The sequence below is a fragment of the Sus scrofa genome, chromosome 10, assembly GCF_054392235.1.
Source record: "Sus scrofa isolate SSC_HxYL_T2T_F1_AM1 chromosome 10, Sscrofa_HxYL_maternal_Yorkshire_Landrace_v2.0, whole genome shotgun sequence".
Classification (NCBI taxonomy): domain Eukaryota; kingdom Metazoa; phylum Chordata; class Mammalia; order Artiodactyla; family Suidae; genus Sus; species Sus scrofa.
The window spans coordinates 47,320,211-47,391,487 of record NC_139392.1 but is presented as its reverse complement, the minus strand read 5'-3'; the positions used below and the strand labels follow the sequence as shown (position 1 = coordinate 47,391,487).

Below are 71,277 nucleotides of genomic sequence, written 5' to 3'. Positions count from 1 at the left end.
GTTGTGTCGAGCTGGTGAGCCATTTTGCGAGGAGTCCCGGCAGGGCTGCCTTCCGAACGGGTGCGGTGGTGTGGGCACCGCCGAGAAGCTTTCCTTCTCTACCCCCCAGAAGCGCAGTCAGTGTTCGGTGGTGGTTTGCATGGTTCTATTTGTCTTTGGGTTCCTGCCACTCATATGCCAAGGCTTTGAGCTGATATGCCCTGGACGTAGGCGAGAGAGGCTGATGTGATTGTCTGAAAGGCCACACTGCCAGAGACATCATGCAGAAACCCATCAGTTCACTCGACAGCACTGGTAGGGGGAAGGCGGGTTTTTCCCAAGACTCCGATGTGCCTTCACACTAGGGTCTTCCATCCATTTCTTGGCCAGCGTGGCCTAGGGAAGTGGGGGGAATTGGGCCCCAAGAGGTGGACTTCACGTCCCCTTTGGTAAGCATCCTTGGTGCCTCCACGTTCCCCATTGCAATGGGCTTCCAATTGTATAGATGTCTTGGCTCCACCTTTGAGCAGAGCCAGCCCTTGAATCGGGGACCTTCTCCATGGTTGAAGCAGCCCAGCAGGGCCCCGAGGGCACCAGGGATCTGCATCCCTGCTGACACATCCCTGAGCTCTCCCCCATAGGTCCTTGGGAATCCTGGTGGTCCTTCACCTGGGGTGCCCTGTCAGTGTGCACCAACTGCTGCAGGAACCTCTGCCACGATGCAATGCTTTTCTCAAAATGCAGACATCACTGGGTGTCCGGAGTCTCGTTGTCGATGTAGCCTCCTGAAAAGTCAGACGTGGTCTGTGAAGAGAGCCATGCTTCAACCCCTTGGTTGGCCTCTCTGCCTTCCTTCCCACCTTCTGTCTTCCATTCGCCATAACCCCTTTCTCCATTCCGGACCTTCCTCCCAAGAAATCCCTCCTCCACAAGGCGAGCCTTGCTGCCCACCTTTGCATCTCCTCCACATCAGTATAGCTTTCTCACTCTCTCGCTCTTATCATCAATGTCCTCTACCTCCTCATCAATTGATAATTCTCTCTCCAGGGTTGTTCTTTCGGAGGATGGTCATGAAAATCGGGAACGTTTTTGCGACTTCTGGAAACTCAGCAGGAATCCTGGACTGTGGTTATATCGGGCATGAAAAATGCAACTTGGGGTGCTCTCTCAGGGAATGCGCAGGGTCTTTGGCTAATTTATTTACCGGGCGTCCTCCTAGATCCATAGTCCTATTCCCATCGGAAACACGAGCTCGTGTGTTTGCAATGGGGAAAAGTCTTTAGGCACCCATTGCCCAGGGAGAAGGAAAGCCTGAGGAATCGTCTTGCCCCCCAAAGTGAAGCTGTCTTCGAACGGTTCCAAAGAAAGCAGGCTAATCCAAAGCCACCCAAAGCCCCCCAAAGCAACCCAAGCCCAAAGAAGGGTTAAAGAACCTTGAGAATACCACACCCCTGGAAGGAATGTACAGCAGAATACCACACCCCTGGAAGGAATGTACAGCAGAGCAGAGGAATGTGTGGAATGCAGACAGGTGTGAAACAATTAGCGCCCCATCTGGAAAACGGGGAAAAGAACAAGTTGGCCTGTGGAAATGCATGAATCCGACAGAGCCGGGCAGAGACGGTCTGGAATGCGGCAAGGTCTGAACCAGAGGCTCAGTCTTACGTGGTTTGCCGTGAAGACCATATGGCCTGCACTCCAAAGGCCTGGGAGACTCGGAGCTGGGCTGCCATTTGAAAGGGACTTAGGTGGTCCTCCTTCCTCCCAGGTCCTCAAACTGGAGCGGAATTCTAAATGACTGTTAGATCTCTGCCCCTGCGTGAAGTGCGGTGCGTGGGGTCCTTGGCCTAGATGACCCCTTGGGTGCCAGGGACGGCCCAGCCGTCCAGGTGATGGACTAACCTATGGGCAGGCACTCCACGTACTTGAGGTGTGCCCTTGAGTTTTGGGGCGTGGGGAATTTCCAGCAGCTCCGCTGATTTCCATACATCAGGGCGTGGCCACCTCAGCCTCTACAAGAGCCCTGTCTCCAGGGAGAGCACAGTGGGCCAGCATTCTGCCGGCCAGCTGCTCGCTTCTTCTCGCTTCTCGGACCTCCAAGCATGGATTCCTCCAGCACGTCCTGCACATCCACCGGTAGGTTGACCTCTGCCTCTGGGCTGAGGGTTGCAACTCCCAGAGGCCGGGAGCCCTTCATGCCTGTGCATCCTGCATCAATAGAGCCATGCCGTTCTTTAGGGCATGTTCCGAGATTGGGCTGGCCTTTTGCCAGCGCTCAGTGGGCCTCATCGAAACAGACTCGCCTCAGAATGACACCCTTTCTCCATACCCATGGGATTTTCGCTCTGGGGTGGAAGTGGATGTTGTCTGTTCCAAGAGAGGTGCCCACGCATATCGCGCATCACTGGGCGAAAGGTGCTAACATTAATTAGCAGGTCCCATCCTCTCCGTTGTTGCTGGCCAATCTTTCCATCCAACCGAATGTAGGTTCATGATTGCAGTGGGCACATTTGGCGATGTAGAGTCGGAGTAGCCTTGGAATTGTGGTCTCTTGGCCTGGCTTCCCAACAGCCGGTATGGATATACACCCAGTAGGGTTTATTCCACACGTTCCATCTCTTTTGTTCTTGGGGATGGTTTCCTTTGGATTCTTGGGGATGTTGGGATCAATTTGACACCAGGTCATCTTGAGGCGACAGCCCGTTCCTAGGAGCTCTTCTCCCAAGCTCAGGCCTTTCTGCATGACCGAACTCTGTGCATGCCTGGCCTTTGTATAACCCTGGGATGTCAAGGAATCTTGATGCCAGGACGGATGGAAGCATGTGCAGCTTATATCTCTCTTTCAAGGGTTTCAAGCTCCCTTGGAGTTTCCCCACACATAATCCATACTCCATTCTTCTCTCTCTGTCTCTCTCTGTCTCTCTTTCTCTCTGTCTCTCTCTCTGTCCCCCTCTCTCTCTCTCCCTCTCACTCTTCATTCCTCTGAAGGGACACTGCGGGTCTCACTTTCTATTACTCCTTGGTTCCCTCCCAACTCAGCCTTATGGTATCAATTTCTTCTCCTCTTTGGCCACGCATGTCCTTATGAATGGGACCTTGACATTGTAGTCTATGGCGTCGACAGTGTAATATGCAGACTTGTGGTTGGTGTTGAAGTTGTCATCACTGCATGTGCTGAGGTGCTTCGTGATGCATGCTTGCCCAGTTGAGGTGGTTTTCAGAGTGGGTCTGCTGGATGTCTCTTTGTCGCGATGTATCCTAAATATCCGGGACCTTGGAAACTAACCTGAAGAGAAGTTGGCTTTGCGTGTATGTGGAAGCAAATGCCTGGGAGACACAGCATCCAGGAACACAGGAAGTGGTGTTTGACGGCCTTTGCTTTGGGGGCTGTGTGGTAAGAGCTTCGCAAGGGGACCCGCCATGGGGCCGTCAGTTGCATGCGAATCACCAAGGACGTATTCCTGGGTTGCAGCTGGACAGAAGGGAGACCAATCCAGGGGGATTCCTCTGCTTCTGTGTGCTTTGACAGGTCTAGAGCAGGAGAGCCCACACTGTTGCATGTGGCTGAGAGCAGGTCACAGGTTGCTAGTGGGCATTTCGGGAGGAGAGGCTCCTGGTGGCCTAGAGCGTGGCATAACTCAGGAAGCTATGGATTTCGTGGATGCAACGATGTGCTGGGATCCACACGTCCGCTGGCCCTCAGAGACGTTTCCCTTGGGGTGGTGTGAACCCGCGGCCCTTTCTTCAATTCTTGTCCACCTCCACTAAGGCCTCAACCCAGATCGTCCCCGGCGTCCTTTGTGTGCAGGCAGGCCCCCCTGGGACTCACTGTGGCCCAGCCACACCACGAGGCAGCATAATCAGGTTGTGTCGAGCTGGTGAGCCATTTTGCGAGGAGTCCCGGCAGGGCTGCCTTCCGAACGGGTGCGGTGGTGTGGGCACCGCCGAGAAGCTTTCCTTCTCTACCCCCCAGAAGCGCAGTCAGTGTTCGGTGGTGGTTTGCATGGTTCTATTTGTCTTTGGGTTCCTGCCACTCATATGCCAAGGCTTTGAGCTGATATGCCCTGGACGTAGGCGAGAGAGGCTGATGTGATTGTCTGAAAGGCCACACTGCCAGAGACATCATGCAGAAACCCATCAGTTCACTCGACAGCACTGGTAGGGGGAAGGCGGGTTTTTCCCAAGACTCCGATGTGCCTTCACACTAGGGTCTTCCATCCATTTCTTGGCCAGCGTGGCCTAGGGAAGTGGGGGGAATTGGGCCCCAAGAGGTGGACTTCACGTCCCCTTTGGTAAGCATCCTTGGTGCCTCCACGTTCCCCATTGCAATGGGCTTCCAATTGTATAGATGTCTTGGCTCCACCTTTGAGCAGAGCCAGCCCTTGAATCGGGGACCTTCTCCATGGTTGAAGCAGCCCAGCAGGGCCCCGAGGGCACCAGGGATCTGCATCCCTGCTGACACATCCCTGAGCTCTCCCCCATAGGTCCTTGGGAATCCTGGTGGTCCTTCACCTGGGGTGCCCTGTCAGTGTGCACCAACTGCTGCAGGAACCTCTGCCACGATGCAATGCTTTTCTCAAAATGCAGACATCACTGGGTGTCCGGAGTCTCGTTGTCGATGTAGCCTCCTGAAAAGTCAGACGTGGTCTGTGAAGAGAGCCATGCTTCAACCCCTTGGTTGGCCTCTCTGCCTTCCTTCCCACCTTCTGTCTTCCATTCGCCATAACCCCTTTCTCCATTCCAGACCTTCCTCCCAAGAAATCCCTCCTCCACAAGGCGAGCCTTGCTGCCCACCTTTGCATCTCCTCCACATCAGTATAGCTTTCTCACTCTCTCGCTCTTATCATCAATGTCCTCTACCTCCTCATCAATTGATAATTCTCTCTCCAGGGTTGTTCTTTCGGAGGATGGTCATGAAAATCGGGAACGTTTTTGCGACTTCTGGAAACTCAGCAGGAATCCTGGACTGTGGTTATATCGGGCATGAAAAATGCAACTTGGGGTGCTCTCTCAGGGAATGCGCAGGGTCTTTGGCTAATTTATTTACCGGGCGTCCTCCTAGATCCATAGTCCTATTCCCATCGGAAACACGAGCTCGTGTGTTTGCAATGGGGAAAAGTCTTTAGGCACCCATTGCCCAGGGAGAAGGAAAGCCTGAGGAATCGTCTTGCCCCCCAAAGTGAAGCTGTCTTCGAACGGTTCCAAAGAAAGCAGGCTAATCCAAAGCCACCCAAAGCCCCCCAAAGCAACCCAAGCCCAAAGAAGGGTTAAAGAACCTTGAGAATACCACACCCCTGGAAGGAATGTACAGCAGAATACCACACCCCTGGAAGGAATGTACAGCAGAGCAGAGGAATGTGTGGAATGCAGACAGGTGTGAAACAATTAGCGCCCCATCTGGAAAACGGGGAAAAGAACAAGTTGGCCTGTGGAAATGCATGAATCCGACAGAGCCGGGCAGAGACGGTCTGGAATGCGGCAAGGTCTGAACCAGAGGCTCAGTCTTACGTGGTTTGCCGTGAAGACCATATGGCCTGCACTCCAAAGGCCTGGGAGACTCGGAGCTGGGCTGCCATTTGAAAGGGACTTAGGTGGTCCTCCTTCCTCCCAGGTCCTCAAACTGGAGCGGAATTCTAAATGACTGTTAGATCTCTGCCCCTGCGTGAAGTGCGGTGCGTGGGGTCCTTGGCCTAGATGACCCCTTGGGTGCCAGGGACGGCCCAGCCGTCCAGGTGATGGACTAACCTATGGGCAGGCACTCCACGTACTTGAGGTGTGCCCTTGAGTTTTGGGGCGTGGGGAATTTCCAGCAGCTCCGCTGATTTCCATACATCAGGGCGTGGCCACCTCAGCCTCTACAAGAGCCCTGTCTCCAGGGAGAGCACAGTGGGCCAGCATTCTGCCGGCCAGCTGCTCGCTTCTTCTCGCTTCTCGGACCTCCAAGCATGGATTCCTCCAGCACGTCCTGCACATCCAGCGGTAGGTTGACCTCTGCCTCTGGGCTGAGGGTTGCAACTCCCAGAGGCCGGGAGCCCTTCATGCCTGTGCATCCTGCATCAATAGAGCCATGCCGTTCTTTAGGGCATGTTCCGAGATTGGGCTGGCCTTTTGCCAGCGCTCAGTGGGCCTCATCGAAACAGACTCGCCTCAGAATGACACCCTTTCTCCATACCCATGGGATTTTCGCTCTGGGGTGGAAGTGGATGTTGTCTGTTCCAAGAGAGGTGCCCACGCAGATCGCGCATCACTGGGCGAAAGGTGCTAACATTAATTAGCAGGTCCCATCCTCTCCGTTGTTGCTGGCCAATCTTTCCATCCAACCGAATGTAGGTTCATGATTGCAGTGGGCACATTTGGCGATGTAGAGTCGGAGTAGCCTTGGAATTGTGGTCTCTTGGCCTGGCTTCCCAACAGCCGGTATGGATATACACCCAGTAGGGTTTATTCCACACGTTCCATCTCTTTTGTTCTTGGGGATGGTTTCCTTTGGATTCTTGGGGATGTTGGGATCAATTTGACACCAGGTCATCTTGAGGCGACAGCCCGTTCCTAGGAGCTCTTCTCCCAAGCTCAGGCCTTTCTGCATGACCGAACTCTGTGCATGCCTGGCCTTTGTATAACCCTGGGATGTCAAGGAATCTTGATGCCAGGACGGATGGAAGCATGTGCAGCTTATATCTCTCTTTCAAGGGTTTCAAGCTCCCTTGGAGTTTCCCCACACATAATCCATACTCCATTCTTCTCTCTCTGTCTCTCTCTGTCTCTCTTTCTCTCTGTCTCTCTCTCTGTCCCCCTCTCTCTCTCTCCCTCTCACTCTTCATTCCTCTGAAGGGACCCTGCGGGTCTCACTTTCTATTACTCCTTGGTTCCCTCCCAACTCAGCCTTATGGTATCAATTTCTTCTCCTCTTTGGCCACTTATGTCCTTATGAATGGGACCTTGACATTGTAGTCTATGGCGTCGACAGTGTAATATGCAGACTTGTGGTTGGTGTTGAAGTTGTCATCACTGCATGTGCTGAGGTGCTTCGTGATGCATGCTTGCCCAGTTGAGGTGGTTTTCAGAGTGGGTCTGCTGGATGTCTCTTTGTCGCGATGTATCCTAAATATCCGGGACCTTGGAAACTAACCTGAAGAGAAGTTGGCTTTGCGTGTATGTGGAAGCAAATGCCTGGGAGACACAGCATCCAGGAACACAGGAAGTGGTGTTTGACGGCCTTTGCTTTGGGGGCTGTGTGGTAAGAGCTTCGCAATGGGACCCGCCATGGGGCCGTCAGTTGCATGCGAATCACCAAGGACGTATTCCTGGGTTGCAGCTGGACAGAAGGGAGACCAATCCAGGGGGATTCCTCTGCTTCTGTGTGCTTTGACAGGTCTAGAGCAGGAGAGCCCACACTGTTGCATGTGGCTGAGAGCAGGTCACAGGTTGCTAGTGGGCATTTCGGGAGGAGAGGCTCCTGGTGGCCTAGAGCGTGGCATAACTCAGGAAGCTATGGATTTCGTGGATGCAACGATGTGCTGGGATCCACACGTCCGCTGGCCCTCAGAGACGTTTCCCTTGGGGTGGTGTGAACCCGCGGCCCTTTCTTCAATTCTTGTCCACCTCCACTAAGGCCTCAACCCAGATCGTCCCCGGCGTCCTTTGTGTGCAGGCAGGCCCCCCTGGGACTCACTGTGGCCCAGCCACAGCACGAGGCAGCATAATCAGGTTGTGTCGAGCTGGTGAGCCATTTTGCGAGGAGTCCCGGCAGGGCTGCCTTCCGAACGGGTGCGGTGGTGTGGGCACCGCCGAGAAGCTTTCCTTCTCTACCCCCCAGAAGCGCAGTCAGTGTTCGGTGGTGGTTTGCATGGTTCTATTTGTCTTTGGGTTCCTGCCACTCATATGCCAAGGCTTTGAGCTGATATGCCCTGGACGTAGGCGAGAGAGGCTGATGTGATTGTCTGAAAGGCCACACTGCCAGAGACATCATGCAGAAACCCATCAGTTCACTCGACAGCACTGGTAGGGGGAAGGCGGGTTTTTCCCAAGACTCCGATGTGCCTTCACACTAGGGTCTTCCATCCATTTCTTGGCCAGCGTGGCCTAGGGAAGTGGGGGGAATTGGGCCCCAAGAGGTGGACTTCACGTCCCCTTTGGTAAGCATCCTTGGTGCCTCCACGTTCCCCATTGCAATGGGCTTCCAATTGTATAGATGTCTTGGCTCCACCTTTGAGCAGAGCCAGCCCTTGAATCGGGGACCTTCTCCATGGTTGAAGCAGCCCAGCAGGGCCCCGAGGGCACCAGGGATCTGCATCCCTGCTGACACATCCCTGAGCTCTCCCCCATAGGTCCTTGGGAATCCTGGTGGTCCTTCACCTGGGGTGCCCTGTCAGTGTGCACCAACTGCTGCAGGAACCTCTGCCACGATGCAATGCTTTTCTCAAAATGCAGACATCACTGGGTGTCCGGAGTCTCGTTGTCGATGTAGCCTCCTGAAAAGTCAGACGTGGTCTGTGAAGAGAGCCATGCTTCAACCCCTTGGTTGGCCTCTCTGCCTTCCTTCCCACCTTCTGTCTTCCATTCGCCATAACCCCTTTCTCCATTCCGGACCTTCCTCCCAAGAAATCCCTCCTCCACAAGGCGAGCCTTGCTGCCCACCTTTGCATCTCCTCCACATCAGTATAGCTTTCTCACTCTCTCGCTCTTATCATCAATGTCCTCTACCTCCTCATCAATTGATAATTCTCTCTCCAGGGTTGTTCTTTCGGAGGATGGTCATGAAAATCGGGAACGTTTTTGCGACTTCTGGAAACTCAGCAGGAATCCTGGACTGTGGTTATATCGGGCATGAAAAATGCAACTTGGGGTGCTCTCTCAGGGAATGCGCAGGGTCTTTGGCTAATTTATTTACCGGGCGTCCTCCTAGATCCATAGTCCTATTCCCATCGGAAACACGAGCTCGTGTGTTTGCAATGGGGAAAAGTCTTTAGGCACCCATTGCCCAGGGAGAAGGAAAGCCTGAGGAATCGTCTTGCCCCCCAAAGTGAAGCTGTCTTCGAACGGTTCCAAAGAAAGCAGGCTAATCCAAAGCCACCCAAAGCCCCCCAAAGCAACCCAAGCCCAAAGAAGGGTTAAAGAACCTTGAGAATACCACACCCCTGGAAGGAATGTACAGCAGAATACCACACCCCTGGAAGGAATGTACAGCAGAGCAGAGGAATGTGTGGAATGCAGACAGGTGTGAAACAATTAGCGCCCCATCTGGAAAACGGGGAAAAGAACAAGTTGGCCTGTGGAAATGCATGAATCCGACAGAGCCGGGCAGAGACGGTCTGGAATGCGGCAAGGTCTGAACCAGAGGCTCAGTCTTACGTGGTTTGCCGTGAAGACCATATGGCCTGCACTCCAAAGGCCTGGGAGACTCGGAGCTGGGCTGCCATTTGAAAGGGCCTTAGGTGGTCCTCCTTCCTCCCAGGTCCTCAAACTGGAGCGGAATTCTAAATGACTGTTAGATCTCTGCCCCTGCGTGAAGTGCGGTGCGTGGGGTCCTTGGCCTAGATGACCCCTTGGGTGCCAGGGACGGCCCAGCCGTCCAGGTGATGGACTAACCTATGGGCAGGCACTCCACGTACTTGAGGTGTGCCCTTGAGTTTTGGGGCGTGGGGAATTTCCAGCAGCTCCGCTGATTTCCATACATCAGGGCGTGGCCACCTCAGCCTCTACAAGAGCCCTGTCTCCAGGGAGAGCACAGTGGGCCAGCATTCTGCCGGCCAGCTGCTCGCTTCTTCTCGCTTCTCGGACCTCCAAGCATGGATTCCTCCAGCACGTCCTGCACATCCACCGGTAGGTTGACCTCTGCCTCTGGGCTGAGGGTTGCAACTCCCAGAGGCCGGGAGCCCTTCATGCCTGTGCATCCTGCATCAATAGAGCCATGCCGTTCTTTAGGGCATGTTCCGAGATTGGGCTGGCCTTTTGCCAGCGCTCAGTGGGCCTCATCGAAACAGACTCGCCTCAGAATGACACCCTTTCTCCATACCCATGGGATTTTCGCTCTGGGGTGGAAGTGGATGTTGTCTGTTCCAAGAGAGGTGCCCACGCATATCGCGCATCACTGGGCGAAAGGTGCTAACATTAATTAGCAGGTCCCATCCTCTCCGTTGTTGCTGGCCAATCTTTCCATCCAACCGAATGTAGGTTCATGATTGCAGTGGGCACATTTGGCGATGTAGAGTCGGAGTAGCCTTGGAATTGTGGTCTCTTGGCCTGGCTTCCCAACAGCCGGTATGGATATACACCCAGTAGGGTTTATTCCACACGTTCCATCTCTTTTGTTCTTGGGGATGGTTTCCTTTGGATTCTTGGGGATGTTGGGATCAATTTGACACCAGGTCATCTTGAGGCGACAGCCCGTTCCTAGGAGCTCTTCTCCCAAGCTCAGGCCTTTCTGCATGACCGAACTCTGTGCATGCCTGGCCTTTGTATAACCCTGGGATGTCAAGGAATCTTGATGCCAGGACGGATGGAAGCATGTGCAGCTTATATCTCTCTTTCAAGGGTTTCAAGCTCCCTTGGAGTTTCCCCACACATAATCCATACTCCATTCTTCTCTCTCTGTCTCTCTCTGTCTCTCTTTCTCTCTGTCTGTCTCTCTGTCCCCCTCTCTCTCTCTCCCTCTCACTCTTCATTCCTCTGAAGGGACCCTGCGGGTCTCACTTTCTATTACTCCTTGGTTCCCTCCCAACTCAGCCTTATGGTATCAATTTCTTCTCCTCTTTGGCCACTTATGTCCTTATGAATGGGACCTTGACATTGTAGTCTATGGCGTCGACAGTGTAATATGCAGACTTGTGGTTGGTGTTGAAGTTGTCATCACTGCATGTGCTGAGGTGCTTCGTGATGCATGCTTGCCCAGTTGAGGTGGTTTTCAGAGTGGGTCTGCTGGATGTCTCTTTGTCGCGATGTATCCTAAATATCCGGGACCTTGGAAACTAACCTGAAGAGAAGTTGGCTTTGCGTGTATGTGGAAGCAAATGCCTGGGAGACACAGCATCCAGGAACACAGGAAGTGGTGTTTGACGGCCTTTGCTTTGGGGGCTGTGTGGTAAGAGCTTCGCAAGGGGACCCGCCATGGGGCCGTCAGTTGCATGCGAATCACCAAGGACGTATTCCTGGGTTGCAGCTGGACAGAAGGGAGACCAATCCAGGGGGATTCCTCTGCTTCTGTGTGCTTTGACAGGTCTAGAGCAGGAGAGCCCACACTGTTGCATGTGGCTGAGAGCAGGTCACAGGTTGCTAGTGGGCATTTCGGGAGGAGAGGCTCCTGGTGGCCTAGAGCGTGGCATAACTCAGGAAGCTATGGATTTCGTGGATGCAACGATGTGCTGGGATCCACACGTCCGCTGGCCCTCAGAGACGTTTCCCTTGGGGTGGTGTGAACCCGCGGCCCTTTCTTCAATTCTTGTCCACCTCCACTAAGGCCTCAACCCAGATCGTCCCCGGCGTCCTTTGTGTGCAGGCAGGCCCCCCTGGGACTCACTGTGGCCCAGCCACAGCACGAGGCAGCATAATCAGGTTGTGTCGAGCTGGTGAGCCATTTTGCGAGGAGTCCCGGCAGGGCTGCCTTCCGAACGGGTGCGGTGGTGTGGGCACCGCCGAGAAGCTTTCCTTCTCTACCCCCCAGAAGCGCAGTCAGTGTTCGGTGGTGGTTTGCATGGTTCTATTTGTCTTTGGGTTCCTGCCACTCATATGCCAAGGCTTTGAGCTGATATGCCCTGGACGTAGGCGAGAGAGGCTGATGTGATTGTCTGAAAGGCCACACTGCCAGAGACATCATGCAGAAACCCATCAGTTCACTCGACAGCACTGGTAGGGGGAAGGCGGGTTTTTCCCAAGACTCCGATGTGCCTTCACACTAGGGTCTTCCATCCATTTCTTGGCCAGCGTGGCCTAGGGAAGTGGGGGGAATTGGGCCCCAAGAGGTGGACTTCACGTCCCCTTTGGTAAGCATCCTTGGTGCCTCCACGTTCCCCATTGCAATGGGCTTCCAATTGTATAGATGTCTTGGCTCCACCTTTGAGCAGAGCCAGCCCTTGAATCGGGGACCTTCTCCATGGTTGAAGCAGCCCAGCAGGGCCCCGAGGGCACCAGGGATCTGCATCCCTGCTGACACATCCCTGAGCTCTCCCCCATAGGTCCTTGGGAATCCTGGTGGTCCTTCACCTGGGGTGCCCTGTCAGTGTGCACCAACTGCTGCAGGAACCTCTGCCACGATGCAATGCTTTTCTCAAAATGCAGACATCACTGGGTGTCCGGAGTCTCGTTGTCGATGTAGCCTCCTGAAAAGTCAGACGTGGTCTGTGAAGAGAGCCATGCTTCAACCCCTTGGTTGGCCTCTCTGCCTTCCTTCCCACCTTCTGTCTTCCATTCGCCATAACCCCTTTCTCCATTCCGGACCTTCCTCCCAAGAAATCCCTCCTCCACAAGGCGAGCCTTGCTGCCCACCTTTGCATCTCCTCCACATCAGTATAGCTTTCTCACTCTCTCGCTCTTATCATCAATGTCCTCTACCTCCTCATCAATTGATAATTCTCTCTCCAGGGTTGTTCTTTCGGAGGATGGTCATGAAAATCGGGAACGTTTTTGCGACTTCTGGAAACTCAGCAGGAATCCTGGACTGTGGTTATATCGGGCATGAAAAATGCAACTTGGGGTGCTCTCTCAGGGAATGCGCAGGGTCTTTGGCTAATTTATTTACCGGGCGTCCTCCTAGATCCATAGTCCTATTCCCATCGGAAACACGAGCTCGTGTGTTTGCAATGGGGAAAAGTCTTTAGGCACCCATTGCCCAGGGAGAAGGAAAGCCTGAGGAATCGTCTTGCCCCCCAAAGTGAAGCTGTCTTCGAACGGTTCCAAAGAAAGCAGGCTAATCCAAAGCCACCCAAAGCCCCCCAAAGCAACCCAAGCCCAAAGAAGGGTTAAAGAACCTTGAGAATACCACACCACTGGAAGGAATGTACAGCAGAATACCACACCCCTGGAAGGAATGTACAGCAGAGCAGAGGAATGTGTGGAATGCAGACAGGTGTGAAACAATTAGCGCCCCATCTGGAAAACGGGGAAAAGAACAAGTTGGCCTGTGGAAATGCATGAATCCGACAGAGCCGGGCAGAGACGGTCTGGAATGCGGCAAGGTCTGAACCAGAGGCTCAGTCTTACGTGGTTTGCCGTGAAGACCATATGGCCTGCACTCCAAAGGCCTGGGAGACTCGGAGCTGGGCTGCCATTTGAAAGGGCCTTAGGTGGTCCTCCTTCCTCCCAGGTCCTCAAACTGGAGGGGAATTCTAAATGACTGTTAGATCTCTGCCCCTGCGTGAAGTGCGGTGCGTGGGGCCCTTGGCCTAGATGACCCCTTGGGTGCCAGGGACGGCCCAGCCGTCCAGGTGATGGACTAACCTATGGGCAGGCACTCCACGTACTTGAGGTGTGCCCTTGAGTTTTGGGGCGTGGGGAATTTCCAGCAGCTCCGCTGATTTCCATACATCAGGGCGTGGCCACCTCAGCCTCTACAAGAGCCCTGTCTCCAGGGAGAGCACAGTGGGCCAGCATTCTGCCGGCCAGCTGCTCGCTTCTTCTCGCTTCTCGGACCTCCAAGCATGGATTCCTCCAGCACGTCCTGCACATCCAGCGGTAGGTTGACCTCTGCCTCTGGGCTGAGGGTTGCAACTCCCAGAGGCCGGGAGCCCTTCATGCCTGTGCATCCTGCATCAATAGAGCCATGCCGTTCTTTAGGGCATGTTCCGAGATTGGGCTGGCCTTTTGCCAGCGCTCAGTGGGCCTCATCGAAACAGACTCGCCTCAGAATGACACCCTTTCTCCATACCCATGGGATTTTCGCTCTGGGGTGGAAGTGGATGTTGTCTGTTCCAAGAGAGGTGCCCACGCAGATCGCGCATCACTGGGCGAAAGGTGCTAACATTAATTAGCAGGTCCCATCCTCTCCGTTGTTGCTGGCCAATCTTTCCATCCAACCGAATGTAGGTTCATGATTGCAGTGGGCACATTTGGCGATGTAGAGTCGGAGTAGCCTTGGAATTGTGGTCTCTTGGCCTGGCTTCCCAACAGCCGGTATGGATATACACCCAGTAGGGTTTATTCCACACGTTCCATCTCTTTTGTTCTTGGGGATGGTTTCCTTTGGATTCTTGGGGATGTTGGGATCAATTTGACACCAGGTCATCTTGAGGCGACAGCCCGTTCCTAGGAGCTCTTCTCCCAAGCTCAGGCCTTTCTGCATGACCGAACTCTGTGCATGCCTGGCCTTTGTATAACCCTGGGATGTCAAGGAATCTTGATGCCAGGACGGATGGAAGCATGTGCAGCTTATATCTCTCTTTCAAGGGTTTCAAGCTCCCTTGGAGTTTCCCCACACATAATCCATACTCCATTCTTCTCTCTCTGTCTCTCTTTCTCTCTGTCTGTCTCTCTGTCCCCCTCTCTCTCTCTCCCTCTCACTCTTCATTCCTCTGAAGGGACCCTGCGGGTCTCACTTTCTATTACTCCTTGGTTCCCTCCCAACTCAGCCTTATGGTATCAATTTCTTCTCCTCTTTGGCCACTTATGTCCTTATGAATGGGACCTTGACATTGTAGTCTATGGCGTCGACAGTGTAATATGCAGACTTGTGGTTGGTGTTGAAGTTGTCATCACTGCATGTGCTGAGGTGCTTCGTGATGCATGCTTGCCCAGTTGAGGTGGTTTTCAGAGTGGGTCTGCTGGATGTCTCTTTGTCGCGATGTATCCTAAATATCCGGGACCTTGGAAACTAACCTGAAGAGAAGTTGGCTTTGCGTGTATGTGGAAGCAAATGCCTGGGAGACACAGCATCCAGGAACACAGGAAGTGGTGTTTGACGGCCTTTGCTTTGGGGGCTGTGTGGTAAGAGCTTCGCAAGGGGACCCGCCATGGGGCCGTCAGTTGCATGCGAATCACCAAGGACGTATTCCTGGGTTGCAGCTGGACAGAAGGGAGACCAATCCAGGGGGATTCCTCTGCTTCTGTGTGCTTTGACAGGTCTAGAGCAGGAGAGCCCACACTGTTGCATGTGGCTGAGAGCAGGTCACAGGTTGCTAGTGGGCATTTCGGGAGGAGAGGCTCCTGGTGGCCTAGAGCGTGGCATAACTCAGGAAGCTATGGATTTCGTGGATGCAACGATGTGCTGGGATCCACACGTCCGCTGGCCCTCAGAGACGTTTCCCTTGGGGTGGTGTGAACCCGCGGCCCTTTCTTCAATTCTTGTCCACCTCCACTAAGGCCTCAACCCAGATCGTCCCCGGCGTCCTTTGTGTGCAGGCAGGCCCCCCTGGGACTCACTGTGGCCCAGCCACACCACGAGGCAGCATAATCAGGTTGTGTCGAGCTGGTGAGCCATTTTGCGAGGAGTCCCGGCAGGGCTGCCTTCCGAACGGGTGCGGTGGTGTGGGCACCGCCGAGAAGCTTTCCTTCTCTACCCCCCAGAAGCGCAGTCAGTGTTCGGTGGTGGTTTGCATGGTTCTATTTGTCTTTGGGTTCCTGCCACTCATATGCCAAGGCTTTGAGCTGATATGCCCTGGACGTAGGCGAGAGAGGCTGATGTGATTGTCTGAAAGGCCACACTGCCAGAGACATCATGCAGAAACCCATCAGTTCACTCGACTGCACTGGTAGGGGGAAGGCGGGTTTTTCCCAAGACTCCGATGTGCCTTCACACTAGGGTCTTCCATCCATTTCTTGGCCAGCGTGGCCTAGGGAAGTGGGGGGAATTGGGCCCCAAGAGGTGGGCTTCACGTCCCCTTTGGTAAGCATCCTTGGTGCCTCCACGTTCCCCATTGCAATGGGCTTCCAATTGTATAGATGTCTTGGCTCCACCTTTGAGCAGAGCCAGCCCTTGAATCGGGGACCTTCTCCATGGTTGAAGCAGCCCAGCAGGGCCCCGAGGGCACCAGGGATCTGCATCCCTGCTGACACATCCCTGAGCTCTCCCCCATAGGTCCTTGGGAATCCTGGTGGTCCTTCACCTGGGGTGCCCTGTCAGTGTGCACCAACTGCTGCAGGAACCTCTGCCACGATGCAATGCTTTTCTCAAAATGCAGACATCACTGGGTGTCCGGAGTCTCGTTGTCGATGTAGCCTCCTGAAAAGTCAGACGTGGTCTGTGAAGAGAGCCATGCTTCAACCCCTTGGTTGGCCTCTCTGCCTTCCTTCCCACCTTCTGTCTTCCATTCGCCATAACCCCTTTCTCCATTCCGGACCTTCCTCCCAAGAAATCCCTCCTCCACAAGGCGAGCCTTGCTGCCCACCTTTGCATCTCCTCCACATCAGTATAGCTTTCTCACTCTCTCGCTCTTATCATCAATGTCCTCTACCTCCTCATCAATTGATAATTCTCTCTCCAGGGTTGTTCTTTCGGAGGATGGTCATGAAAATCGGGAACGTTTTTGCGACTTCTGGAAACTCAGCAGGAATCCTGGACTGTGGTTATATCGGGCATGAAAAATGCAACTTGGGGTGCTCTCTCAGGGAATGCGCAGGGTCTTTGGCTAATTTATTTACCGGGCGTCCTCCTAGATCCATAGTCCTATTCCCATCGGAAACACGAGCTCGTGTGTTTGCAATGGGGAAAAGTCTTTAGGCACCCATTGCCCAGGGAGAAGGAAAGCCTGAGGAATCGTCTTGCCCCCCAAAGTGAAGCTGTCTTCGAACGGTTCCAAAGAAAGCAGGCTAATCCAAAGCCACCCAAAGCCCCCCAAAGCAACCCAAGCCCAAAGAAGGGTTAAAGAACCTTGAGAATACCACACCCCTGGAAGGAATGTACAGCAGAATACCACACCCCTGGAAGGAATGTACAGCAGAGCAGAGGAATGTGTGGAATGCAGACAGGTGTGAAACAATTAGCGCCCCATCTGGAAAACGGGGAAAAGAACAAGTTGGCCTGTGGAAATGCATGAATCCGACAGAGCCGGGCAGAGACGGTCTGGAATGCGGCAAGGTCTGAACCAGAGGCTCAGTCTTACGTGGTTTGCCGTGAAGACCATATGGCCTGCACTCCAAAGGCCTGGGAGACTCGGAGCTGGGCTGCCATTTGAAAGGGCCTTAGGTGGTCCTCCTTCCTCCCAGGTCCTCAAACTGGAGCGGAATTCTAAATGACTGTTAGATCTCTGCCCCTGCGTGAAGTGCGGTGCGTGGGGCCCTTGGCCTAGATGACCCCTTGGGTGCCAGGGACGGCCCAGCCGTCCAGGTGATGGACTAACCTATGGGCAGGCACTCCACGTACTTGAGGTGTGCCCTTGAGTTTTGGGGCGTGGGGAATTTCCAGCAGCTCCGCTGATTTCCATACATCAGGGCGTGGCCACCTCAGCCTCTACAAGAGCCCTGTCTCCAGGGAGAGCACAGTGGGCCAGCATTCTGCCGGCCAGCTGCTCGCTTCTTCTCGCTTCTCGGACCTCCAAGCATGGATTCCTCCAGCACGTCCTGCACATCCAGCGGTAGGTTGACCTCTGCCTCTGGGCTGAGGGTTGCAACTCCCAGAGGCCGGGAGCCCTTCATGCCTGTGCATCCTGCATCAATAGAGCCATGCCGTTCTTTAGGGCATGTTCCGAGATTGGGCTGGCCTTTTGCCAGCGCTCAGTGGGCCTCATCGAAACAGACTCGCCTCAGAATGACACCCTTTCTCCATACCCATGGGATTTTCGCTCTGGGGTGGAAGTGGATGTTGTCTGTTCCAAGAGAGGTGCCCACGCAGATCGCGCATCACTGGGCGAAAGGTGCTAACATTAATTATCAGGTCCCATCCTCTCCGTTGTTGCTGGCCAATCTTTCCATCCAACCGAATGTAGGTTCATGATTGCAGTGGGCACATTTGGCGATGTAGAGTCGGAGTAGCCTTGGAATTGTGGTCTCTTGGCCTGGCTTCCCAACAGCCGGTATGGATATACACCCAGTAGGGTTTATTCCACACGTTCCATCTCTTTTGTTCTTGGGGATGGTTTCCTTTGGATTCTTGGGGATGTTGGGATCAATTTGACACCAGGTCATCTTGAGGCGACAGCCCGTTCCTAGGAGCTCTTCTCCCAAGCTCAGGCCTTTCTGCATGACCGAACTCTGTGCATGCCTGGCCTTTGTATAACCCTGGGATGTCAAGGAATCTTGATGCCAGGACGGATGGAAGCATGTGCAGCTTATATCTCTCTTTCAAGGGTTTCAAGCTCCCTTGGAGTTTCCCCACACATAATCCATACTCCATTCTTCTCTCTCTGTCTCTCTTTCTCTCTGTCTGTCTCTCTGTCCCCCTCTCTCTCTCTCCCTCTCACTCTTCATTCCTCTGAAGGGACCCTGCGGGTCTCACTTTCTATTACTCCTTGGTTCCCTCCCAACTCAGCCTTATGGTATCAATTTCTTCTCCTCTTTGGCCACGCATGTCCTTATGAATGGGACCTTGACATTGTAGTCTATGGCGTCGACAGTGTAATATGCAGACTTGTGGTTGGTGTTGAAGTTGTCATCACTGCATGTGCTGAGGTGCTTCGTGATGCATGCTTGCCCAGTTGAGGTGGTTTTCAGAGTGGGTCTGCTGGATGTCTCTTTGTCGCGATGTATCCTAAATATCCGGGACCTTGGAAACTAACCTGAAGAGAAGTTGGCTTTGCGTGTATGTGGAAGCAAATGCCTGGGAGACACAGCATCCAGGAACACAGGAAGTGGTGTTTGACGGCCTTTGCTTTGGGGGCTGTGTGGTAAGAGCTTCGCAAGGGGACCCGCCATGGGGCCGTCAGTTGCATGCGAATCACCAAGGACGTATTCCTGGGTTGCAGCTGGACAGAAGGGAGACCAATCCAGGGGGATTCCTCTGCTTCTGTGTGCTTTGACAGGTCTAGAGCAGGAGAGCCCACACTGAGGCATGTGGCTGAGAGCAGGTCACAGGTTGCTAGTGGGCATTTCGGGAGGAGAGGCTCCTGGTGGCCTAGAGCGTGGCATAACTCAGGAAGCTATGGATTTCGTGGATGCAACGATGTGCTGGGATCCACACGTCCGCTGGCCCTCAGAGACGTTTCCCTTGGGGTGGTGTGAACCCGCGGCCCTTTCTTCAATTCTTGTCCACCTCCACTAAGGCCTCAACCCAGATCGTCCCCGGCGTCCTTTGTGTGCAGGCAGGCCCCCCTGGGACTCACTGTGGCCCAGCCACAGCACGAGGCAGCATAATCAGGTTGTGTCGAGCTGGTGAGCCATTTTGCGAGGAGTCCCGGCAGGGCTGCCTTCCGAACGGGTGCGGTGGTGTGGGCACCGCCGAGAAGCTTTCCTTCTCTACCCCCCAGAAGCGCAGTCAGTGTTCGGTGGTGGTTTGCATGGTTCTATTTGTCTTTGTGTTCCTGCCACTCATATGCCAAGGCTTTGAGCTGATATGCCCTGGACGTAGGCGAGAGAGGCTGATGTGATTGTCTGAAAGGCCACACTGCCAGAGACATCATGCAGAAACCCATCAGTTCACTCGACAGCACTGGTAGGGGGAAGGCGGGTTTTTCCCAAGACTCCGATGTGCCTTCACACTAGGGTCTTCCATCCATTTCTTGGCCAGCGTGGCCTAGGGAAGTGGGGGGAATTGGGCCCCAAGAGGTGGACTTCACGTCCCCTTTGGTAAGCATCCTTGGTGCCTCCACGTTCCCCATTGCAATGGGCTTCCAATTGTAAAGATGTCTTGGCTCCACCTTTGAGCAGAGCCAGCCCTTGAATCGGGGACCTTCTCCATGGTTGAAGCAGCCCAGCAGGGCCCCGAGGGCACCAGGGATCTGCATCCCTGCTGACACATCCCTGAGCTCTCCCCCATAGGTCCTTGGGAATCCTGGTGGTCCTTCACCTGGGGTGCCCTGTCAGTGTGCACCAACTGCTGCAGGAACCTCTGCCACGATGCAATGCTTTTCTCAAAATGCAGACATCACTGGGTGTCCGGAGTCTCGTTGTCGATGTAGCCTCCTGAAAAGTCAGACGTGGTCTGTGAAGAGAGCCATGCTTCAACCCCTTGGTTGGCCTCTCTGCCTTCCTTCCCACCTTCTGTCTTCCATTCGCCATAACCCCTTTCTCCATTCCGGACCTTCCTCCCAAGAAATCCCTCCTCCACAAGGCGAGCCTTGCTGCCCACCTTTGCATCTCCTCCACATCAGTATAGCTTTCTCACTCTCTCGCTCTTATCATCAATGTCCTCTACCTCCTCATCAATTGATAATTCTCTCTCCAGGGTTGTTCTTTCGGAGGATGGTCATGAAAATCGGGAACGTTTTTGCGACTTCTGGAAACTCAGCAGGAATCCTGGACTGTGGTTATATCGGGCATGAAAAATGCAACTTGGGGTGCTCTCTCAGGGAATGCGCAGGGTCTTTGGCTAATTTATTTACCGGGCGTCCTCCTAGATCCATAGTCCTATTCCCATCGGAAACACGAGCTCGTGTGTTTGCAATGGGGAAAAGTCTTTAGGCACCCATTGCCCAGGGAGAAGGAAAGCCTGAGGAATCGTCTTGCCCCCCAAAGTGAAGCTGTCTTCGAACGGTTCCAAAGAAAGCAGGCTAATCCAAAGCCACCCAAAGCCCCCCAAAGCAACCCAAGCCCAAAGAAGGGTTAAAGAACCTTGAGAATACCACACCCCTGGAAGGAATGTACAGCAGAATACCACACCCCTGGAAGGAATGTACAGCAGAGCAGAGGAATGTGTGGAATGCAGACAGGTGTGAAACAATTAGCGCCCCATCTGGAAAACGGGGAAAAGAACAAGTTGGCCTGTGGAAATGCATGAATCCGACAGAGCCGGGCAGAGACGGTCTGGAATGCGGCAAGGTCTGAACCAGAGGCTCAGTCTTACGTGGTTTGCCGTGAAGACCATATGGCCTGCACTCCAAAGGCCTGGGAGACTCGGAGCTGGGCTGCCATTTGAAAGGGCCTTAGGTGGTCCTCCTTCCTCCCAGGTCCTCAAACTGGAGGGGAATTCTAAATGACTGTTAGATCTCTGCCCCTGCGTGAAGTGCGGTGCGTGGGGCCCTTGGCCTAGATGACCCCTTGGGTGCCAGGGACGGCCCAGCCGTCCAGGTGATGGACTAACCTATGGGCAGGCACTCCACGTACTTGAGGTGTGCCCTTGAGTTTTGGGGCGTGGGGAATTTCCAGCAGCTCCGCTGATTTCCATACATCAGGGCGTGGCCACCTCAGCCTCTACAAGAGCCCTGTCTCCAGGGAGAGCACAGTGGGCCAGCATTCTGCCGGCCAGCTGCTCGCTTCTTCTCGCTTCTCGGACCTCCAAGCATGGATTCCTCCAGCACGTCCTGCACATCCAGCGGTAGGTTGACCTCTGCCTCTGGGCTGAGGGTTGCAAATCCCAGAGGCCGGGAGCCCTTCATGCCTGTGCATCCTGCATCAATAGAGCCATGCCGTTCTTTAGGGCATGTTCCGAGATTGGGCTGGCCTTTTGCCAGCGCTCAGTGGGCCTCATCGAAACAGACTCGCCTCAGAATGACACCCTTTCTCCATACCCATGGGATTTTCGCTCTGGGGTGGAAGTGGATGTTGTCTGTTCCAAGAGAGGTGCCCACGCAGATCGCGCATCACTGGGCGAAAGGTGCTAACATTAATTAGCAGGTCCCATCCTCTCCGTTGTTGCTGGCCAATCTTTCCATCCAACCGAATGTAGGTTCATGATTGCAGTGGGCACATTTGGCGATGTAGAGTCGGAGTAGCCTTGGAATTGTGGTCTCTTGGCCTGGCTTCCCAACAGCCGGTATGGATATACACCCAGTAGGGTTTATTCCACACGTTCCATCTCTTTTGTTCTTGGGGATGGTTTCCTTTGGATTCTTGGGGATGTTGGGATCAATTTGACACCAGGTCATCTTGAGGCGACAGCCCGTTCCTAGGAGCTCTTCTCCCAAGCTCAGGCCTTTCTGCATGACCGAACTCTGTGCATGCCTGGCCTTTGTATAACCCTGGGATGTCAAGGAATCTTGATGCCAGGACGGATGGAAGCATGTGCAGCTTATATCTCTCTTTCAAGGGTTTCAAGCTCCCTTGGAGTTTCCCCACACATAATCCATACTCCATTCTTCTCTCTCTGTCTCTCTTTCTCTCTGTCTGTCTCTCTGTCCCCCTCTCTCTCTCTCCCTCTCACTCTTCATTCCTCTGAAGGGACCCTGCGGGTCTCACTTTCTATTACTCCTTGGTTCCCTCCCAACTCAGCCTTATGGTATCAATTTCTTCTCCTCTTTGGCCACTTATGTCCTTATGAATGGGACCTTGACATTGTAGTCTATGGCGTCGACAGTGTAATATGCAGACTTGTGGTTGGTGTTGAAGTTGTCATCACTGCATGTGCTGAGGTGCATCCTGATGCATGCTTGCCCAGTTGAGGTGGTTTTCAGAGTGGGTCTGCTGGATGTCTCTTTGTCGCGATGTATCCTAAATATCCGGGACCTTGGAAACTAACCTGAAGAGAAGTTGGCTTTGCGTGTATGTGGAAGCAAATGCCTGGGAGACACAGCATCCAGGAACACAGGAAGTGGTGTTTGACGGCCTTTGCTTTGGGGGCTGTGTGGTAAGAGCTTCGCAAGGGGACCCGCCATGGGGCCGTCAGTTGCATGCGAATCACCAAGGACGTATTCCTGGGTTGCAGCTGGACAGAAGGGAGACCAATCCAGGGGGATTCCTCTGCTTCTGTGTGCTTTGACAGGTCTAGAGCAGGAGAGCCCACACTGAGGCATGTGGCTGAGAGCAGGTCACAGGTTGCTAGTGGGCATTTCGGGAGGAGAGGCTCCTGGTGGCCTAGAGCGTGGCATAACTCAGGAAGCTATGGATTTCGTGGATGCAACGATGTGCTGGGATCCACACGTCCGCTGGCCCTCAGAGACGTTTCCCTTGGGGTGGTGTGAACCCGCGGCCCTTTCTTCAATTCTTGTCCACCTCCACTAAGGCCTCAACCCAGATCGTCCCCGGCGTCCTTTGTGTGCTTGCAGGCCCCCCTGGGACTCACTGTGGCCCAGCCACAGCACGAGGCAGCATAATCAGGTTGTGTCGAGCTGGTGAGCCATTTTGCGAGGAGTCCCGGCAGGGCTGCCTTCCGAACGGGTGCGGTGGTGTGGGCACCGCCGAGAAGCTTTCCTTCTCTACCCCCCAGAAGCGCAGTCAGTGTTCGGTGGTGGTTTGCATGGTTCTATTTGTCTTTGGGTTCCTGCCACTCATATGCCAAGGCTTTGAGCTGATATGCCCTGGACGTAGGCGAGAGAGGCTGATGTGATTGTCTGAAAGGCCACACTGCCAGAGACATCATGCAGAAACCCATCAGTTCACTCGACAGCACTGGTAGGGGGAAGGCGGGTTTTTCCCAAGACTCCGATGTGCCTTCACACTAGGGTCTTCCATCCATTTCTTGGCCAGCGTGGCCTAGGGAAGTGGGGGGAATTGGGCCCCAAGAGGTGGACTTCACGTCCCCTTTGGTAAGCATCCTTGGTGCCTCCACGTTCCCCATTGCAATGGGCTTCCAATTGTATAGATGTCTTGGCTCCACCTTTGAGCAGAGCCAGCCCTTGAATCGGGGACCTTCTCCATGGTTGAAGCAGCCCAGCAGGGCCCCGAGGGCACCAGGGATCTGCATCCCTGCTGACACATCCCTGAGCTCTCCCCCATAGGTCCTTGGGAATCCTGGTGGTCCTTCACCTGGGGTGCCCTGTCAGGGTGCACCAACTGCTGCAGGAACCTCTGCCACGATGCAATGCTTTTCTCAAAATGCAGACATCACTGGGTGTCCGGAGTCTCGTTGTCGATGTAGCCTCCTGGAAAGTCAGACGTGGTCTGTGAAGAGAGCCATGCTTCAACCCCTTGGTTGGCCTCTCTGCCTCCTTCCCACCTTCTGTCTTCCATTCGCCATAACCCCTTTCTCCATTCCGGACCTTCCTCCCAAGAAATCCCTCCTCCACAAGGCGAGCCTTGCTGCCCACCTTTGCATCTCCTCCACATCAGTATAGCTTTCTCACTCTCTCGCTCTTATCATCAATGTCCTCTACCTCCTCATCAATTGATAATTCTCTCTCCAGGGTTGTTCTTTCGGAGGATGGTCATGAAAATCGGGAACGTTTTTGCGACTTCTGGAAACTCAGCAGGAATCCTGGACTGTGGTTATATCGGGCATGAAAAATGCAACTTGGGGTGCTCTCTCAGGGAATGCGCAGGGTCTTTGGCTAATTTATTTACCGGGCGTCCTCCTAGATCCATAGTCCTATTCCCATCGGAAACCCGAGCTCGTGTGTTTGCAATGGGGAAAAGTCTTTAGGCACCCATTGCCCAGGGAGAAGGAAAGCCTGAGGAATCGTCTTGCCCCCCAAAGTGAAGCTGTCTTCGAACGGTTCCAAAGAAAGCAGGCTAATCCAAAGCCACCCAAAGCCCCCCAAAGCAACCCAAGCCCAAAGAAGGGTTAAAGAACCTTGAGAATACCACACCCCTGGAAGGAATGTACAGCAGAATACCACACCCCTGGAAGGAATGTACAGCAGAGCAGAGGAATGTGTGGAATGCAGACAGGTGTGAAACAATTAGGGCCCCATCTGGAAAACGGGGAAAAGAACAAGTTGGCCTGTGGAAATGCATGAATCCGACAGAGCCGGGCAGAGACGGTCTGGAATGCGGCAAGGTCTGAACCAGAGGCTCAGTCTTACGTGGTTTGCCGTGAAGACCATATGGCCTGCACTCCAAAGGCCTGGGAGACTCGGAGCTGGGCTGCCATTTGAAAGGGCCTTAGGTGGTCCTCCTTCCTCCCAGGTCCTCAAACTGGAGCGGAATTCTAAATGACTGTTAGATCTCTGCCCCTGCGTGAAGTGCGGTGCGTGGGGTCCTTGGCCTAGATGACCCCTTGGGTGCCAGGGACGGCCCAGCCGTCCAGGTGATGGACTAACCTATGGGCAGGCACTCCACGTACTTGAGGTGTGCCCTTGAGTTTTGGGGCGTGGGGAATTTCCAGCAGCTCCGCTGATTTCCATACATCAGGGCGTGGCCACCTCAGCCTCTACAAGAGCCCTGTCTCCAGGGAGAGCACAGTGGGCCAGCATTCTGCCGGCCAGCTGCTCGCTTCTTCTCGCTTCTCGGACCTCCAAGCATGGATTCCTCCAGCACGTCCTGCACATCCAGCGGTAGGTTGACCTCTGCCTCTGGGCTGAGGGTTGCAACTCCCAGAGGCCGGGAGCCCTTCATGCCTGTGCATCCTGCATCAATAGAGCCATGCCGTTCTTTAGGGCATGTTCCGAGATTGGGCTGGCCTTTTGCCAGCGCTCAGTGGGCCTCATCGAAACAGACTCGCCTCAGAATGACACCCTTTCTCCATACCCATGGGATTTTCGCTCTGGGGTGGAAGTGGATGTTGTCTGTTCCAAGAGAGGTGCCCACGCAGATCGCGCATCACTGGGCGAAAGGTGCTAACATTAATTAGCAGGTCCCATCCTCTCCGTTGTTGCTGGCCAATCTTTCCATCCAACCGAATGTAGGTTCATGATTGCAGTGGGCACATTTGGCGATGTAGAGTCGGAGTAGCCTTGGAATTGTGGTCTCTTGGCCTGGCTTCCCAACAGCCGGTATGGATATACACCCAGTAGGGTTTATTCCACACGTTCCATCTCTTTTGTTCTTGGGGATGGTTTCCTTTGGATTCTTGGGGATGTTGGGATCAATTTGACACCAGGTCATCTTGAGGCGACAGCCCGTTCCTAGGAGCTCTTCTCCCAAGCTCAGGCCTTTCTGCATGACCGAACTCTGTGCATGCCTGGCCTTTGTATAACCCTGGGATGTCAAGGAATCTTGATGCCAGGACGGATGTAAGCATGTGCAGCTTATATCTCTCTTTCAAGGGTTTCAAGCTCCCTTGGAGTTTCCCCACACATAATCCATACTCCATTCTTCTCTCTCTGTCTCTCTTTCTCTCTGTCTGTCTCTCTGTCCCCCTCTCTCTCTCTCCCTCTCACTCTTCATTCCTCTGAAGGGACCCTGCGGGTCTCACTTTCTATTACTCCTTGGTTCCCTCCCAACTCAGCCTTATGGTATCAATTTCTTCTCCTCTTTGGCCACGCATGTCCTTATGAATGGGACCTTGACATTGTAGTCTATGGCGTCGACAGTGTAATATGCAGACTTGTGGTTGGTGTTGAAGTTGTCATCACTGCATGTGCTGAGGTGCTTCGTGATGCATGCTTGCCCAGTTGAGGTGGTTTTCAGAGTGGGTCTGCTGGATGTCTCTTTGTCGCGATGTATCCTAAATATCCGGGACCTTGGAAACTAACCTGAAGAGAAGTTGGCTTTGCGTGTATGTGGAAGCAAATGCCTGGGAGACACAGCATCCAGGAACACAGGAAGTGGTGTTTGACGGCCTTTGCTTTGGGGGCTGTGTGGTAAGAGCTTCGCAAGGGGACCCGCCATGGGGCCGTCAGTTGCATGCGAATCACCAAGGACGTATTCCTGGGTTGCAGCTGGACAGAAGGGAGACCAATCCAGGGGGATTCCTCTGCTTCTGTGTGCTTTGACAGGTCTAGAGCAGGAGAGCCCACACTGAGGCATGTGGCTGAGAGCAGGTCACAGGTTGCTAGTGGGCATTTCGGGAGGAGAGGCTCCTGGTGGCCTAGAGCGTGGCATAACTCAGGAAGCTATGGATTTCGTGGATGCAACGATGTGCTGGGATCCACACGTCCGCTGGCCCTCAGAGACGTTTCCCTTGGGGTGGTGTGAACCCGCGGCCCTTTCTTCAATTCTTGTCCACCTCCACTAAGGCCTCAACCCAGATCGTCCCCGGCGTCCTTTGTGTGCAGGCAGGCCCCCCTGGGACTCACTGTGGCCCAGCCACACCACGAGGCAGCATAATCAGGTTGTGTCGAGCTGGTGAGCCATTTTGCGAGGAGTCCCAGCAGGGCTGCCTTCCGAACGGGTGCGGTGGTGTGGGCACCGCCGAGAAGCTTTCCTTCTCTACCCCCCAGAAGCGCAGTCAGTGTTCGGTGGTGGTTTGCATGGTTCTATTTGTCTTTGGGTTCCTGCCACTCATATGCCAAGGCTTTGAGCTGATATGCCCTGGACGTAGGCGAGAGAGGCTGATGTGATTGTCTGAAAGGCCACACTGCCAGAGACATCATGCAGAAACCCATCAGTTCACTCGACAGCACTGGTAGGGGGAAGGCGGGTTTTTCCCAAGACTCCGATGTGCCTTCACACTAGGGTCTTCCATCCATTTCTTGGCCAGCGTGGCCTAGGGAAGTGGGGGGAATTGGGCCCCAAGAGGTGGACTTCACGTCCCCTTTGGTAAGCATCCTTGGTGCCTCCACGTTCCCCATTGCAATGGGCTTCCAATTGTATAGATGTCTTGGCTCCACCTTTGAGCAGAGCCAGCCCTTGAATCGGGGACCTTCTCCATGGTTGAAGCAGCCCAGCAGGGCCCCGAGGGCACCAGGGATCTGCATCCCTGCTGACACATCCCTGAGCTCTCCCCCATAGGTCCTTGGGAATCCTGGTGGTCCTTCACCTGGGGTGCCCTGTCAGGGTGCACCAACTGCTGCAGGAACCTCTGCCACGATGCAATGCTTTTCTCAAAATGCAGACATCACTGGGTGTCCGGAGTCTCGTTGTCGATGTAGCCTCCTGAAAAGTCAGACGTGGTCTGTGAAGAGAGCCATGCTTCAACCCCTTGGTTGGCCTCTCTGCCTTCCTTCCCACCTTCTGTCTTCCATTCGCCATAACCCCTTTCTCCATTCCGGACCTTCCTCCCAAGAAATCCCTCCTCCACAAGGCGAGCCTTGCTGCCCACCTTTGCATCTCCTCCACATCAGTATAGCTTTCTCACTCTCTCGCTCTTATCATCAATGTCCTCTACCTCCTCATCAATTGATAATTCTCTCTCCAGGGTTGTTCTTTCGGAGGATGGTCATGAAAATCGGGAACGTTTTTGCGACTTCTGGAAACTCAGCAGGAATCCTGGACTGTGGTTATATCGGGCATGAAAAATGCAACTTGGGGTGCTCTCTCAGGGAATGCGCAGGGTCTTTGGCTAATTTATTTACCGGGCGTCCTCCTAGATCCATAGTCCTATTCCCATCGGAAACACGAGCTCGTGTGTTTGCAATGGGGAAAAGTCTTTAGGCACCCATTGCCCAGGGAGAAGGAAAGCCTGAGGAATCGTCTTGCCCCCCAAAGTGAAGCTGTCTTCGAACGGTTCCAAAGAAAGCAGGCTAATCCAAAGCCACCCAAAGCCCCCCAAAGCAACCCAAGCCCAAAGAAGGGTTAAAGAACCTTGAGAATACCACACCCCTGGAAGGAATGTACAGCAGAATACCACACCCCTGGAAGGAATGTACAGCAGAGCAGAGGAATGTGTGGAATGCAGACAGGTGTGAAACAATTAGCGCCCCATCTTGAAAACGGGGAAAAGAACAAGTTGGCCTGTGGAAATGCATGAATCCGACAGAGCCGGGCAGAGACGGTCTGGAATGCGGCAAGGTCTGAACCAGAGGCTCAGTCTTACGTGGTTTGCCGTGAAGACCATATGGCCTGCACTCCAAAGGCCTGGGAGACTCGGAGCTGGGCTGCCATTTGAAAGGGCCTTAGGTGGTCCTCCTTCCTCCCAGGTCCTCAAACTGGAGCGGAATTCTAAATGACTGTTAGATCTCTGCCCCTGCGTGAAGTGCGGTGCGTGGGGCCCTTGGCCTAGATGACCCCTTGGGTGCCAGGGACGGCCCAGCCGTCCAGGTGATGGACTAACCTATGGGCAGGCACTCCACGTACTTGAGGTGTGCCCTTGAGTTTTGGGGCGTGGGGAATTTCCAGCAGCTCCGCTGATTTCCATACATCAGGGCGTGGCCACCTCAGCCTCTACAAGAGCCCTGTCTCCAGGGAGAGCACAGTGGGCCAGCATTCTGCCGGCCAGCTGCTCGCTTCTTCTCGCTTCTCGGACCTCCAAGCATGGATTCCTCCAGCACGTCCTGCACATCCAGCGGTAGGTTGACCTCTGCCTCTGGGCTGAGGGTTGCAACTCCCAGAGGCCGGGAGCCCTTCATGCCTGTGCATCCTGCATCAATAGAGCCATGCCGTTCTTTAGGGCATGTTCCGAGATTGGGCTGGCCTTTTGCCAGCGCTCAGTGGGCCTCATCGAAACAGACTCGCCTCAGAATGACACCCTTTCTCCATACCCATGGGATTTTCGCTCTGGGGTGGAAGTGGATGTTGTCTGTTCCAAGAGAGGTGCCCACGCAGATCGCGCATCACTGGGCGAAAGGTGCTAACATTAATTAGCAGGTCCCATCCTCTCCGTTGTTGCTGGCCAATCTTTCCATCCAACCGAATGTAGGTTCATGATTGCAGTGGGCACATTTGGCGATGTAGAGTCGGAGTAGCCTTGGAATTGTGGTCTCTTGGCCTGGCTTCCCAACAGCCGGTATGGATATACACCCAGTAGGGTTTATTCCACACGTTCCATCTCTTTTGTTCTTGGGGATGGTTTCCTTTGGATTCTTGGGGATGTTGGGATCAATTTGACACCAGGTCATCTTGAGGCGACAGCCCGTTCCTAGGAGCTCTTCTCCCAAGCTCAGGCCTTTCTGCATGACCGAACTCTGTGCATGCCTGGCCTTTGTATAACCCTGGGATGTCAAGGAATCTTGATGCCAGGACGGATGGAAGCATGTGCAGCTTATATCTCTCTTTCAAGGGTTTCAAGCTCCCTTGGAGTTTCCCCACACATAATCCATACTCCATTCTTCTCTCTCTGTCTCTCTTTCTCTCTGTCTGTCTCTCTGTCCCCCTCTCTCTCTCTCCCTCTCACTCTTCATTCCTCTGAAGGGACCCTGCGGGTCTCACTTTCTATTACTCCTTGGTTCCCTCCCAACTCAGCCTTATGGTATCAATTTCTTCTCCTCTTTGGCCACTTATGTCCTTATGAATGGGACCTTGACATTGTAGTCTATGGCGTCGACAGTGTAATATGCAGACTTGTGGTTGGTGTTGAAATTGTCATCACTGCATGTGCTGAGGTGCTTCGTGATGCATGCTTGCCCAGTTGAGGTGGTTTTCAGAGTGGGTCTGCTGGATGTCTCTTTGTCGCGATGTATCCTAAATATCCGGGACCTTGGAAACTAACCTGAAGAGAAGTTGGCTTTGCGTGTATGTGGAAGCAAATGCCTGGGAGACACAGCATCCAGGAACACAGGAAGTGGTGTTTGACGGCCTTTGCTTTGGGGGCTGTGTGGTAAGAGCTTCGCAAGGGGACCCGCCATGGGGCCGTCAGTTGCATGCGAATCACCAAGGACGTATTCCTGGGTTGCAGCTGGACAGAAGGGAGACCAATCCAGGGGGATTCCTCTGCTTCTGTGTGCTTTGACAGGTCTAGAGCAGGAGAGCCCACACTGAGGCATGTGGCTGAGAGCAGGTCACAGGTTGCTAGTGGGCATTTCGGGAGGAGAGGCTCCTGGTGGCCTAGAGCGTGGCATAACTCAGGAAGCTATGGATTTCGTGGATGCAACGATGTGCTGGGATCCACACGTCCGCTGGCCCTCAGAGACGTTTCCCTTGGGGTGGTGTGAACCCGCGGCCCTTTCTTCAATTCTTGTCCACCTCCACTAAGGCCTCAACCCAGATCGTCCCCGGCGTCCTTTGTGTGCAGGCAGGCCCCCCTGGGACTCACTGTGGCCCAGCCACAGCACGAGGCAGCATAATCAGGTTGTGTCGAGCTGGTGAGCCATTTTGCGAGGAGTCCCGGCAGGGCTGCCTTCCGAACGGGTGCGGTGGTGTGGGCACCGCCGAGAAGCTTTCCTTCTCTACCCCCCAGAAGCGCAGTCAGTGTTCGGTGGTGGTTTGCATGGTTCTATTTGTCTTTGGGTTCCTGCCACTCATATGCCAAGGCTTTGAGCTGATATGCCCTGGACGTAGGCGAGAGAGGCTGATGTGATTGTCTGAAAGGCCACACTGCCAGAGACATCATGCAGAAACCCATCAGTTCACTCGACAGCACTGGTAGGGGGAAGGCGGGTTTTTCCCAAGACTCCGATGTGCCTTCACACTAGGGTCTTCCATCCATTTCTTGGCCAGCGTGGCCTAGGGAAGTGGGGGGAATTGGGCCCCAAGAGGTGGACTTCACGTCCCCTTTGGTAAGCATCCTTGGTGCCTCCACGTTCCCCATTGCAATGGGCTTCCAATTGTATAGATGTCTGGGCTCCACCTTTGAGCAGAGCCAGCCCTTGAATCGGGGACCTTCTCCATGGTTGAAGCAGCCCAGCAGGGCCCCGAGGGCACCAGGGATCTGCATCCCTGCTGACACATCCCTGAGCTCTCCCCCATAGGTCCTTGGGAATCCTGGTGGTCCTTGACCTGGGGTGCACTGTCAGGGTGCACCAACTGCTGCAGGAACCTCTGCCACGATGCAATGCTTTTCTCAAAATGCAGACATCACTGGGTGTCCGGAGTCTCGATGTCGATGTAGCCTCCTGAAAAGTCAGACGTGGTGTGTGAAGAGAGCCATGCTTCAACCCGTTGGTTGGCCTCTCTGCCTTCCTTCCCACCTTCTGTCTTCCATTCGCCATAACCCCTTTCTCCATTCCGGACCTTCCTCCCAAGAAATCCCTCCTCCACAAGGCGAGCCTTGCTGCCCACCTTCTGCATCTCCTCCACATCAGTATAGCTTTCTCACTCTCTCGCTCTTATCATCAATGTCCTCTACCTCCTCATCAATGGATTATTCTCTCTCCAGGGTTGTTCTTTCGGAGGATGGTCATGAAAATCGGGAACGTTTTTGCGACTTCTGGAAACTCAGCAGGAATCCTGGACTGTGGTTATATCGGGCATGGAAAATGCGATTTCGGGTCCTCTCTCAGGAAATGCGCAGGGTTTTTGGCTATTTTATTTACCGGGCGTCCTCCTAGATCCATACTCCTATTCCCATGGAAACCCGAGCACGTGTGTTTGCAATGGGGAAAAGTCTTTAGGCACCCATTGCCGAGGGAGAAGGAAAGCCTGAGGAATCATCTTGCCCCCCAAAATGAAGCTGTCTTCGAACGGTTCCAAAGAAAGCAGGCTAATCCAAAGCCACCCAAAGCCCCCCAAAGCAACCCAAGCCCAAAGAAGGGTTAAAGAACCTTGAGAATACCACACCCCTGGAAGGAATGTACAGCAGAGCAGAGGAATGTGTGGAATGCAGACAGGGGTGAAACAATTAGCGCCCCATCTGGAAAACGGGGAAAAGAACAAGTTGGCCTGTGGAAATGCATGAATCCGACAGAGCCGGGCAGAGACGGTCTGGAATGCGGCAAGGTCTGAACCAGAGGCTCAGTCTTACGTGGTTTGCCGTGAAGACCATATGGCCTGCACTCCAAAGGCCTGGGAGACTCGGAGCTGGGCTGCCATTTGAAAGGGCCTTAGGTGGTCCTCCTTCCTCCCAGGTCCTCAAACTGGAGCGGAATTCTAAATGACTGTTAGATCTCTGCCCTTGTGTGAAGTGGGGTGCGTGGGGTCCTTGGCCTAGATGACCCCTTGGGTACCAGGGACGGCCCAGCCGTCCAGGTGATGGACAAACCTATGGGCAGGCACTCCACGTACTTGAGGTGTGCCCTTGAGTTTTGGGGCGTGGGGAAGTTCCAGCAGCTCCGCTGATTTCCATACATCAGGGCGTGGCCACCTCAGCCTCTACAAGAGCCCTGTCTCCAGGGAGAGCACAGTGGGCCAGCATTCTCCCGGCCAGCTGCTCGCTTCTTCTCACTTCTCGGACCTCCAAGCATGGATTCCTCCAGCACGTCCTGCACATCCAGCGGTAGGTTGACCTCTGCTTCTGGGCTGAGGGTTGCAACTCCCAGAGGCTGGGAACCCCTCATGCCTGTGCATCCTGCATCAATAGAGCCATGCCGTTCTTTAGGGCATGTTCCGAGATTGGGCTGGCCTTTTGCCAGCTCTCAGTTGGCCTCAACGGAGCCGACTCGCCTCAGAATGACACTCTTTCTCCATACCCATGGGATTTTCGCTCTGGGGTGGAAGTGGATGTTGTCTCTTCCAAGAGAGGTGCCCATGCAGATCTCCCATTACCGGATTAAAGGTCCTAACAGGATTTCTCAGGTCCCATCCTCTCCTTTGTTGCTGGCCAATTTTTCCATCCAAACAAATGTAGGTTCATAATTGCAGTGGGCACACTTATGTATTTAGATTCGGAGTAGCCTTTTAATTGTGGTCTCTTGGCCTGTCCTACGAACCCCAAATATGTGTACATACCTGTGGATTAATATATTTTTTCCTTGTTTTTAAGTTTTTTTTTTTCCTCTTTAATGTTCATTATATCTGGCACATCTTGCTTCCAATTTACTTGTGTGTTCTTCCAATCAGTACTGTGTAATTTTCTTCGAAACTTACTCATTAATATATTGTGTGAATCTCTCCTATCCAGGCATATGCATTACTTTGGAAACCAAGGAATCTATATCTGTGTCCTGAGGTAAATTATGTGTCTTTTTTATCTCGTTCATTTTTTTTTCAATCTACCTTGTATTTCCTCCTTATATTCCTTACTGCATTTCTGTCAATCTTTCACTCTCTCATTTTTTCTTCTTTTTCTCTATTTTTCTCACTTTGCATTATTTCTTGGTTCCCTCCATATGTGTCTTTCATTTTCAATCTCTTCTCTTTTGCGTGTTATGTGTACATGAATGTCACCGTTGACATTGTGCAATATTGCATCGAAAATATATTTTCCAGATTTTGTCTTTGTGTTGAAATTGTCATTGCTGTATTTTCTGAGTTCTATCCCATTATTCCGTTGCTTCATTTAATTAGATTTTCTGTTTGATATGCTGGATATCTCTTTTTCCTTTTTTATTATTAATACCTGGAATGTTATCTTTTACTGAAGAGAAATTGCTTTCGCCTATGCAAACTAATGCCTGGGTGGTGCAGAATCCAGGAAATCTAGAAATGTCCTTACTCTGCATTCCATTTGTGGGCTCCTTGGTAAGATGTTCCAAAGGAAACCCACCACAGGACGGTAAGATCCATGTGAATTACCAAGGAATTATTCATTGCACGGGGCAGAAGTAAGTGAGAAATTTGTAGGGGGATATGTCTGCTTTGGGTGATTTTTCCAGGTGTAGAACATGGTAGCCAACACCGTGGATATGTGGTTGATAGCAGACAGCCTGTTGCTAGTGAATCATTCTGGAGGAAAGGCTCCTGGTGTCGTTGAGCATGGTATAGTTCGGGAATCTAAGGATTTCATGGAGGCAAGGATGTGCAGGATACCTCAGGTCCCGTGAAAGTCACAGTGTTTTCTCTTTGGTATGCACAAACCTGAGGCCCTGTTTTCCATTCTTTTACACCAGCACTAGGTCTTGAACACAGATAGTACCAGTGTTCTTTTTATCCAAGCCACGTGGCCTAGTTTTGACACATTCAAGGCAAAAGGTACTATAACCTTTTTTTCTAGAGCCTTTAACCATTATGCAAGGATTGCTGGCAGTGGTTTCCATAATGAAGGGTATGGTGGTGTAGGCACCGCCTAGAAATATTCCTTTTCTAGCTGCCAAAAATTCATTCAGTGTTTGGTGGTGATTTCTTTGCATTCTTATATTTTTGTTTATTTTCCTACCACTTTATTTCCCAATGGTTTGAGCTGATATGTCCTGGACATAGAAGAGACTTCTGGGTTTTGTTTGTTTGTTTGTTTGTTTTTGTAGAAAATAAAAACTGCTATAGCCAACGTGCATAAACCCATCAACATGGTAGCACTCACCAATAGGCTGAAGGCAGGTTTCATCCAACAATTTGATGCCCCTATAGACTAGTCTTCCTTAAATTTTCCTTGCAATTGAGTCTTGGGATGATTGCTTAATTGGGCCCCAGAAGATTGACTTTACTTCTCCTCTCATAGACATGTGTAGAGACCCCAAGTTCCCCATTTTGCTTGGCTCCTAGTGTACAGATATATTTTAAAAACTTTTGAGCAGAGATATATTTTCTGGTGAGTAAGCACAGGGCCAAAGACACAAGTGAGGCTGCGAGGGAACCATTGATCTGCCTCCCTTTGGAATACCCCCAGAAATCTCCCCCAAAGGTCCTTTAGAATCCTCGTGTTACTTATCTGTTTTCCCCTGCAGGGTGTACAATACACTGCAGGCCATGATACAACTCTGCCATGCTGTAATGTCTTTCTCAACAGAGGTGCACAACAGGGAGTACAATACCTTGACACAGATCTAGGTTATTAATATATTCAGACTTTTTTTTGAATAAGCCATCTTTAGACCTCTTGATTTAGATTTCTGTCTTCTTTCCCATTTTCTGTCTTCTACTCTCCTTAGTTTCTCTGTATATGTATATATAAATCTCACAAGAATTACATCATCTTCAACGCAATGCTTGGTTTTAATGGTGTGAATATTCTATCAATCTATTTTTCTACCTATCTATCTCTTATCATGTATTTATCTATGTATCAATTTATAAGCTCTCTCTGAGTTTTACTTTCTTGGAGATTTTTGAACCAATCAAAAATGCTTTTTTTCTCCTTCTGGAGACTCAGTGGTTTCATCTGAGGTTGAAAATATAATATGCCTTAATATACTAGGAAATTTGCAGAATTATATTTATCTAGGTGTAATCATAGATCTGTAGTCCAATTCCTATCTAAAATATTAGCAATTATATTTACAATGAGGGAACATATTAGGCACACGTTGTCGCATGGAACCTGAGAGCCTGAGAAATGGTCAAGGCCAAAATATAAAAATGTCTTTGACGGTTTCAGAGAAAAAGCATAAGGGGCCAAAAAGAAATTAAAAATCCCACCTTCCTAAAAGAAAAGCCAGAGCATAAGAACATGTGGAATGCAGAAGATGTGAAACAATTTGTGACCAAAAGGGAAAACTGTGAAAACATCAGTTTGGTATGTGGAAATGTGTGAATCCTACAGAGCAGAGCACAGTAGGTCTGGAATATGGCAAGGTCTGAACTAAAGTGTCAGCCTACTTGGGTTTCCATGAAGACCATAGTGGTTGCATTTAAAAGCCCTGGGAAACTCTGAGCTGGCCTGTCATTTTAAAGTGCCTTGGGTTCTTCTAAATTCTTGCACATCCTCAAATGTGAAGTGTGCATAAATGACTTTTAGTTCTCTGCATTTTTGCAAATACTTGTCGGTGCTGTCTTTTGACTTCATAAAACTTTTTTTTTTCCCAGTGAGGCACACTTCTGTCCACACTTCTGTTTGAACAATATTTTGGCCTGCTCTCCTCTTCTTGATGAGACATCTGTGTTTTGGGGGCTGGGAAACATCTTTTAGATCTGCTGTTTCCATCAATCATTACGGGGCCTCCTCAGCCTTTATAGTACCACTGATTGTGGGGAGATCTCAGTGGGCAAGCAGTCTCCTTGCCATGTGGTTTGTTTTCACAACTTTGATTGCTCAATGACATCCTGCCTATTCATTGGTGTGTCCACATCTGCATCTGGACTCAGGGTTGCATCACTCAAATCCCTTGATGGCTTCATGATGGTGGAGCCTTTACAGACATTGAAATGCCCTTCAAGATGGTATTGTTGGAGATTTTGCACCTTATGCTAGCAATCATTTTGCTAAAGGAGAGGGAGTGATCTCAGCATTTCAATGTTTCTCCATAACCTATATATTTCACCCTTTATTGGAAATAGAAATGTTTGCCCAACCCTGTGGCCTACACATATATGGTATCCCCATACCAGGAGCCCTGACATGATTTCTGGCAGATTGTATCTTCCTGTGTGGTTGGCAAATGTTGTTATTCCAAATTAATACATTTTCCTCACTTAAGTGGATACAAGTTTGGGTTTGGAATAGTTCCCATCCAATAGTGAACTCAACAAATGTCCTCAGAAGAGGAGACATTGATATATACCTTGGAGTTTAATACCATGTTTGTTTCTTTGATTTGTTTTCATATGGGTATGTCTAAGGATATTTGAACACATTTCGCCTTGAGCATATTTTGCATTCCTGTGAATTTCTTCTCACAGGTGAAATATTTCCAAAGGAGAGAATGCTGTGCAAGCCAGTCATTTTAGATAATGCAAGAGAGTCAAAGTAACTTGAGTCCATTACAAAGGGCACTTTTGGAACTTATTTTCTATCAAGTTTTTACATCAACCCTGTTCCTTCTCACAGTCATTTCCATATTTTTCTCAATTTGTATTGTTTCTTTTGTTTCACACCCCACAGTGTCTCACATAACCGAAAACCATTTTGTTTTTGTTTGTTTGTTTTTGAGTTAAGTCTACAGATTTGTCACTTGTGTCCTATTCTATTATTTAATCATGTAAGTGTTATCCTGATTTTGTCTTGGGGTTGATGTTTTCTCCACTGTATTTGCTGAAATGGGTACCATTATTCACTTTCTCTACTTTAGTTTTCTACTGACATGTTGGATGTCACTTTATCATGATGTATCGTTAATATCCAAAATGGTGTAAGAGGACCCAAAGAGAAATTTGGATTTGTGTATATCCAAAACAAAGATCAGGGAGACACAGATTGCAGGAGCACAAAGTACTTATCTTCCATTGGTTTCCAAACTGGGGCCTCGGAGTTAAGATCTTCAAAATGAACCCTACCATGAGACAGCAAGTTCTACGGGATTTTCTAAGCAATAAGCCATGGGTGCTTGCCAAAAAGAAGGGTGCACTTTCCAGGGGGATTTGTTTGGGTGTGAGTGCTTTGCCAGGCCCAGAACAGGAAGAGAATACCCTGAGGCCATAAGCTTGGCAGCAGTCAGGCTGGGGATAGTGGTCTTTTCTGGAAGAAAGATCCAGGCGTAATCCAGCAAGGGTATACTTCAGAAACCTTAGGATCTCATGGTGGCAGCGATGTGCATGGAATCACACTTCCCCTGGCCTTTGCAGTTGTGTCCCTCAGAAATGCTTGAAACTGAGGCCCTTCTTTCCATCCTTTTTCACCACCACAAGCAGCAGACCACAGGGTGGACTCGGGTCCAGACTCAAGATGCACAGAGTACTGGCAGGGATTCCATCAGAAAGGGTATGGTGTTGGTGGCTTCTTCTTTAAGGATTTCTCCTCAACCAGCCAAGAATGCATTCCATAGTTTGCAGTGGTGTGTTTGCGTTCTTATGTTTGGTTTTGTTTCCTTCCACTTCCATTCTGATGCTTTGAGCTGATGTGCCCTGGACGTAGGACAGGCTACCTTGTTTTGCCATAAAAGCCATGCATAAGCCCATCAATCTTTGTCACTCACCCATAGTTGAAAGGCTTTTTTGAATTCCTGTGCCTTGATGCCCCTATTGCCTAGGGTCTTCCTTCCATTTCATTTTCAGGAAGTCTAGGAAGGACATGGGAATTGGGCCCCAGAGCCTTGAATTTCCTTCTCGTCTCAAAAGCACATGATGAGCCCCAACGTCCCCATTCCCCTTAGGTTAGAGTGTGCTGATAACATTTCAAAATTTTGAGCAGAGACAACACTTCTCTGGGTGAGTCTGCCCAGGGCCCAAAGACACCAGCCAGGCTGGGAGGGCACCCTTTTTTGGCATCCCTATGGAATCATACCTAAGCTCTCCCACTTCGGTCCCTGGAAATCCTGGCAGAACCTGACCAGTGCTGACCCGGAAGAGGACCACAAGTCATTGCCAGCAAGTAGAGGCCTCTGCCAGTGTGGAATGTCTTTCTCAAATGAGATGTACAACAAGGAGTACAATGCGTTGACATAGCTCCAGGCTCTTAACCAATTCCGACGTTATGGCTGACTCTAGCCAAGATTACGACCACTTGGGTAACCTCTATGATTTCATTCACTTTTTCTCTCTTCAGCTCATCTTGGTTTCTTTCTCTCTCCCTTTTTTCTTTTTTGCAGTGATTCTATCCTCTTCATTGAAATGCTTGGTGCTTGCCTTGTGTATATTCTAATGATCTCTATAGCTCACTTTCTACTCATCTATCTATCAATCAATTGATCAATCTATTTATACATCTATCTACCTATTATCTATCTATCTATCTATCTATCTATCTATCTATCTATCATCTATCTCTCTATTGATGTATCATTTATCTGACTATTTATTTATCTTTCCCTATCTGAGTTGTCATTTCTTCTGTTGATGATGGTGAATTTTTGAAATATCTTCTCTATTTTTGGACACCCGGTAAAAACACCTAACATTGGGTGTATTTTTGATTGGAGATTGAATTTACATTATTGTCTTAGGAAGGTTCAGAACTATTTTACACCAGATGGAATCATATATCAGTAGTCCAAATCTTATTTGAATAATTATATATTTAATTGACAATGGGGAATAATATTGAGGTACTGCATATCCAGTGAATATTGAAGCGTGGGGAATTCTCTAGCCAAAGATAGGAAAGCTGCCTCTTGTCAGTTTAAAAAAACAAAAATATGGATTCCTCAAGTTGAAAAACCAACATTCCCGCCAAAATTGAGAGCAGAGCAAAAGAAAGTGTGGAATGCAGAAAAGTGTGAAAACACGTGTGAAATGTGGAGAACTGTGAGAACCTCAGTTTGGAATGTGGAAATGTGTGAATCCAACAGAGAAGAGCACAGTAGGTCTGGAATATGGCAAAGTCAAAACTAGAGGGTCAGACCACTTGGCCACTTGGCTTACCGTCACGACCATAGTGGCTGCATGCAAAAGTCCTGAGACACTCTGGGCTGGCCTTTCATTTTAAAGGCCCTTACTTACCTCTAAATCCTTCCAGGTCCTCAAATTGGAGGGGATGTAGAATGATGACAGTTAGTTCTCTGAACATTGCATGAAGTCGTGTTGGTGGTGTCTTTGGCCTTGGTAAGCCCTGTGTGTCCAGGGATCCACACAGCTGTCAAGCTCTTTTACATACATGTGGGCAGGCTCTCATCTTGCCTCATAAGAGCCCTGTGTTTCTCTTGATGGGGAAGTGCCCCCAGCCCCACTCTTTTAAACAAATCATGCTGAGCCTCTTCAACATTTTAAGAGCCCTTCTCCCAGGGTGAGCTCAGTGGGCAAGCAGTCTCCCTGCCATCCCCTTGAATCCTCCAGCATGTCCTGCACATCCAGCGGTATGTTGACATCTGCATCTGGGCTCATGGTTGCATCACCCAAATTCCTTGATGCCATTAGGAATGTGGAGCATGGAGAGACATAGAAATGCCCCTCAAGTTGGCAGTGTTGGATCTTTGCTTGGCCTCATGCCAGCAATCATTTTTCCTAATGGGTGAGACTGATCTCATCATTTCATGGTTTCTCCATAACCTATGTGTTTCCTGCTCTGTTGGAAATTGTGGTTTTCTATTGGCCATCCCTGTGGCCCATACAAATATGGCATGCCTTTACCAAGTGCCCTAACGTGATTTCTGACAGAATGTTTGATCCCGTGTGGTTGGCCACCATTGTTTTTCTAACTGAATTCATTTTCATAACTTCAGCTGACAGAAGACTTCCCATGGAATTGTGATCTCCTCACATGTCTTCTGAACAGAAGACATTGGTATAAACCTGTATGTTTAATACTTTTTTTATTTTTGGATATTTTTGCTTGACCTTTTTTTTTCATTTATCGTGGTTTCTAGGGATATTTGCGTATATGTCATAATCCTGTGAATTATTTTCCCTAGGTGTGCTGTTTCACAAGGACACAATTCTGTGCCAGCCAGTCGTTTTAGATGAAGCTGGACAGTCGAGGTAGCTTCAGCCCAGTTCTGAGGCACTTTTTCAACTTATTTCTCTTTCTAATGTTTTCAGCTCCCTTTGCTTTCTCTCTCACAATCCCTTCTCAATCACTCTATCTTTCCCTCTCTCTCTCCCCTGCTTTGTTTCATTTACTGTTTTTCTCTCTCAGGTATTTTTCTCTCTGTTTCCAACACATCAGCGACCCATGCTGCCTAATACCTAAAATACTTTTGTGGGTAAAGTCTGCATGTTTTTCTCCCTTGGGCTTTTCACCTGATTTAAGTGACTATGTATTACCACAATTTTTTTTATTTGTTGTCTCCACTGTATATTTTGTGTTGGGTCACATTTTTATTTCTTAAGTTTTTTTTTTTTTTAATCTACGTATTTGGTTGAATGTATCTTTTTGCTAGTACATCATCAATATCTGATAGGTAGTAATAGTAAAAGAGGAAACACTTGGTTTGAGAGTATCCAAAAACAAAGGCCCATGAGGCACAGATCCCAGGAGCCCCAGAAATTTACATCCCCTTTAATCCAATTTGCTGTTTGGAGGGATGTTCTTCACAAGGAAACCAGGCATGGGGCAGAAGAATCCCTGTGAATTCCCAAGGAATGTGCCATAGGTGCTGGCCAAAATCGTGTGTTTTCCAGGGCGGATTGGCTTGGGTCTGTAAGATTGCATTCCTACCTGCATGTGAAGAAAGACTCTGAGGCCTTAGGCTTGCCTGCAGGCAGGCAGTGGCTAGCAGGTATTTCTGAAAAATCTCTGGTGTTGTCCTAGAAATGGGTATCTTTCAGGAATCACTGTACATCAGAGAGGACAAGGGGTCCAATCTTCCATGGAAAAGAGTAGCCCCTTCACAGAGCTTGGCAGCATATCCATGGTTTAGAACAGCTACCTTCTTTTGCAAGGCATACTGGCATGGGTTCCCTCAGGAAAGGCGTGTTGGTGGGCACTCCTCATGAAAGTGTTCCTTTTCCAACAGGTGAGAGTGCATTCTGTATTGGGTGGTGGTTGGTTTGGTTTTATTTGTTTGAGTTTAATTTCCTTCCCCTTCCATTCCAATGGTTTGAGCAGATGTGCCATGGACTTGGGACAGACTACCATGTTTAGCAGAGAATTCACACTGCTGTGGAAGTTGTGCATAGGCCCATCAAGAAGCAGAAGTCACCCACAGAGGGAACTCCATTTTCCATCCGTTAGCCTTCAGTCCTTGATTCCCTAGAGCCTTCCTTCCAGTTCAACTGCAAATGAGTCTATGGAGGATTTGTGGATCCTAGGCTATAATCTTGAGTAACTTCTCCCCTCAGAGGCATAGATTGAGCCCCAAGGTCTCCAGTTGGCTTATATTCCATGGTACGTAGACCCTTTCTAAAGAGTTGTGTAGAGTCATGCCTGGCCTGGAAGCATGGCCACAGGACCCAAGGATAACAGCCGGGCTGGGGGGGCCCTATCATTTTGCATCCAGGTAGAATCTTCCCTGAGCTCTTCCCTTTTTCTCTTCTACAGGCTCACTTTCTAGAGGATCACGGAGAAGGAGGCTTGTTCTGAAACAGAGTCAGCGGGATGCTCTGCAAGCAGTCTTTCAAGAGAAGCCCTACCCTGGTATAACGACCAGAGAACGACTGGCCAGAGAACTTAGCATCCCAGAAAGCCGAATTCAGGTATGCAAGAGGACACAACCCCCTTGATTACCCCTCTCCATTTTCCATCTCTCTCTCTCTCTCTCTCAATCTCTCTGTCTCTCTCTCTCTCTCTGTTTCTAACTTTGCCACTTGGTGTCCACATCTCTGAGGTAACAATCCAGCCTCAGCAATCTGGACTCAAACCTGTAAGGTCAGGCTTCTAGCTGCCAGGTCTAAGGCTGGATGTGTCTTATCATTGGAAGGATTTCATCCTAGAGAACCACACAACCCCAGCCACGGTCTGCAAGAGCAGTCTTAGGGAAAATATCTTAGGGGAAATATGTGAGTCCCACAGAGCAGAGTAGGTCTGGAATATGGCAAAGTTGGAACTAGAGAGTCAGTCCACTTGGCTTGCCATAAAGACCATACTGGGTGCATGCAAAAGCCCTGAGACACTCTGAGCTGGCCTTTCATTTTAAAAGCCCTTCATTACTTAAAATTCCTTCCAGGTCCTCAAATTTGAAGAGAAGTATAATGATCGATGAACTTTGCATGAAGTTGTGTTGGAGGTGTCCTTGGCCTTGTGGGAGCCCTGTGTGTCCAGGACACAGCTGTCTATCTCTTTTACATACACGTGGGCCTGCTCTCATCTTTCTTGGTCAGAGCCCTGTGTTTCCCTTGACTGGGAAGTGCTACCAGCCCTGATCCTTTCAGCAATTTTTGGCACAGCATCTTTACCTTTCTAAGACCCCTCACTTCAGAGAGAGCCCTGTGGGCAAACAGTCTCCCTGCCTTTCCTTGAATCCTCCAGCATATTCTGCCCATCCAGGGGGCAGTTGCTATCTGCATCTGGGCTTGAGGTTGCATCACCCAAATGCATTGTTGCCTTCATCAATGTGGAGCATGGATAGGCTTAGAAAAGCCCCTCAGGTTGGCATTGTTGGATCTTTGCTTGGCCTCATGCCAGCAATCATTCTGCCTAATGGGTGAGACTGATGTCATCATATCATGATTTGTCCAGAACCTGTGTATTTCCTGTTCTGTTGGAAATTTTGATTTTTTTCTCAGATATCAATGTGGCCCATGCAGATATCCATGCCTCTTTCAAGTGCCCTAATGTGATTTCTGTCAGAATGTATGATCCCCTGAAGTTGGCCACTCTTGTTTTTCCAAATTAATTAATTCATTTTCATAAATTTCACTGAACACAACTTGGTGTTTAGAATACTTCCCATGGAATTGGAACTCATTATTTGTCTTCTGAACAGCAGACATTGATATATACCTGTGTGTTTAATGTTTTTGTTTGTTTGTTTTTTGGATATTTTTGCGTTTTGATTTGGTTTCTTTCATAGGTATTTCTAGAGATATTTGGAAACCATTCACCTTGAGTATACTTCACAATTCTGTGAAATATTGTCCCCAGGTGTGATGTTTCACAAGTTCACTACTATGTGCACCCAGTTGTTATGGATAACCCTGGACAGTCAAGGTAACTTGAGCCCAGTTCTGAGGGCACTTTTGCAAATGATTTCTCTTTCAAATGCCTTCGTCTCTCTTTTATTTCTCTCTCATATTCCCTTCTCAATCACACTATCTTTCCCTCTCTCTCTCTCTCTCTCTCTCTCACTCTCCTTCTCTGTCCCATCCCCAGTTTTTATCTCTCTTGTCTTTTCCTCTTGGATACTGAAACATCAGCGGCAGCAATCCAGCCTAAGCAATCTGGACTCTAATGGTAGTGTCAGGATACTGGCTGCTAGGTCTTATGCTCGAAGTGTCTTATCATTTGAAGAATGGCATTCTCAAGAACCACACAAACCCAGGGACCCACTGAAAGGTCTGTCTTAGGGAAAATGTCCCATGGGGCCCATATTTTACACAAGAGGCCCTGTGCTAAGAAAGTTTCGATTGGGAGGACACATTGGAACGTAGACATATTCCTGTGTCTTACCTTAAGGCCTCTGTCTACTCGACTGCACCGACTCACATGTTAGTTAGGGAGCGGCATCCCTTCAGAGAACATGGCCACAGGGAGCTGAGTGGCTGGAGGCCCACTCAAATGGGTGGTCAAGGAAGAATGACCTGGAGCCTCGGGAAAAGGAGATGCTGTCTGGGCCCAGGAGATGGCTCCTTGGTGGCCCTGGAAGACCTCTTGATAACCACCTGTGCATGAAGACTTCTTCTCTGGTCAGGGTGGTGGGGAACAACTCAAAGGAGGAAGCGAGGTAGCTTTGGGATGCAAGGCCCGAGATGAGGCATAAAAGCCAGGAAGACTGCTGGCCTTACCCTAGAAAAACATCTTCTTGGCTTCACCACAGTTTCCACTGGCACCTTTCTGATACATCTACAAAAAGAAACACACTGGTGCATATGGGATGTCACATACACATGAGCACAGGTTCAGCACTGAAGGCAGTTCTTTTCAAGTCGTGAGAGAGGAAAGCACAGGTGCACCATGGGAAGAAAAGCAATTATGTCAAAGAATTCCAAGACAGGAATCGGGTCCATTAGATTCTCCTGACATGGTAGAAATGGGGGGGGGGCTGTCTTCACTCTGAAGGCATAGGAAAGGAGAAGTTCCTAGGTAGGATGGAATTTGTATTCCAGTCATCTGGGGTTGAAGGGATGCTGAGAGAGGGCACATGGCAGTGGATAATTGTGTGTTCTGAAGCAGTCTTTCCCCCATGAGGACTTAAGAGGGTAAAAGATCCTCCATCTGGCAGCAGCCATATCAATCTGGGGGAGAGATTGAGCAAGTGGGAGACAGAACAGAGATGGGGAGGGGCAGAGAGGTGGACAAGCAGACACAGGCACCCAGAGAGATAGAGAGAGTCAGAGCCAGAGACAAAAAGACCGACCAAGAATCTTGCAGGATGGACGGGAAGGGTGATGATTAAGAAAGTGAGAGGTGGCAGGAAGAGGGTGGTGAGAAAGAATATGAGCGATCTCATACGTATAATGGGAGTGCAAACATTGTCTCCTCCTCTAGCACCACTGGTCTTGAGTTTGAACACCAGGAAGGAGACTAGATAAAGGAAGGACTATTTTCATGGAGACGGCTTGTGTCATCGGGAATCCTGTGCTCTGCTTCAGAAGTGAGGAAATATTCATTTTGGGGGGAGACCCTACTCTTGGGTTCCTAGCATGTTCTCATGGGGGCTGATGGGAGAAACTAAGTGTTCCCATGTTTCCTTGCGGGTCCCTCAGCCTGTTGCTTGGGGAATCCATGGGATAGCATGTGGAAATATGTGGGGAAGCCTGGAGTGACCATGGCGCCTCTCTTTCTGCCTAGATGTGGTTCCAAAACCAAAGAAAACGACGTCTCAAGCAGCAGAGCAGAGGGCCACCTGAGACTATCCCCCAACCAGGGCCACCACAGCGGGAGCAACAGCTTCAGACTTCTCCCACTCCTGGTACGTAGGCAACACTGCAAGTCACTCTTTTACATCCCTTCCTGGGAGTGAAATGTTTTCAGCAGGCATGCCAACTCCATAGCCAAAACACTCAGGAGAAGAAACAAATATAGCTGGTTCTTGCTCTTTGACTCCTCCAGATCGGCTGATGAAAGCACTTGTTTGGAGAATGGGGAGGGGGTGCGGAGGTGGGGGGTGGATGGATGCCTGGCCATGATGTCTTTTAAACTCCTGGAACTGATACTGCCAGGAAACTGGCAGCATTACATTCTCACACACACTTGGGTTTGACCTGAACTGCATTGGTTCCAGGGCATTTTTGAGAACTCAGTGACAAGAGACCCTGTGTGCGTGTATACAGCAGTATACTTGAACATGCCTCATTCAAGAGGATGAATACTGAGAGACACACAGACCCAGAGAGAGGGAAAGAGAGAGGCAGAGAGAGATAGAGAGAGAGCCAGAGAAAGAGACAAAGAGATGGGGAGAGAGAACTAGACCTAGATAGATATAGCACTATCAACAAAACAGCATTTCAGGCCTAGCACAGCACCACACAATGTATATCAGCAGCAAATGTGTAATCAGCCTAATCTCCCACTCTTCTTTGTGTGTTCTCATTGCAAAGCAATCCCAAAAGAGGCTGGGAGAAAGCGGACATTCATCTCTCCCTCACAAACAGACATCCTTCGGCAAGCCTTTGAGCGGGAACGATACCCAGGCATTGCCGCCAGGGAAGAACTGGCACGTCAAACAGGGATTCCAGAACCTCAGATTCTGGTAAGTCCTCAATGAGGGAAACATGATTTGCCTCACATACAAGGGGCGTAACCCTGTGCAAAAGTGTGGTTCTGGATAGCCGAAGGCATTTGGGGTGGGCCCTGGGTAGGGGGTGTTAATTCTCTCCATAGAAATTCCCTGAGGTGGCTTGGATGATCAGAAGGTATCCATTTCCAGAGGAGGACATGGAAGGGGAGATTCTGGGCCATGTAGGAGGGTTCTGCTATGGTTGGTATCCAAGGGGTGTCCCCTTCCAGAATGGGTGTGGTGTGGAGAGTGGCAATGGTCCACTGTTGTCCTGACATTTGCCCTTCCCTTCAATGGCCCGAGGACAAGGTTAGAGAAAAGGCCCCACAAGTTCTTGACCTGTGATCAACAGGTCAGATGTGTTGGAGGTAGGATGGACTGGAGAGAGTGGTCCTTCTGCAAATGGATCTTGATTGCGTAACTTCTGATATGCCTGCCTCCCTTTCCGTCCCCTAGGTGTGGTTTCAGAACCGACGAGCTCGGCACCCAGAGCAGAAGGGAAGTGGGTCTGCCAATGTGCCCGGAGTAGACCCCAATTCTGCAAAAGGCCTACCACTTCCATCGGACCAGGGCATGCCAACCACTGCCCACAGCAGCCCTACTCACAGTGCTCCTCCTCCTCCCTCTAACCCACCAAGGGAGAACATGCTGTCCATCACCCCCATGGTGGCCACTGCTGCGATCGCCCCCAAATTCATAGTTCCTGGGGCTCCCACAGCAGGCTGTGAGGGCCAGAGCCTGCCCATGATCTTCATCATGGCCCAGCCAAGTCCAGTTCTGCAGGCAATAGTGAACCCTCCCATGCTTTGGACGCTTCCTCTGACTCAGTCCTCACCAGGGCCAATGCCCATTCCTGCAGGGGGTCTCACACCTATTCACACAGGGCTCTGGCCAACATCCCAAGAAGGACCATGGCAGGAGAACAATCTGCACACTATGCCAGCAGAAAAATGCCTCCCACACATCCCTCAGCCACCCCTTGCCAGTCGTGCAGAGCCCCTGCCACTGCTGGACCCAGTGAAGACCTGCACTTATGCCAGGCCAGAATGGGCCCAGGCATCCTCAGCTCAAGTCACCAGTGGGAAGCCTGTGCATGGGGCCATGCTGCAGCCTGCACAGGCTGACACACTTATCTGCCCCCCTCATCTGGCCCCCTCAAATGAAGAGCTGTGCCCTCCCATTGACCTGCAGCAGAACAAGCCCTCAGCCTTCCAGGGCTCATCAAACCTCCTTGAGGAAATTATGGCAGCTGCAGGCATTCTGCCTGAGGCAGGGCCTCTTCCAGACGTGGAGGAACAGGAAGAGCTTCCCCTAGGAGACCTGGAAGCACCCCTCAGTGAGGAAGATTTCCAGGCCCTCCTCGACATGCTGCCAAGCTCCCCAGGTCCTTGTCCTTAGGAGGATGAAGGAGGCCCTTCCTCCCTTGAGGCTTGAGATTCTTTCAGGCCTTCTTTGCGTGTGTCCTCAAGTTCCACCCTGACTCGCAGGAAGCATGGGCACCAGAGGGGCCGCCCACCCTGGAGGCTTAAGGGCTTCTACACCTTCCACACAGAGGGTGACCCAACTCCACTTCCTTCTGGACAATGGGAAGGCCCATCCACGATTGCTCTTCGGTTGTTTGTGACATTCTTTGATCAAATAAATATATCTAGTTACCCAAATTTTCTGGTGTGTTCCATGATATACTTTCTTCTCTCCTCATTTAAATCAGTGTTTCAGTCCCATGCATTGGAGGGGGAAGGCCTCCCTGCTTTGTGACCATATGGGAAGGTGGACTGGATGTCCATGTCTACAAGGCAATATGATATTGAAATCACTAAGATAGACTCTCAGTTAAACCCTTCACTTTGTGTCTCATTTCTGGGCAGATGAGGTGGGAGGCGTCCTCAAATGCATATCTACTGTGCCCGGACAGAACATTCCAAACACTCTCATTACCAGATTATCATCTGCAGAGTTCATGTCAACAAATATGAAGGAAAAATAATCCATGAGAAATACATCTTCCTCTCCCTATCAGTATCCTCTTACTGCCACACAGAACTCATGGCCCACAACACCCCCTACACACACACACACACACAGAGAGAGAGAGAGAGAGAGAGAATCTCAAATCACTCGGTAAAGCAGTACACTAACTTCAGGCTTTTGAATGAATTCGCTGTCTTCATAGTCTACAATTTTGCTGAAAATCATGAACATGTATGATCAATAAATACACAGAAGATTGTCATCAAGTGTGTGCTTGTGTGTGTGTGTGTGTGTGTGTGGTTTTTAAATATTTCATCATCTGTAGCCTACAGTCAATTAAAATACAAAAGAAGGTTTGTGGAGTTCCCATCGTGGCACAGCAGAAAGGAATCTGACTAGGAACCATGAGTTTGTGGTCCAATCCCTGGCCTTGCCCAGTGGGTTGAGGATCCGGCATTGTCATGAGCTGTGGTGTAGGTCCTAGACGCAGCTCAGATCTGGTGCTGCTCTGGCTGTTTTGTAGGATGGTGGCTCTAGCTCTGATTAGACCCCTAGTCTGGGAACCTCCATACACCTCTGGTGCATCCCTCAAAAGCAAAAAAGACAAAATAAATCAATAAACAAACAATAGAAGGTTTGCATTTTCAACTCTAGTATTTCTTTCAAAATCAACTCTCTCTGTCTTCCATCATTTCACTTTCCTCATCCTTCCATTCTTCACAAACAATCCCATACCCTTAATTAATTTTTTTTTTTACCTGACACAGTCCTTTCATGTATTTCAGCAGTTCGGATCACAATTCTTCTTTCATATGAAACTCAGTCAATCATGGCGGAGGATGCCTATCATTGTACTTCCCACTTTATTTGAGTCACATTTCCATTCAGCCTACAACTCGGCTCTTAACCCTTGACTTCATGCATGCATTCCTGCAACTGAACAAGAGCAGTCCCCAGGAGAAACCAGCTAAGAGTAGTCTGTGTCTCAGCATTCATAACAAGAATGTAAGCCTTCACTTTTGCCTTCTTGGAGCAAGGTAGGCAGTGTTGCTTGGGAATACACATTAAGGTGTTGGGAAGAGCTTCACTCTGCCACTGGGCTTGAGTACTATGAAATCCTGGTGGAAGCAGGGCTGCATTGCCTGACAGGAGGACACAAGGTACTTCAGGCACCTCGACTCATCTGCCAGGTTGGAAAGACTTTCTCAAAGAGATTAGTAAGAAGAAGGGCACGCCATTGATATAGGTTGAAGATGTTGACAAAATGTGATATTATGGGGGACTATAGGCATTGTTAAGCCCACTATGACAAACTCTATGTCTTCTCTCCCTTTATCTAACTTTCTTTCCTCTTTGCTTATTTCACTCTCTTTTTTTTCTTATGAAGATTCTATCCTCTACCATATATTGCCATGTGCTAACATATCTATAAATCTATCAATCCATCCATCACTCTCTCATCCTCTCTCTGTCTTTCCTAGCTTGATGATGGTGGACTGGTGTAAAACTCTACTCTACTCTGGTCACACAAGAGAAGCACTGGAACATGGGTGTATTTGTGGATGGAGATGCAATATAGGTGATATCCTGGGAACGTGCAGCAGGATTTCATGCCAAGGGTAAAGACTGATCAGTAGTCACATATCCAATCTGAACTCGTAGGAATTATTTTACAATGAGGCAAATTCTTCAGGCATGGAAGGCCCGGTGGACCAGCAGAGGCTGAGGGAATTGGCAAGCCAAAGAGAGGAAAGCTGGGCATTTGTCTGCTTCAGAAACAAAACAGGGGCAAATGAGATCACAGAAAACCCACATTCGGCAAGGAAAAAAGAAGAAGAGAGCAGAAGAATGTGCGGAATGTGGAAAGGTGTCAAGACATAGCTGTGGAATAAGGAAAGGGGTTAAAACATTGGTTTCCAGTGTGGAAAAACTTCAATGGCCGATAGGTAGGAAGAGGAGCACAAGGGAAGTTTTGCTTTGAGTGTATCAGAAAACAAAGACCTGTGAGACAAAACTCCAGGGGCACTAGAATTTGTCCTCCTCAGGATTCCAATTTGTGAGATGGGAGGGGTGGTCTTCAAAAAGAAACCTGCAAATGGGGCATCAAGTTCCACGTGACTTTCCAAGGAAATTATCATGGCTGCTTGCCAGGTGGAAGTGTCATTTTTCAGGTGGGATTGGTTTGGGTCTTACAGCTTTGCTTTGCCTACCTCCATGGGAAGAAAGACCCTGAGACCATAGCGTTTCAAGCAGGCAGGCCATGGCTAGCAGATGTTGCTAGAAGCAAAGCTTGTGTTGTCTTAGGTTTGGGTCTCTTTTAGGAAATGAAGGATATCATTGATGTAGGGATGTGCCTGGAATGGCAACTCTACTGGCCATCCCTTACCTTTCCATTTGGAAGGAGTGACCCAGAGGCCCTTCCTTCCATTCATTTTCACCACCACAATGACCGTACCACACAAAGGAGAGGGGACCAGCCTTTGCAAGCATACATGGAACAAGAGCAGAAACTTCACAGAGTGAAGAGCATAACCTTGGTGTCTAGGACAGGTAACCCATCTTGCAAGGATTATCATCATGGGTGCCATCAGAAAAGGATAGTTGGTGTGGGGTCCTCATGAAATTGTGGCTCCTTAACCAGCCAAGAATGCAATCTTTATTTTGTGGTGGTTTGATTTCCTTTCTAGATTATGTATTTCCTTTCCTTCCACTTCCATTCCAATGTTTACAGCAGATGTGCCCTGGATGTAGGAAAGTTTAGCATGTTAAACATGGAATTCACACTGCTAAGGAAGTCATTCCTAAGCCCATCAAGATGTTGATATTCATCCATAAGTGGAACGCTGGTTTCCATGCATTAGTTTTTCTGTGTGGATATCCAATGGTCTTCATTCCATTTGGTTGGCAAGGGAGCCCAGGGAGGACATGAGAGTGGTACTCCAAAAGATTGACTTGCTTCTCCTCTCCTAGGCATAGATTGAGCCCCACCGAAGTTAACCATTTCAGTGGCTTCCAATGTACTACCACCATCACCCTAATTCCAAAACCAGACAAAGATACCACCAAAAAGGAAAACTATCAGCCAATACCATTGTCTCAAAATTCTGATCAGAGTCATTCCTGGACTGGGTAAAATCCAGTGTTCACTGCAGACAGCATAGTTTGGCATCCCTGTGCAATCCTCCCTGAGCTCTTACACTATGGTCCCTGGACTTCCTGGTGGACCATGACCTGGTTTGACCCAGCAGCTGCACCCAAGTCACTGCAGGCATCTAGATCCCTCAGCCATGGAGAAATGTCTCTCTTAAATGACATAAATAAGAAGGAATAAATGCCCTAGGCAAAGATCTTGGTTGCTCACCAGTACAGATATGGGTGACTATAGAAAAGTTTAAGGCCTCTTTGTCAATCTCTAGGTCTTCTCTCCATTTTTCTGTCTTTTGTCATTCTTTGTATATGTTTTCCACTTTTTTTCCTATCCTGGATTTTATATTTTCATTGTAATGCTTGATACTAAACTAAAGATCATTCTATCTCTCTATCTATCAATCAATCAATCAGTCGGTGTATCTATCGATCTATCTGTCAATGTACCTATCATTTTCTCTGTCCATTAATTTATTTGATGAGAGTGGCCCAATGGGAAAAATGAACCTTCCTTCTGGACACCCAGTAAACGACTGGACCATGGGTGTGTTTGTCATTGGAAATTCAATTTAGATTGATATCTATGGAAATAGAGGAAGGATTTTATACGCCAGGTGTAATGATACAACAGCCTCCAATTTCCTATCTGAACTATAGACATTTATAATGTCTTTATTTACAATGAGGAAAATTCTTGAGGCATGGTACGCCCAGTAGACCAAGAGATGCTGGTGGTATTGGCAGTCCAAAGAGGGGAAAGTGGGGATTTTTTTCTCTTTCAAATAGTTTTCAGGGGCATCAAAATTTTCAGAAAACCCACATTCCTGCAAGGAAGGGAGAGCAGAGATAAAGATAGGTGTGCAGTGTGGAAAGGTGCAAAATATATCTGTGGAGTGTGGAAATGTGTGACAACATCAATTTGGACTGTGGAAAGGTATGAAATCGACAGAGAATAGCACAGTATGTCTGGAATATGGCAAGGTGTGACCTAGAGGGTCGGCATTCCTAGGCTTGCCGGGAAGAGCACAGTGGCACCATCAGAATGGCCTGGGTGCCGCTGAGCTGGCCTTCCTTTGCAGAGGCCCCTAGTTTCCTCTATTTGTTTCCAGGTCTCCACATTGGAAGGGATGTTTAGTGAATATGGTTAGGTTGCAGAATCATGCACAAAGTCGTGTGGGTGGTGTCCTTGGCTTAGAGAAGTCCTCAGAATCCAGTGACATGGGACATGCTCTCCTGGCCAGCTGTTTTACCAAGATGTGGGCAGGCTCTCCACTTTCTTGATAAGAGCCCTGTGTTTGCAGTGAAGGGGAAGAGCAAGCAACCCAGTTGTTTTCCATCAATAGGGGTGGGGTGTCCAGAGCATTTATAAGACCCCTGCCTCCTAAGAGAGCAGTTTGCCAGGAGTCTCCCTGCCATCTGGTTTGTTCTTGCACCATGATTTCTCCAGCACGTTCTGCACATCCAATGGTATGTTGACATCTGCATCTGCGTCACCCAAATGCCTCATGCCTTCATGTGTGTGCAGCCTGGATAGACATACAAATGCCCTTCAAGATGGCATGTTCAGAGATTGGCTTGTGTTTTGCCATCAATTACTTTGCCTAAAAGAAAGACAATTGCCTCAGAATAACACCATTTCTCCATAACAATAGTATTTCCCTTTTGAGTTGGAAATTGAGTTTCTTTCATCCAACAGTGTTGCACACATAGATAGCGCATCACCTGACCAAATGTCCTAACATGATTTCTGGCACTATATAGGTTCCTTTTTCTTTGGCCAATGTTTTCATCCAACTTAAAGAATAGTCATGACTTCAGCAGACACAATTTGGGATTTAAATTTGGAGTAGCCATCAAATTGTGGTCTCTTCCACTGGCTTCACAACAGCAAATATTGATATATAACTGTGCATTTCTTTCGTTCATTCTTTCTTTCTTTCTTTCTTTCTTGCTTGCTTGCTTGCTTGCTTGCTTGCTTGCTTGCTTTCTTTCTTTCTTTCTTTCTTTCTTTTTTTCTTTCTTTCTTTCGCTTCTTGTTTCCTTTTTATTCTTTCTTTTGCTTCTTGTTTCCTTTTTATTCTTTTGTTATTTCTAGAGAACTTTGAAAACAATTAATCTTGAGTACACAACGCATTCCTGAGAACTGTTTTCCATAGGTGAGGTATTTCTGAATGACAGAAGCCTGAGTAAGCCAGGCATTTGTACAACCCAGGGCAGTCTAGGAATCTCCATCCTAGCACTGAGAGAAATTGTAGAACTTATTTCTATCTTTCAGGTTTTTCCATTTCCTTTGACTACCACTCAAGTAATCTACTTCCTTTCTCTCTTTCAATCTCTCTCTCTCTCTCCTTTTCTAACCTGCTTCCCTATTTTTCACTCCTTGTATTTTTTTCTTGGATAGGCACCCATCAGTAACATACATATCATATCATATCATATTTTTGTGAATTATGTCTACAGATATGTCCCCCAGACATTTTCAATTATTATTATTATTTTTTGTCTTTTTGCCTTTTCTTGAGCCACTCCCATGGCATATGGAGGTTCCCAGGCTAGGGGTCGAATCGGAGCTGTAGCTGCCAGCCTATGCCAGAGCCACAGCAATGCAGGATCCAAGCCACGTCTGTGACCTACACCACAGCTCATGGCAACGCCGGACCCTAAACCCACTGAGCGAGGCCAGGGACCAAACCTGCAACTCATGGTTCCAAGTCGTATTCGTTAACCACTGAGCCACGATGGGAACTCTGACATTTTCAATTATTTAATCATCTTTGTTTTACCCTGATTTTGTCTTTGTGTTGACGTTGTCTCCACTCTAGGTCTATGTTTTGCCTTGGATCATGATTTTCACTTTTCCAATTTTAGTTTTGTTTTCTACTGGATGGTTTGGATATCTATTTGTCTTGATGTATCATCAAATCTTGAAATTTGTAAGAGGATCAGAAGATAATTTTGCTGTGTGTGTATCCAGAAACAAAGGCCAGGGAGATCCAGATTCCAGGAACACAAGATATGATATTCCTCTGAATTCTAATTGGGGGCTGTAAAGTAAGATCTTCAAAAGGAAACCTGCCATGGGACATTACATTCCCTGTGACTTTCTAAGGAATTAGTCATGGGTGCTGGGCAGAAGGAAGGGGGGAACTTTCTAGGGAGATTTGTCTGTGTCTGTGATATTGGCCAGGTCCAGGATGAGAGGAGCCATGCATGAGTCCATAATGCTGACAGCAGGCAGCCTGTGGAGAGTGGGTATTTCTGGAAGAATTGTTCTTTTTGTCGTACAGCAGGGTATCATTCAGGTAACTAAGGATCTCTTGGATGCAGAGATGTGCATGGAAACACACATCCCCTGGCCATCACAGTGGTTTCCCTTAGGAATGCATGAACACGAGACCCTTCTTTCCATTCTTTGTCACCAACACAAGGACTTGACACAGATAGGACTGGGGTCCAAGCCATGTAAGCCACCGTGGAGTAATTGGATCACATTCACTGCACCAGGCAGCATAACCTTGGTGTCTAGAACTGGTTTCCAAGTTTGCAAGGATAACAGGCATGGATACCAACCGAAAAGGTATTGGCACTGCCTATATTTTTTCCTTCTCTACCAGCCAAGAATTCATTCTGTGTTTTGCAGTGGTTTCGTTGCTTTCAAATATTTAGGTTTGGTTCCCATACATTTATATTCCAGTGGCTTGAGCTGATATGCCCTGGGTATAGAACAGACTACAGCGTTTTTCAGAAAATACACACAGCTATAAAAGCCATGCTTCACCCCATCAAGATGTCAGCAATCACAAACAGGCTGAAGGCTGCTTTCATCCAATAATTTGATGCCTCTATTCCCCTGGGTCTTCCTTCCACTTTGTTTGCAAGGGAATCTAGGTAGGATTGGTGAATCGGGCCCCAGAACTTTGAGTTTTACTCACTTCTCATAGGCAGGGGACGAGGCCCCCAGTTCCACATTCCTGCTGGCTTCCAGTGTACAGATATCATTTTAAACTTTTTTCTTTCTTTTCCTTTCTTTTCTCTTCTTTTCTTTTCTCTTCTTTTCTTTTCTTTTCTTTTCTTTTCTTTTCTTTTCCTTTCCTTTCCTTTCCTTTCCTTTCCTTTCCTTTCCTTTCCTTTCCTTTCCTTTCCTTTCCTTTCCTTTCCTTTCCTTTCTTTTCTTTTCTTTTCTTTTCTTTTCTTTTCTTTTCTTTTCTTTTCTTTTCTTTTCTTTTCTTTTCTACGGATGCACCCATGGCATATGGAGGTTCCAAGGCTGGAGGTCTAATTGGAGCTGTAGCCACAGGCCTACACCACAACCACAGCAAGGCCAGATCCAAGCCACTTCTGCGACCTATACCATAGCTCACAGCAATACCAGATCCTTACCCACTGAGCGAGGCCAGGGACTGAACCTACAATCTCATGGCTCCCACTCGGTTTTGTTAACCACTGAGCGATGATGGGAACTCCGGATTTTTAACTTTTGAGCAGATACATCATTTTTCTGGGTGAACATGCACAGGGCCAAAAACACCAGCCAGGATGAGAGGACATGAATGTTTTGCACCTCTGGAGAATCATCCCCGAGCTCTCTCACTTGGGCCTTTGAATCCTGTTTGTACATGACCTGGATTGACCCATCAGGCACCACAAGTCACTGCAGGCACCTAGACCCCTCTGCCAGGTTGGAATGTCTTTCTCCAGAGAGATGCATAACAGGGAGTACATAACCTTGATAGCGATCTAGTTTTTAAAAAAAAATTCCAATATTTTTGATGAATATAAATCAGATTTAGTCCACTTGGTTAAGCTCTCATTGTTTTTTTTGCCAATTTTTGTCTTCCATTCCTTTATGTTCATTTCTCTCAAGAATTCTTTCTTCTTCATTGTAATGCTTGATGCTAACCTGGTGATTATTCTATCTATTGATCTATTTTACTATCTATCTATCTCTCATCATCTATTAGTCTATGTTTCTAAAAATGTAGTATTCTCTCTCTGGGTTTTAAATATTTGGATGAGGACGAACCTTTAGAAAATAATATTCTCTTTGAGGAAACACAGAAGGAACATTGGACAATGGTTGTATTTGGCGTGGAAGATAGAATTCCATTTATTATCTTGGGAAAATGCTCAATTATATTATACCAGGTGTAAATAGAGATCAATAGTCCTAATTCTATATTAATGATTAGAAATTTAACTTAGAGTGATGAAAAATATTGAGGCACAGCATAACTAGTGGACCTGGAGAGCCGTGGAATGGTCGAGCCCAATGAAGAAAGCTATCTTTGTGGTTTTCAGGAAAAAAAAGGGTGGGAGCACAAAGAATGTGAAAATCCCACATTCCTGAAAGAAATGGAAACCAATACAAAGAATGTGTGGAATGATGAGAGGTGTTAAACGATTTATGTTCAATGTGGAAAACAGTGAAATTAACAGGCTGGAATGTGGAAATACAATCCTACATAGCAGAGCACCTTAGGTCTGGAACATGGCAAGGTCAGAAATAAGAGAGTCAGGCACTTGGCCTGCCAAGAGGACCACAGTGGCTGCACACAAAAGGCCTGAGAAATTCTGAGCTGGCCTGTCATTTTAAGGGTCTTCATTTCCTCTAATGCCTTCCAGGTCCTCAAATTTGAAGGGAAATTTAAATGACAGTTAATTCTTGGGATTTGCAAGAAATGCTGTCTGTGGTGTCTTTGGCCTTGATAATCAATCACTGGGTTTCCAGTGACCCGCACTGCTCTCCAGCTCGTTGCCAACCATGTGGGTGGGCTCTCCTATTTCTTAATGTGAGCCCTGTGTTGCAGGGAGTGGGCAAGGTCCAGCAGCCATGCTGATTTCCATAAATTGGGGTGGCGCCTCCTCAGCCTTTATAAGATGCCTGTCTCCAGGGAGATCACATTGGGCCAGCATTCTCCCTGCCACCCCATTGGTTCTCACACCATGGATTCCTGCAGCATGTCTTGAACATCCAGTGGTATGTTGACATGTGTATCTGGGCTGGGGATTGCATCCCATGAATGCCTTGATGCCTTCATGAGTGTGCAGCCTGGAGAGATGTAGAAATGCCCTTCAAGACGGTATGTTCAGAGATTGGCTTGGCCTTTTGCAAGCCATCATTTTGCCTAAATGAAAGAGACTCACCTCAGAATAACACTGTTTCTCCAAAACCGTAGCATTTCTGCTCTGAGCTGGAAAATGCTGTTGTTTTGTCCAACAGAGTTGCCCATGCAGATATCACATCACCTGACTAAGAGACCTAACATAATTTCTCAGAGAATATAGGATCCTTTTTTGCTAGTCAACCTTTTGAACCAACTTAAATTATTATCATGAATTCCATTGAAACGATTTGGGATTTACAATACGTGAAGATATGGAATTGTGGTCTCTTCCCCTGGTTTCACAACAACACATATTGGTGTATACATGTGGGTTTATGTCATCAGTTCTTTCTCTCTCTTTTTTTTTGATTATTTTTCCTTTTATGATTGTTTATGTCTGGATAATCTTGAAAACAATTCATCCTGAGTATATGAGGCATTCCTGTGAATTGTTGTCCACAAGTTTGGCATTTCTGGAAGAGAGAACTCCGAGCAAGCCAGGTGTTTGTATAACCCAGGGCAGTCAAGGAATATTGATCCAATTACTGTGGAAAATGGTGGAACTTATCTATCTGTCGAGATTGTCCATCTCATTTTGTCTTTCTTCCTCAAAATCTCTACTCCCTTTCTTTCTCTCAATCTCTGTCTCTCCCTCTCTCATATTCTACCCTGTATTCCTAATTCTCTCTTTGTATATTTTCTTGGTTCCCTCCAAACTATGCCTACATTACCAAACACTTTTCCAATTTGAGCAATTTATTTCTGCGTTATGTCACGCTGGACTTTTTCCATTGTTTAATAGACTAGGTATTATTCTGATTGTGTCTTGGATTTGGTGTTTTCCCTGCTTCGTGTGCTGCATTGGGTCCTGATTTTCACTGTCTCAATAGTAGTTTCACTTTCTATTTGATGGGTTGGATATCTTTTTTCCTGATCTATCATCAATATCCGGAAAGTTCCAAGAGGAGCAGGAGGGAATTTTGCGTTTTGTGTATCCAAAAAGAAAGGCCAGGGAGATACATATTCCAGGAACAAAAGAAATTGCCTTCCTCTTAATTCTACTTGGGGGCTGTGAATTATTAGATTATTAGATCTACAAAAGGAAGCCCACAATGGGGCAGTAAGTTCCATGGGACTTTCCAAAGAATTAGCCATGGGTGTTAGGCAGAAGGAAGCGTGGACTTCCTAGGGGGATTTGTCTGGGTCTGTGAGATTGGCCAGGTCAGGGATGAGAACAGCCATCCCTGAATCCATAAGGTTGATAGCAGGCAGCCTGTGGTTAGTGGGTATTTCCAGAAAAATGGATCCTCTTGTCATGGAGCAGGGTATAATTATGAAATCTAGGGATCTCTTGGATTCAGGGATGTTCATGGAACTACACATCCCCTGGCCATCACAGTGGTTTATCTTAGGAATGCATGAACATGAAGCCTTTCTTTCCATTCTTTGTCACCGACACAAGGACATGACCACACATAGGACTAGAGTCCACGCTATGCAGGACTCCATGGAGTAATTGTAGCACACTGACAGCACACAGCAGCATAACCTCTGTGCCTAGAACTGGTTTCCACATTTGCAAGGCGTACTGGAACAGGGCTGCCATCAGAAAAGTTATGGTGGTGTTTGCAAGCCTATAAGTCTTCTTTCTCTAGCAGCCAGGAATGCATTCCATATTTTGCGGTGGTTTGATTGCTTTCTTATTGCGTTAGGGTTCCTTCCACTTATATTCAGATGGTTTGAGATGATATGACCTGGATATAGGACAGACTACCGTGTATTGAAAAAAATACACAGGGCTATTGAAGTCGTGCATGAACCCATCAAAACATCAGCCATCACCAAGATGCTGAAGGCTTTTTTCATCCAATAATTTGATGCCCCTCTTCCTGAGGGTCTTCCTTCCATTCTGTTTTCAATGGAGTCCAGGTGGGAGTTGGGTATTGGGCCCCAGAACCTTGACATTACTTCTCCTCTCATAGGCATAGGAGGAGCCCCCAAGTTCCACATTGCCCTTGGGTTCAAAAGTACCGATATCATTTTAAAACTTTAGAGCAGATACTCATTTGTTTGGGTGAACCTGCACAGGGCCAAAAACACCAGCCAGCCTGGCAGGGCATGGTTGTTTTGCATCTCTGCAGAGTCATCCCCAAGCTCTTTCACGTTGGTCCTTGGGAATCCTGTGTGCACCTGACCTGGATTGACCCAGCAGGGGACCACAAGTAACTGCAGGCCACTAGATCCCTCTGCCATGTTGTAATGGCTTTCTCCAGAGAGATGCATAGCAGGGAGTATAATACCTTGATATAGACCTAGGTTTTTTTTTTTTTAATTCATATATTTTCATGAATAGAGCCAAGATTTAGGCCACATGGTCTAGAACTCTGTTCTTTGCCATGATTTGTCTTCCATTCTACTCTGTTCATTTCTCTTTCCTTTTTTTCTCTCTCACGTATTCTATCTTCTTCATTGTAATGCTTGGTTCTAACTTACTGAATATTCCATCTATTCATCTATTTTACTACCTACCTATCTCTCCCAATTTATTAGTCTATGTTTCAAACAACTTATTATTCTCTCTCTGGGTTTTAAATATTTGGATGTGGATGAACCATTCAAAAATGCCAGAGGCCAGCTCCTGCAGCCAGGGAGCTTACACTTTTTCCCAAAGGAGATGGACAACATTGGTGAAATGTACATACAGAGACAGCCTCGTTGTCCCTTCTTTCAGGAATGCTGGACTACTCAAATTTTATTGGCATTAAGTGGTTGATTATATAGACAGTTTCTAACTACAGATTCCATCATAGTGTTAAAAGTACATTGGTTAACTCTTATTATATGGTATAGCAGCGATACATCATGTTTTAAGATCTTTAGCCTAACTAAATTTAGTGAGTAAAATTTAAGGGCAATTAGGTATAATACATCATGTGGAAAGGAGGAGACTCAGTACAAATCATCCCATAGCCAGTCAATCTCCACAAGTTGAAGAGGTCACAGACATAACAAATCTTGTTTTTAGACTAGTGCTTATCTAAAAAGCATTATGGCGGGGAGACAGTGTAAGAAAATATAAACCAACTTAACTAGCTATCACTTAAAATCTTCTATAACTCATAGCTGGGTGTCTTTTGATCCAGAATAATATATGTTTAACTTCTATGAGCCCCATTAAAATCCTAACTTTAAAGTTTACTGTATAACTAGTTGGTAGATAAACACCATGTCTTAGTTACGTTGGATTTAAATAGGGGAAAGTCCTTCAGGATGAAATTTTTACTATATTATTGTTGTAACTTTGTTAAATCACAAGTCACCACAGGAAAATAGAATGGAAAATAAGAACAATAAGTAAATAATCAGGAAAGACTGAGGAAAACTGAATAACAAGTGAATAACAGAAAAGACTAAGTCATCCATGGAACAATCCCCACTCAGCAGCGCAAAATGGAGATTGTTTCCTGGAAAATTCAGTTCCCCACCAATGTCAGCAGGCGAGCCTTATTGTCTTCTGGGGCCTGTCCTCAGAATTGCGCCATAAAGGCAGTCATCTCCTTGCTTAGGAATCTGCCCTCGGAATTGCACTGTTCAGACAGGCCCCTTTTTCTTGATTAGGAGCTTGTCCTCAGAACTGCACCGTTCAGGCAAGCTCCCATCCTCAGCTCCTTGTATCGTCTCAGCTCCCCACACAAAAATAATATTTTCTTTATAGAAAATCAGTAGAAACACTGGACCAAGCTTGTATTTGTGGTTGAAGATATAATTAGTTTCATTATATTGAGAAAGTGCAGAATTATTATGTAACAGTTGTAATTATAGATTAATAGTAATAATCCTATTTTATTATTAAAATTTTAATTTATAATGAGGAAAACTATTGAGGCACCTGATGCCCAGTGGATCAGGACAGCCTGTGGAATGGTCTAGCCCAACAAAGGAAAACTGTCTTTGATGGTTTCAGGAAAGAAGCAGGGGCCAAAAAAAACTTGAAAAACTCATATTCCTGAAAAAAAAAAGGAAAGTGGAGCCAAAGAATGTGTGGAACGGTGAAAGGTGTGAAGCCATTTGTGCATAATGAGGAAAACTGTGAAAACAGCTGCTTGGAATGTGGAAATGTATGAATCCAACAGAAGAGAGCACAATAGATCTGGAAAATGTCAAGGTCTGAATTAGAGTGTTAGTATACTTGGCTCACTGGAAAGAGCACAGTGGCAGCATTCCAAAGGCCTGGGACAGTGTGAACTGGCCCGTCATTATAAAGGGCCTTAGATTTTCCTAATTCCTTTCAGGTCTTCAAATTTGAAGGGAAATTTAAATGACGGTTAGTTCTCAGGATTTTCAAGAAATCTTGTCTGTGGTATCCTTGACCTTGAGAAGCCCTTGGTTTCCAGTGAGCCACACTGCTTTCCAGCTGTTTCAGAAATGAATGTGTTTCAGGGGATGAGGAAGGTCCAGCAGCCCTGCTATTTTCCATAAATTGGGGTGGGGTCTCCTCATCCTTTATAAGACCCCTGCCTCCTGGGCAAGCAGAGTTGGACAGATGTATCCCTGCCATCCTGTTGGTTCTCACACCATGGTTTCCTCCAGCATGGCTTGCATAACCAGGGGTATGTTGACCTCTGCAACTGGCCTGGGGTTGTATCACCCAAATATCTTGATGCCTTCATGAGTTTGCAGCCTGGATAGACCTAGAAATGCCCTTCAAAATGGCATGGTCAGAAATTGGCTTGGCCTTTTGCCAGCAATCATTTTGGCTAAATGAAAGAGACCCACCTCAGCATAACATTGTTTCTCCACAACCATAGTATTTCTTCACTGGATGGGAAGTTAATGTTGTTTCATCCAACAGAGTGGCTCACCCAGATATCACATCACCTGACCAAAAGTCCTACCAGGATTCCTCAAGAGTATATGATCCTTTTTGGATGACCAACGATTTAATGGAACTTACATTATTTTCATGATTTCAGTTGGCACAATTTGGGATGTAGTATAAATGTAGCCATTGAATTGTGGTCCCCTCCCCTGGCTTCACAACAACGAATATTTATATATATCTATCTATCTATATATATATATATATATATATATATATATATATATATATATATCTGTGCATTTATTTCCTTGTATCTTTCATTTTTATTTGTGATTCTTGCTTCCTTTTTATTCCTAGTTATTTCTGGATATCTTTGAAAACAATTCATCTTGAGTGTACAATGCCTTCCTGTGAACTGTTTTCCCCACGTGAGGCATTTCAGAATGAGAGAACTCAGAGAAAGCCGGGCATTTTGTATACCCCAGGACAGACAAGGAATCTTGAGCCCAGTACTAAGGGGAATTTTGGAGCATATGTCTATCTTTCAAATTTTTCCATATCCTTTTGTCTTTCTCACTCAAACCCCTACTCCTTTTCTCTCAATCTCCCTCTCTCCTTTTCTATCCTGTATCACTATTTCTCTCCTTGCATTTTTTTCTTGATTCCCTCCAAATATTGCCTTACGTTACCAAACAGATTTCATGTTTTTGTGATTTAATTCTACATGTATGTCACCCTTGACTGTTTCCATTATTTCACCGCCTATGTATTTTTCTGATTTTTGTCTTGTTGATGTTCTCCCCACTGTATTCGCTTTGGTGGGTCCTGATATCCACTTGCTCTTTTTAGTCAGAGTTTCTAGTTGATCAGTTCGCTGTCTCTTTGTGCTGAGGTACCATCAATATCCAGAAAGTTATAAGTGGTAGAGAAGTGAATTTTGCTTTGTGTGTATTCAAAAACAAACACCAGGAAGTTATAGATTTTGGGAACACTAGAAATTGTCTTTCTCTGCATTCAGTTTTGGGGGGCGTGAAGAAAGATCTTCAAAGGGAAACCCCACCAGGGGCAGTAACTTCCCTGTGACTATCCAAGGAATTAGCCATGGGTTCATACCAGAAACAAGGGAGATATCTCTAGGGGGATTTGTCTTGTTATGTGTGTTTTGCCAGGTGTAGAGCATGAGAACCAACCCTGAGGCCATATGTTTGATAGCAGGCAACCTGTTTCTAGTATCTTACAGGAAATTCAGTACTTCATGGATTCAAGGATGTGCAGGGAACCCCGCTTCCCCTGCCCATCACATGGTTTTGTTGTGAATGTGTGAACCTGAGGCCCTTTTTTCCACTCTTTTTCCCCAACACAAGGACATGAACTCAGATAATAGTAGGGTCATGCTGATGCAGGCCTCAATGGAGTAACTCTTCACAGCAAGAGGCAGCACAACCTTGGTGACTAGAACTGGTTACACATTTGCAAGGAGAGTAAGGTGTACCAGCAGGGATTCCATCAGAAATTGTACGGTGGTGTCAGCCCCGCCTATAAATTTTCCATCCGTACCTGCCAACAATGCATTCAGTATTTGGCAGTGGTTTGTTTGCTTTCTTATATTTGTGTTTGGTTTCCTTCCACTTATATTCCAATGGTTTCCGCTGATGAGCCCTGGACATAGGTGAGACTACTGTGTTTTCTCCAGGTTATACACACTGCTATAGAAATCTTGGAAATCATTATAAAACTACAGATGTGATAAATTCATTTGAGTAATAAAAAAACAAAACAAAACAGTATTTAGCACTCTCCAATGGGTTGAAAGCTGGATTCATCCAATAATTCGATGCCCCTATACGCAAGGGGTTTCCTTCCATTTCATCTGCAAGGGAGTCTAGGGAAGTTTTGTGAATTGGAACCCAAAACCTTGACTTTACAATCCCCTCTCACAGGCATAGTTTGAGCCCCCAAGTTTCCCATTCCCCTTGGCTTCTAGGGTACAGATATCATTTCAAGATTTTGAGCAGAGATATCCCTTGTCTGGGTGAACATGCACAGGGCCAAAGGACACCAGCCAGGCTGCGATTTCACCATTGTTCTGCACCTCCGTGGAATCATCTCAGAGCTCTCTAACGTTGGTCCTTGGGAATCCTGAGTGTACATGACCTGGATTGACCAGGCAGAGGACCCCAAGTCACTGCAGGACACTAGGCCCTTCTGCCACATTATAATGTCATTCTCATTAGAGCTGCATAACAGGGAATAACAGACTTTGATATAGATCTAAGTTTTTAAAAATTCAGATATTTTTGTTGAATATAGCCAAGGTTTAGACCAATTGGATTAGCTCTCTGTCTTCTTTGCCATATTTAGTCTTCCAATATTTTTGTTTCTATCTCTGCGTTTTTATTTTCTTTCAAGAATTCTATCCTCTTCATTTTTAATGCTGGGTGCTAACGTAGCGATTCTTCCATCTATTGATCAATTTCATATCTATCTGCATCTTGTCTACTATTCTGTGTATCTAAATGTTTTTTTTTTATTTTCTCTACTGGGGTTTGATATTTTGGAGGATGCTGAACCTTTGTAAAATACCATTAAATGGGAAGACTATTAAAATATTATTAAATAAGACTACTAATAAAAGGGAATGCTAAATGATTGTGGGTTCCCTGGATTTGTGCAAAATCTTGTCTCTGGTGCCCTTGGCATTGATAAGCCCTTTATTTCCACTAACCTGCACTGCTGTCCAGCTGTTTGACACATATTACTGTGGGCTCTCCTCTTTCCTGATGAGAGCCCTGAGTTTCAGGGGATGGGAAGATCCAGTAGCCCTGCTGTGTTCCGTAAATCGAGGTGGGACCTCCTCAGGATTATAAGATCCCTACTTCTAGGGAGAAAAGAAATGGCCAGCAGTCTCCCTTCCTTCCTGTTGGTTCTCCCACCATGTATTCCTCCAGCATGTCTTGAACATCCAGTGGCATGTTGACATCTGCTTCTTGGCTGGGGGTTACATCACCCAAATGCCTTGAGGCCTTCATGTGTGTGCAGCCTCAATAGACATAGAAATGCCCTTCAAGATGGCATGTTCAGAGATTGCCTTGGCCTTTTTCCATCAATAATTTTGCTAAATGAAAAAGACTCACCTCAGAATACTTCTGTTTCTTCATAACCATAGTATGTCCCCTCTGTGCTGGAAATTGTACTTGTGTCATCTAAAAGAGTTGCCTGACCAGAAGTCCTGACATGATTCCTCTGAGAATATAAGACCATTTTTGGTTGGCTAAGCGTTTTATCCAACTTAAATTATTTGCATGAATTCAGTTGACAAAATTTGGAATTTAGAATAGGTGTAGCAATCGAATTGTGGTCTCTTCCCCTGGCTCCACAACAACAAATATTGATATTTATCTGGGTCTTTGTACTTGTTTCCTTTTGGGGGGGTTCTTGTTTCCTTTTTATTCTTGGTTATTTCTGGATAACATTGGAAACAATTCATCTTGAGTATACAAGACCTTTCTCTGAATTGTTTTCTACAGGTGAGGCCTTTCTGAATAAGAACTCAGAGCAAGCCAGGCTTTTTGTACACCCTCTACAGTCAAGGAATCTTGATCCCAGTACTGAGGAAAGTTGTGGAACTTATTTCTAACTTTCAAGTTTTTCCACCTCCCTTTGTCTTTCTCCATCAAACCCTACTCTTTTTTTCTCTCTCGATCTTTCTCACTCTCCCCATTTCTAGCTTGCATTCCTATTTTTCTTTCTTTGTAATGCTTTTGGGTAAATGCCCAACAGTGACTCAAATTTCCAAATACTTAGCATATTTTTCTAGTACATCTATATGTATGTCACCGTTGAGTTTTTCCATTATTTAATCAACTGTATGATATCCCAATTTTGTCCTGGTTTTGATGTTGTCTCCACTCTATGTGCTGCGTTGGGTCCTGATTTTCACATTCTCAATTTTAGTTTCATTTTCTTTTGTTGTTGTTGTAGTTGTTGTTGTTTTTGTTGTTGTTGCTATTTCTTGGGCCGCACCCGCGGCATATGGAGGTTCCCAGGCCAGGGGTCGAATCGGAGCTGTAGCCACCGGCCTACGCCAGAGCCACAGCAACGCGGGATCCGAGCCGCGTCTGCAACCTACACCACAGCTCACGGCAACACCGGATCCTTAACCCACTGAGCAAGGGCAGGGATCGAACCCGCAACCTCATGGTTCCTAGTCAGATTCGTTAACCACTGCGCCACAACGGGAACTCCTAGTTTCATTTTCTACTTGATGTTTTGGATATCTCTTTGTCCTGATCGATCATCAATTTCTGTAAAGTTGTCAAAGGAGCTGAAGAGAATTTTGCTTTGTGTGTATCCAAAAACAAAGGCCAGGTTGATAGAGATTTCGGGAATGCAAGGAAATTCTCCATATGATTTCTAATTGGAGGCTGTGAAGTAAGATCTTCAAAAGGAAACCTGCCATGGGACAGTAATTTCCATGTGACATTCCAAGGAATTAATCATGGGTGCTGGGCAGAAGGAAGGATGAACTTTCTAGGGGGATTTGTCTGGTTCCGTGAGATTTGCCAGGTGAAGAACAAGAGGAGACAACCCTGAGTTCATAGGGTTAATAGGCAGCCTCTTGCTACTGGGTATTTCCAGCGGAAGGAATCCTCTTATTGTAGCGCATGGTATAATTCAGGAATCTAGGGATCTCATGGATGCAAGTATATACAGGGAACCACGTGTCCCCTGGCCATCACAGGGCTTTCCCTTTGGAATGAGTGAACATGAGGCCCTTCTTTCCATTCTTTTTCAACAACACAAGGACATGATCAGAGATAGAACTGGGGTCCAGGATATGCCAGCTACCAAGAAGTAATTGTAACATATTCACAGCATGAGGTGGCATAACCTTGGTGTCTAGAGCTGCTAACCCATTTTGCAAGGAGTACCAGCTAGAGTTCCATCAGAATAGATACAGTGGGGTTGACACCACCTAGAAGTTTTCCAACTCTTCAAGGCAATTATGCATTCAGTATTTGGTGGTGGTTTGTTTGATTTCATGATTGTGTTTGGTTGGCTTCCGCTTATATTGTGATGGTTTGAGCTGATGTGCCCTAGATGTAGGAAAGACTACTGTGCTTTGCAGAGAATACACACTTCTATAGAAGTAATGCATATAAAGACATCAAGAGGTTAGTACTCACCAATAGGCTGAAGGCAGGTTTCACACAGTAATTTGTTGCCCTTGTACTGTAGCGTCTTCCTGCCATTTCATTTGCGAGGGAGTCTAGGGAAGATGTGTGAATTGGGACTCAGAAGCTTAACTTTTCTTCTCCTCTCAGAGGCATAAGTTAGGCCCACGAGCCCCCCACTCCCATTGGCTTCCAGTGTACTGATATCATTTTAAAATTTCTTGCAGATGCATCATTTGTTTGGTTGAATCTGCACAGGGCCAAAGAACACCAGGTTGGCTGTGAGGGCACCAATGTCCTGCATCTCTATGGAATCGTGCCTGAGCTCTCTCACGTTGGTCCTTGGGAATGCTGTTTGTATGTGAACTGTGTTGACCTGCCAGGGGTCACAAGACACTGCAGGCCTCTAGACCCGTATGCCACTTTGGAATATATTTCTCAATAGAGATGCATAACAGGGAGAACAAAACCTTGATATAAATCTAGGATTTTAAAAAATTTGAAAACAACTGTTTGGAATCTGGAAATGTGTGAATCCAATAGACCAGAGCACAGTATTTCTGGAATGTGGCAAGGTCTGAACTAGAGTGTCCGTCTACTTGGTGTCCAGAAGGCCAGAGTGGCTGCATTCACAAGACCTGGGAATATCTGAGCTGGCCTATTATTTTAAAGGTAAGCACAGAAGACCTGAATTGCCAAAACAATTCTGAGGAACAGAAACCAAGAAGGAGTTATAACTCTCCCAGACTGTAGACAATATTCCACAGGCACAGGTATCCAGACAGTGTGGTACTGCATGTCCAAAAGGGACATGCAGACCAATGGAATTGCATAGAGAACCCAGTAATCAACCCAGACACCTATGGTCAGTTAAACTTTGACAAAGCAGGCAACAACATAAAATGGGAAAAAACAGTCTTTTCAGCATGTGTTTCTGGGAAACGCGGACTTATCCGAGTTAAATTATTTTCATAATTTCAGTTGGCACAATTTGGGGTTTAGAATAGTTGTAGCCATCGAACTGTGGTCTTTTTCCCTGGCTTCACAACAGCAAATATTGATATATTCCTGTGGGTTTATTTTCCTCTTCCTCATTTTTCTTTTTCTTTCTTTCTTTTTTCCATTTTATTCTTGGTTATTTTTGGTGCATTTTGAAAGAAATTCATCTGGAGTATACAACGCATTTCTGTGAACTGTTTTCCACAGGCAGAACATTTCAAAATGGGAGAACTCTGAGCCAAACAGGCATTGTGTATTATCCAGGGCAGTTAAGGAATCTTGATCCCAGTATTGAGGGAAACTGTGGAACTTTTTTCTATTTATCATGTTTCTGCATCTCCATTTATCTTTCCCACTCAAAACCACTATTCCCATGGTCTCTCTCAATCTCTCACTCCCTAACACACTTACTATTTTCTTGTATCCCTATTTTTCTCTCTTGGTATTTTTTTTTCCATGGTCCCTTCCAAACACAGCTTTAAGTTATGAAATCCTTTTAATATTTTTGCAAGTTACTTCTACTTGAATACCACCCTTGAATTTTTCCACTATTTAATTGACTATGAATTATCCTGATTTTGTTCGATGTTGATGTTGTCAATGCTGTATTTGCTGCTGTGGGTGCTGATTTTCATTTGCTCTATTTACTCAGGTTTTGTAGTTAATCTGTTGGATGTCTCTATGTTCTGATATATCATCAATGTCTGGAAAGAAGGAAGAGGTACTGAAGAGTATTTTGCATTGTGTGTATGCAAAAGCAAAAGCCAGAGTAATACAGATTTCAGGAGCACTAAAAATTGTCATCATCTGCAGTCAAATTGAGGGCTGTGAAGGAAGATCTTCAAAAGGTAAACTACCATGTGACAGAAATTCCATGAGACTTACCAAGGTATTAGTAATGTGTGCTGGTCAGAAGCAAGGGGGAGATTTCTAGGGAGATTTTGAAGCTTGTGTGTGATCCTCCATGTCTAGAAGATGAGACCCAAACCTGAGGACATAAGGTTGATAACAGGCAGCCTGTTGCTAGTGGGCGTTTCTGGAGGAATAGCTCCTGGTGTCACAGAGCATGGTATAATTCAGGAAATTATGGATCTCATGGATCCAAGGCTGTGCTAGGAAACACATGTCCCCTGGCCATCACAGTTTTTGCTTGGAGATGCATGACATTGAGGCTCTTTTTTCCATTCTTTTTCACCAACACAAGGACATGAACACAGATAAGACTGAGTCCTGGTTATGTAGGCGTCCATGGACTAATTGTGATTTATTCACAGCATGAGGCAACATAACCTTGGTGTCTAGAACAGATTACCCATTTTGGAAGGAATACGAGCAGTGGATAAATCAGAAAGGGTATGTGGTGTGGGCGCTGCTTAGATGTTTTCCATCTTTTCAAGCCAAATATGCATTCAGTAATTTAGTAGTATGAAATATGCATTTAGTAATTCAGTAGTAGGAAGATTGCAGAATTTGTTTTTACCAGGCGTAATGATAGAGCTGTTGTCCTATTCCTCTGAATAATTAGCAATTTTATTTCCAATGAGGAAAGATATTTAGGCACCCATTGCCCAGTGGACCAGGAGAACCTGAGGAATTGTCAAGCCCAAAAAAGGAAAGCTGTATTTGATGGTTTCAGGAACAAAATAGGGTCTAAAAGAACTTGGAAAACCGACATTCAAGAAAGTAAACAGATCAGTGCATAAGAATATATAGCTTGGGATAAGGTTTGAAGAGATTTGTGTGCAATGTGAAAAGAAACGAATGCACCAATTTGGAATGTGGAAATGTGTGAATCCTACAGAGCAGAGCACAGTATGTCTGGAATATGGCACGGTCTGAACTCAAGAGTCATTCTACTTGGCTTGCCCTGAAGACCATAGTAGATGCATTCAAAAGGTCTGAGAGACTCTGAGCTGTCATACCTTTATAAAAGGACTTACAGTCCTCTACTTCCTGCCAGGTCCTCAAATTTGAAGGGAATTTTAAATGACTGTGAGTGGTCCAGATTTTCACGAAGTCTTGTCTGCGATGTCCTTGGCCTTGATGATCCCTTGGTTCCAGTGACCTGCAGTGCTCTCCAGGTCTTCAACTACCATGTGGTCTGGCTCTCCACTTTCTTGAGGGAAGCCCTATGTTTAGAGGGATGGGGTAGATCCAGCAGCCCCACTCATTTCTGTCCTTTATTAGAACCCTGCCTCCAGGAGAGGAGACTAGCCCCACAGTCTCCCTGCCATCTGTTTGGTTCTTGCAACATGGAATCCTCCATCACATCCTGCATATCCAGCAGTACATTGACATCTGCATGCGGGCTGTGGGTTGCATCACCCAAATGACTTGTTGCCTTAATGACTGTGCAGCATCTGTAGACATAGAAAGGCCCTTCATGGTGGCATGTTCAGAGATTGGCTTGGCCTTTTACCAGCACTCATTTTCCATAAAAGAAAGAGACTCGCCTTAGAAAAAAACACTGTTTCTCCCTAACCATTATATATCACCTCTGGGCAGGAAATTGATGTTGTTTGTTCCAACAGAGTTGCTCACGCAGATATATAACCACCTGA

At 48.0% G+C, this 71,277-nt stretch overlaps 1 protein-coding gene across 1 annotated transcript; it reads left to right on the top strand.

Annotated features, from left to right (window-relative positions):
- The first annotated feature begins 24,609 nt into the window (after positions 1 to 24,609).
- LOC146399359 (double homeobox protein 4-like protein 4) lies at positions 24,610 to 48,157 on the top strand. The gene is made up of 12 exons (XM_084980682.1): positions 24,610 to 25,142; positions 27,887 to 28,975; positions 31,721 to 32,776; positions 33,401 to 33,448; positions 40,596 to 41,639; positions 41,732 to 42,010; positions 42,164 to 42,318; positions 43,706 to 43,771; positions 45,269 to 45,374; positions 45,572 to 45,692; positions 46,321 to 46,472; positions 46,956 to 48,157. Exons 10-12 carry the CDS (start codon positions 45,572 to 45,574, stop codon positions 47,895 to 47,897), a joined length of 1,215 nt encoding a protein of 404 aa, XP_084836808.1. The 5' UTR covers positions 24,610 to 25,142; positions 27,887 to 28,975; positions 31,721 to 32,776; positions 33,401 to 33,448; positions 40,596 to 41,639; positions 41,732 to 42,010; positions 42,164 to 42,318; positions 43,706 to 43,771; positions 45,269 to 45,374; the 3' UTR covers positions 47,898 to 48,157.
- Positions 48,158 to 71,277: the final 23,120 nt, after the last annotated feature.

Excerpts from the sequence above, each read along its gene's own strand:
- LOC146399359 (XM_084980682.1), top strand. The coding sequence starts at position 45,572 with ATGTGGTTCCAAAACCAAAGAAAACGACGTCTCAAGCAGCAGAGCAGA. Across the intron at positions 45,693-46,320 it reads TCAGACTTCTCCCACTCCTG|CAATCCCAAAAGAGGCTGGG; the intron begins GTACGTAGGCAA and ends CTCATTGCAAAG. Across the intron at positions 46,473-46,955 it reads TTCCAGAACCTCAGATTCTG|GTGTGGTTTCAGAACCGACG; the intron begins GTAAGTCCTCAA and ends TCCGTCCCCTAG.